This window comes from Sinohyriopsis cumingii, unplaced genomic scaffold (assembly GCF_028554795.1).
Source record: "Sinohyriopsis cumingii isolate HCF-2022 unplaced genomic scaffold, ASM2855479v2 utg000426l, whole genome shotgun sequence".
Classification (NCBI taxonomy): Eukaryota; Metazoa; Mollusca; class Bivalvia; order Unionida; family Unionidae; genus Sinohyriopsis; species Sinohyriopsis cumingii.
In genome coordinates, this window is record NW_028315897.1 from 5,019,210 (window position 1) to 5,091,298 (window position 72,089).

The window sequence follows — 72,089 nt, forward strand, 5'->3', positions numbered from 1 at the left end:
TTCACATTATTTACTGTCACATTCTATTCTCTATTGCTTTCACTTCGTTCTAAGATAATTTACGCTTATATGATATCTCTAAATGTATCTTCAAGATTTCATGTTTCCTTATGGACATGAGTTTCTAAGGCAAGAACGCTATGATGCATTAATCAGCCTGACCATGCTCGATGACATCCAATGTGTCGACAGTAATCCATAAGCATGACATAGTCTTTCAACGTGGTCTTGTCCATGAGCTCGATAATGTCTTCTTCGTCTTTTAATCCAAGCACGATGATGTTTTCCTTAACTTCACCATATACACGATTTATGCAGCCGATGATTTGTGTTTGTATCCTCCATAGTCGATATTGTGCGTTCGTTTATCATAATACGTATTGAGACAGCTATTATTAGCTGGAGACGATGCCAACCATCAACCTATAATCGGCTACTTCCGTACTTCCAATGACATTTCTAATCCTGGATGCATATGCGGTAGATAACCATCCGATAAATTACCATTACTGCGTAGATAAGGATACTTAAACTCCAGTAAATCGATCTTGTTATCGATGACCATATATCCATTTGGTGAATAACTGAATCCTGGAACATCGAATATGGAAATTTCATCACTTACAAGCTTTGATTTAGTCACGTGTTTCATGTACCTCTTAGCTACTTTCTCAGAAACAGCCCCATTTGCATGGTAAATAGGATGTTTCTTTCTTCGGGAAGACTTATCTTTTGATGAGCAATTCTTCCGGTGACGAGCAAGGATTCTAACGAAGGATATATGCATTTTACGATACTCTATTTGTCGTCATGATCAGATAAGTTCATTATGATGAATGCTGTTTGATATTGTGTCTCTATGAATTTGGGAAACGTTTTCAGATTTGTCATTATTATATACAATACCATTCTGTAGTTGCATTTATTTTAGATCATTCTATAATTGGCGGTAGCAACAATAACCATTTTTATGAGCCACACTGAAGACTACTAGATACATATCATTTTTTTTCCTAAGATATTTAAACTTTCTAGACATGTAAATATTTACTATAGTTCCAAATCTGAATTTGATCACGACGTTGGTGGAATTTGTCAGCGGGACCACAGAATAAACTTCTTCACGCAGACTAACAACGTTGATAATCGCATCCACATTGATCGTATGATGTTCAGCCATATGTATTTTAGATCTGTAATTGGTCATCGAAATATGCACATACAATACGCGGATGCATTTCGCAGACATACAGATTATAATCCTGCCAGATTCTCAAGAACATTCGTTCAATCTTGAAACAATTTGTCTATGACTTCAGGAATTTTAGGTCTACCTGTGCCTGGAAAAACTTTAGCGCGATACACCTAGTTACTATCTGGTCTCAATAACTAAAAGTTACACGCACGAATGAAAACAGCTTCTATCTCCTTTCCAGCTGGATATCTCACACGAAGGAGACGTGGGATAATCCATCTTTCTGTAATGTACACAATTCGAATATTGCAGCAAAAAACGTGACAGGAATTGCCCTTAATGTGACGGCTTTTGCATTTGTTAAAATCGCTTATAGACAGATTATCTAAATCTTATTCTACCGATAAGTACAACTGATTATCATTTCCTCTAATAACATTATATTCTATCCCTGATCGTTTATCTCGGTATTGCATCACTGGATCAAATTCTCGTTGTATATGTGATTATTTCAGGCTGGTTTTCTTGCTCGTTCTCATGAAGTCTTTCTCCTTGTTGCTGATGACAACTGCATAATAATCTGATGGAATGGTTCTTCTCTTGTGTCTCAATGCTGTGGCTGCAATGATCTTGACAGATTATTACTTTCGCGTGTGTTCCTGGCCACAATCAGGGCTAAGTCTGCTCCAATCGATCTGAAATGTCTCGGTAACTAATCGTATTTGGGTTCATTCTGGATCCAAAACATTCGTTATGCTGTCATGCTTGTTCAAACAATTTCACAAATTCCTGATGCGGAGGTATTCCGATGTAAGCATTGATAAAACCACAGGGAGACAAAATGATACGATAGAAAACATATGTATGAGTATGGATAATGTAGATGACATGAAGACAATGGATGGGAGCCAATATTCTTGGGATAGAGCATATATGATAACCAGTGGTGGGGGCTAATAGTCTTGAGAAAATGCAGATGGCATGATGGACCAATATGTTGGTGCAAATGATTGAAACCCACCGAAATAATTCCCAAATTAATTAATTAGTCTGCACTTTCTCTAGTTGGTTATTCCATTTCTCTCTCTCTCTCTCTCTCTCTCTCTCTCTCTCTCTCTCTCTCTCTCTCTATATATATATATATATATATATATATATATATACTATTGACAATGTAACATTGTATATTGGACTTGACCTTCTCGAAAATTAAGTTCATCTCATACATGACCTGAACCATACATGCATTAACTACTAGATAGCTAAAACATTCTCTACATTCTATGAGTTGAATGCTATGATGATTGGTATAAGTATGATTTCATGCTCAGTGCCTGTATAAGATTCTAGCAGATTCTAACTGTTAGAAGTGACACCAAGACAGTAATCCCAGCATTCTGGATATTTGATATCAGAGAATGTCAACAGGTTTAATTTTGTTGTTTATCTTCCCATGGCTAACCGAGCCTAGACTTCTTCCTGCCCTTCTGATAAGGCACACATGTTAACTTATTTAAGGTCCCTTTTCTCTAACCCTTACTAAAACAAGAGCAGAGTGGTAGAGCAGGCAGTTTTTAGTAGGGCTTGGAACTGTAAGCAACACTGGTTTTCTAACTGATGTGAATATTTTAGCTTTATTTTATGTAAAGTTGTAGAACCCTTACTACATGGTGTTTGTGTGTCATTTTGAAACCGAATGTTACATTGTCAATAGTATATATATAGAGAGAATCATTCATGTTTTAACTACTATATAGCTAGAACATTTTCTACATTTTATGAGTTGACTATTAGGATGATTATTAATATAAGTAAACATATATTTGGGTCAATGACTTGGTTACTGAATGCCTCATATAAATATACATGGTTCACCTGATATAACTTTAAAACCAGACCTTTTAATTATAACTGGGGTTATATCATGTAAGCATTAGGAACCTTCCAGAAGGATAATTGCCATAAGGTAATATTCTTTATTTCGAAACTATTAATTGTGAGCAAGTAGAGGACTATATAATCTTGTTTATCTAGAAAGTATTCATTCGTTCCGTAAAGATTTAGTATGATCGGTTATATTAAATTGTGTCCAGTACTTTATTTAGGATGTAATTTATTAATTCAAATTATTTATTTACTGCAAACATAACGTGCTCTTCAAATATAACGTCCATGCAAATATAAACTTCCAATTATAATGAAATATCAAATAAGGATATATTTTGATTGTATTATTGCCATCCAAGAAAATTATGTTTGCACATCACCACAACACGGGCCGTCGGAGGCACATCATCACTTCCAGCATTCGATTTGATTTTTATTTCCACTCAAGTTTATTCACAACCTTAATCAAAGGAACATGCAAAGACTTGTCTCTGTACTTCTAAGATTATTTCAAATTTAATTCGGAATACCGTAATTTCTTACATTACATTTGTATTTTGATGAAATAATGTATTTGTTAAATTGTACAATGCTTGATGTTTCTCACTCTTGTCTATTACTTATTACATGATTTGAGACAATATAATCCTAATACTTTATTTAAACGTGTATTAATTAAACCAAGCTTTTTATCTGAATTGTCAGAAATTGTACAGTTTCTCCACTCTCTCGCGCGCTAACTTCATAATTTTGTGAATTTCTTTAAAAGGTTATGATACATCAAGGATGTTGGCACTTCATCATTTTGTAGGACCAAATAGTCGCAACTATATATATATATATATATATATATATATATATATATATATATATATATATATATATGGCAAAAAGTGTTCTTCCATTACCAGCCAGTCGTAGAACCAAAAGAGTAAATCAATCACACTAGACTGCGTCATGGTGTTGAGAAAAGAAGTTGTATATAGGATCAGCATGTGTCAAGAGTTTTCTGAAGATGAGCTTCACCAAAGCAGTGAGAATTTAAATAGATATGCATATGTGTTTACATACATAATAGTTCAAAAAAGAGTTAATAAAGATTGAAATAACTTATGTACACCATGCTGATTGAAAATTATAGGATGTTGATTACCCTATAATGAACGGGAGACAATAAGCAAGGACGTTATTAAAATGCAAGACCTGGCAATTTATGAGCAGTACAACTCTCCGGATTCGTTCCCATCCCACCCTGTAGTGTTGGTGAAAAAGAAAGACAGAAGAAAATATTGATGTCTCTACCTTGTTTTAAATAACTGCTTTCTATAATGAACCGATGACAAAAAGAGAAATTGTTTTGTTTTCACAATTGGCAATGCACAAATAATTCAGAACTGGATCACACAAAATAATATTGGTAGGTGCCCATTGCAGATGAAGCCGGACGTAAAGTTCGTTCGAGAACTATATTTTCTTTGACGATATACTTGTTTACGAGCATTTCCGGGAAGAGCACTTTACAGATTTAATAACCCTTTTCGACAAATCATTAATGCTAAAATCACACGGAGAAAATCAAGTGTACACAATGCTTTTTTATCATCTAATAAGTCAGTTCGAGTAATTGAACCCAGCCTTGACAAAGCTAAATACACCAGAAACGATTCTATTTCAAAAAGAAATAAACAGATCCCATCGCTCTTGTGGTTAGTTGGGATGTACAGAAAATCATGAAATTCGCTGTTTATAGTCCGATGATGCACGTGGCTAGAGAAAGGCTAACCAATAAATATAGCACAACGCCAGAAGAGGTATTATTAGATTCTTGGAACAAAGTAAATCATTGCACCAACCCTACATTTACCAGAGCCTCCGACAAGAGAAAGTTTTGTAATAGGATCAAGACAGAGCAAAATTACTCTACACTAATGCAAAAAAAAATAGCTAACTCTGGCGAAAATTTGTTCCGTGACTGAAAATTAGCAGTACAAAGTCTCTTATAGAACAAAATTACAGGTAACCTTTCGGAACGGAATTTGTTCTGGAAATGGATCACAAGCCCTCGTTGTAATCATTAAGTTTGTCATATTATTCACTATCTGTTTGAGCATAACCCTGACATAACACATTTTATAATTCTCTGCTTCCAGATCTAATACGGGACTATGAATATATATATATATATATATATATATATATATATATATATATATATATATATATATATATATATATTAATAAACCCCGCCATGAATTGTTTTCTATACACTAATATCGTGAGATAGTCGGTGTGTACTGAAATTGCAGTCCATTTCGCAATTATACAAAGACAGATATCGGAATCCTTTATAATTCGTTTGCACCTATAACTCAAAAGTAATTTCGTTCGTTAGTTATGGATGCAATAAGTTTTCCATATCTGTTTTCTCCATTTCTAGTTTTTAAGTTTCTTTAACTCTTAAGCGAATCAAGCCATTCATATTTGTCTGTAATACCGCTGAGATTTCGTTATAATTGCAGTTTTTATATCGTGCGTTTCTTGTATTACCTTCCTCCATTTTATCAATACTTTAATGTTAAACAAACCACAGAATAACTAATGAATGTGTTTAATATACTATTTTGTTTATAAAATGTATACAAAGCAGCTTTTTCTATTGACATATCTTATATTTATTAATCGCTACCTACTTTAGAGAAATAACATTTTCTTCCGGCTTCTAACTATAAAATGAACCATGTAATTCTGTCTCTTTTACCAACTCACTATTCTAATTTATAAATGTTCTGTTTGAATGACGTCATATTGCTTGTCGTATGGAGATAGTTCTTCCTAGTCAAATATTCCTTCACCATTCGTTCCATTTATGCTTCCAGTCCGTACATCACATGGTCTCCTAAACGTGCATGTTTGACTGTAAACAAAGTCTCTTCCGTGGAATCGGAAAGATAACGTTTCGAAAAAAAAGACTTCTATAGTCAGATTCTAACATGTATCTTGACCGCTTGGAAGACAGATCTATGATGACCTAAAGTTTTATTCGAGTTGAATACAAAACATAAAAGATAAATAGATGAAACTACTACTACTGATACAACTACGGCTACTACAGCCATTACTATTAGTTTTTATTGTTATTATTATTATTATTATTATTATTATTGGTAGTATTATTATTATCGAGGGCAACATGCTTTCCACATATGTTAAATACTAATATATAATATGTTTTATTAATTGGTACCTGTTTCCTTTATGTAAAAGTTTATACCTGGCAGCAGAAGTATTACCATGAACAATAATATACTACTTAATTTGAATATGCTTTCTGGAAATAAATCAAAAACATTCCAGCTTGGGTATTCATTTGATTTCTTGCATACAATATTTTAGCTTGAAACAGAAATTGCATTTAGTTGTCACCATTAAACTACAACTTGCAGTTCATAACGTTGACGTCATGCTTATTACGGGTACTATCGGATGTGAATGGGGAGGTCTGGAGTGGCTTGACTATTAAAGAGGTCATCTTTATGGCATATTACTAAAACAAATACGGCTACCAATATATTCTGGCTTATATAGATCGGATGCAAGAGCTTGGTTGCGGATCAGTCCAGGAAAGTATAGTATTTTTTCCAAACAGCGCCATTACTGACTATTATAACTGAGTTTATTGACTCTGTCTTATATAATTATTTCTTGTATTAGTAATTTTCTGCCAAGCAATTTCTTAGGAGATTTTTTAAAAAGTATACTATGGTGCACTTGAAGACGTTGAATATCAGAGGAAAACCTAGTTTTGCATTGCAAATATAAAGTTAGGAGGAGAGAGGACGATGTACGTTGTAACAACATCTGTCCAAACCTTTTGCATAGTATTAGTTAATAGCATTCGTTGAAACTTCAATTACATCCTGGTGAGCAATAATGTATAACAATCCAAAACAACTGGTTCTGTATCTGCATACGTTTTCACCTAATTTTGAATATGCTCGCTTTTCCTGATAGGTTTAAACTTCGCAACTACAGTAATAACGGTTCACGGGATCGAAACGAAACTTGAAAATATATCGAATTAAATAAATTATATATCCTACATTCACATCGAAGTCTAACGTAAACTGAACTTCCTGTAAAAGCTGTGTACACAATAGAAATACAAAATTTGTTTTGGTTTCTGTACTAAAATAATTCGTCGAATCGTATCGTTAAGATATGGTTAGAGATGGGGCAAAGGTCATAAAGCTGTACAAGAGTACTTGGAATGTCATTGATTAGTTTCAAATTGAATGTGATGTGACTTTTGCAATATTATAGTGGAAAATGTTGACATACTTCATGATGATGACAACTTATGATCATACAGATTATCTTGCTTAAATCTTTCCTTCCGAAAAAGTATTAGTAAATAAATATTTCTGTCTGATGACGCTCACTTAAACAATACCACATGCAACAGACTCTCACATTTGTGAATGTTTAACTGGTTTAATATCGTTATACTCTCTAAGTTATTTCAAAATATCCTAACTAAATCCATCGATTTAAATTAAATATTCAACGGAAATGTAATAGCAATCTTGAAAAACCACTCAAAAGAGAGTAAGTTCGAGTCGAACTAGAGCGGAACAAATGTAAAACATAATATTGTGATGCGCAAATTAGGGATATACATGATCCTTCATAACGATAACACGGTTCAATCCGATCTTGTATAAAATTATTATGCAAGAAAATTAATCTGGTATTAAAATGTTGGATGCTTATAGTGCGGATAACTTGCGTAAATTAAATATAATGGCTATTTGAATTAATTATGACATTCGCAATATTCCTCTTCGTTTGATAGGACAGCGCGATAATGGCCAACTTATCCTAACTTACTATAACTCAATAAATGCAGCAGACACATAATAATACAAGTAAGTTATGTGTGGGTTTTAGGTTTGCTCTGGCATAATAATGGATAGCCATTCGATAAATAATATGTTTATGAAATTTGCACGTGTCTTGCATAAATAACAGTTGAAAGACGACACGAAGATGATGTACCAAGATCGCATTAGAAAATAGGTATGTTGGTCTTTACTAGAAATTTAATCGTAAGATCCTTTGTTCTTTGTTTTGTCTTGATATCAAGGTATCACAATCCTGGTTAATTTATGTCGCTACGCTACAATACGAAATATTATGAAAGGTGTATACCGGGGAAACAATTTCAAAATTTCCCCCAAAACTAAAGGTATATGCTTGAATGAGTGTGCTAATAGATGTTTTAAAAAAATGAATTAATCTACTGTATCTCTTCGTGTGCTCTGTACAATTTCTGCATCGATATTCTATAATTACAGTGTTACAGTTATTATGATGCATTAGAACAGAGGCATTATTTATATTCCAACGCAGCCCTTGTGTGCTTATATGCTCGATAAAGCAACATTATTGAATGCATTCTACCAAAGTTGTATTTTTGTGCTGATTATATTTCATTGCTGGGAATAGTTTAGACGTTAGTATAATTTGCATGTGGCTGATATTTACACACACACACACACACACATACATACATACATATATATATATATATATATATATATATATATATATATATATATATATATATATATATATATATATATATATTTTCCAAAATGCGACCTTGACTCGACATACGAGTAATCTTTAGGCGACCACGTTCGCCTAAAGGATATATCTAGTGTCGACCTAAAGTCAGACAAGATTTTATACTGTTTCTGCGAAAATAAAACTTTGTTAGTCACTTGATATATATAAATGAGATAGTAATAAGGTTAAAACTTATGTTTAAGTCAACTTTATTTAAAAAGATATTTAGATGTCAAAATTTTAATTTTGTTATATATATATTCACGGTGCAACCTTTCGGCGACATCATGTATACTACGCATACCTTTGTTGGTAGCGTGTATGTTTATATCACTAACATAGATTTTAAGTTTTTTTTATCATTATTGTTTTCACGTATCGCAGCGTTAACATAGATAATGAAATACCATAGCCCCACATATTAGCTAGATATTTTGACCACTTCTAGGTTTAACCTCCGAAGTGATACCTTCGAGCGTGATGCGCATGCTTATATATTGGCCTAGTCAGCTTCCGGAAAAGCCGTCTCTACGTTTTCAAAGATAATTGAGGGTTTGCAGTTGCCTTACAGAAAGCGCGTTGTAACTATTGCAAATGTAATGCAGGAATTTGTAGACATAACAGGGATCTAGCAATGTAGCCAATTGGAAGAATGTTCCAAAGTACGGAAGAGGTTGGTTGATCATGCAGTTTGACTGAATATGACTTGCTTGTTTATTCCACCAATAACAAAAATACAGTCGTATCAACCTGATATAACCATTTCACAACTAAGCTTGTTTAATAGTAGGCATTTCAGTTTAAATGCAAAAAGAATCACGATATCACATATGATGGATGTCTAGGAGGAATTACAAGTACCTGCAATTACAATATGATTTTTTTTTAAATGCCCACTATATGCACATAATGAATGACCCCTACCCTTTTTTCTATGTTGTCTACATGCATATCTTCAGGCATTTAACCTTTGATTACTACTGTTTTTAACTGAACTTTTTCTTTACAAAGTAATGATCGCATTAGTTATAAAAATGTTGATGCACAATTTCAGTTTGTTACATAAAAGATCGTATGGTTTGGCTGTTAAATATTTGTGACCATCTTTGAGCTTAAAGTCCAGCAAGGAACCAGCCAGTAGTGGGGGTGAGGGTCCTTTCAATGAGATACTTTGTTTTCTTTTAAATCAAGATAAATTTGTTTTTAAAATAATTAAATTTGTTTTTAAACTAATAGATACATGTATTATGTTGTTGGTCTTTTTTAAACTCTACTGGTCATATACCAGAAGTGATTTTGGATGGTATGTTGACTGTCTTCAGTTGTCTATTGTTTGTGTGTGTTAACACAAATTTGTTGTTGCTGCTTCTCCTAAACTACTTTTAGGATTGACCTGAAACTTTACAATCACATTAATCTCAGGGTCTAAAAAATGGTGCTGCTCTGACATTCAATATGGCGACCACAGTGGCCATCTTAAAAATATTTTTATCACTATTCCTAAAGGATGGTCATATCACCATTCTGTTTTCACATGACGTCTAGCTGGTCCCTAATGAAAATGATACCACCAGTCTGACTTCCGGTATGACCCAAACGACACTCATGATGGAAATCTTGTCATTGCTACTTTTTTCTGATTGGATGTCCATATCAACCCGGGGTTTTCACTTAGGGACTTTGTATAATATCTAGTTGGTCCTAACAAAAATGGTGCTGATCTGATATCCCATATGGCCACTACATTAGACATATTGAATGTCTTGTCATTGCTACTTCTGAATGGATGGTCATATCAGCATGGAGCTTTCACTAAACAACTTCTTGGGTTTAATTGACAGTGATTCTGATAATAAGTTCATTATGGCCAGTGCAGTTGCGATTTTTAATATATTGTTATTTCTACTCATCCATTATGGATGGTTGTGTCAACATAGGGTATTCACCAAAAGAATACTTAAGATGTCTAGCTGATCCTAAATAAAAATGGTTCCGATCTGACATCCAATATGGCCACCGTGGCAGCCATCTTAAAAATGTTGTCATCACATCTCCACTTGAACAGAAAGTAAAAATGAATTGGGGTTTTCACGATAATAATAATAATAATAATAATAATAATAATAATAATAATGATGATAATAATAATAATATTAATAACAATGACCTTATTTAAAGAGGGTAACACAATTAGCTAAGAAATAATCTACTATGAGGTCCTCATACAAAGAAATTTATTTATTTTAGCTGCATCTCTGAAGCCACTGGATATATTGGTTTTGGAAGCAGGAAATAGAGTGGGCATTTCTAATATCTACTGAAATGCTATTCCAGAGCAGAGTTCCAGAGTATTGGAAACTTTTTTAAATAACTCCTTATTTGGTTTGGGAATTTTATGCTGTTTGGTAGACATGTATCGCAGGTGGGGAGTATTACCAGGTTGTCTTTACTGGAATAGTGATTGTAAATATTCAGGAGCGATATTATGGGATATCCTGTGCATTAATTTGGCTTTTCTCAAACAGATTCAGTCTTTAATAAGTAATATTTTTAACCTACCAGCTAAATTTTCCTTGCTTTTTTTCTGGATTGATATTAGAGCCAATGCTCGTTTTTGAAGATGTGCCAGTTTTGCTATGTTTTTTATCATTTGAATTACCCCATACTGTATTACAGTAATCTAAATAGTATTGCATGTAACTGTTATAAGAGAGTTTTCTGTGCCTCTCAGGGAGAACATGTCTTATCCAACAGAGACGTTATACAATTGAATTGACTGCTTTACTGATATGTTTGATATGTTCAGTCCATGATAGGTTATTATCCACCAGAACATCAAGTAGTCTATCACGACAGACCGTTTGCAAATTTGTATCCTTCCATGTCAGACATAGTTCATCACTCTCAAGATTTGTCCTCCTTTGCCGTGTTGAGATAAGTAATATTCTAGTTTTACCAGTATTTACCACCATGCCATTGCAAGTGCACCAGTTTTTCAGTTTGTTTAGGGCATTATGTAAAGAAATTTCGAGTTCATGCTATGTGTTTTGGATGTCTGACAATGTTGTGTCATCTGCATAGAGATTTGTAGATGATATTCAATCTCTTAGTAAAAGTGGTAGGTCATTAATAAATAAAATGAATAGTAATATACCTAGAATTGAGCCTTGTCGTACCCCATATCTAATTGTTCCAGGTTCAGACAGAACATTATTTATGTAAACATGTTGTGTTCTCGCATTTAAGTAAGAAGTAAACCATCTAATTGTTCTTTCATCGCACTGGTACAGTTTCAGTTTCTTCAAAAAGAATTTCATAATCCACCATGCCAAAAGCTTTACTGAAAGCTATAAATACAGATCCTTTCATTATACCTTGGTCAAGTACTTGAAGCCATTGATCAGTTAGGGAGATTAAGGCAGTCTCACAGGAATGTTTCTGTCTAGAGCCTGATTGATTAGGGTGTAACAGCAAGTGTTTGGTTAAATATGACATGAATGAGTCATGAACATGTTTTTCAATCAATTTTCACAAGTTTGATAATATTGAGATTGGTCGGTAGTTATCAGCGTCATCCTTAGAACCAGATTTGTGAATAGGAGTTACTTTTGCAGTTTTCCATATTCTGGGGACAGATGAGGTTGCAATACTTAAATTAATTATGAATGTCATGCTATCTACAATAGCAGAGGCAGAAGACTGAATGAGTCATGGACCAATCTCGTCAAGTCCTGTAGCTTTCTTGTTCACTGAGACATATGGATTTGTATGATGTCCAGTTGGTCTTAAATTAAAGCTGTGATACTCTGATGACAAAAATGTCCATTACAGCAGGGCTTATCATTGGAAAAGTACAGTAAATGTATTTGCTTCATATATTAACAGTTGAAAGTGTTGTGCATTCTCATTGGGCCCAACATTATGGTAGCTTTCCCAATGCGCTATGATTTTAGCCATGCTACACTTTAGAACCCACCGTTATACTTTAATATTTCCTGACATCCATTGAAAAGTACTCAGTTAATTAAACACCCTATCACCAAATACTAAAACCATATCATTCAAATAACACCTGTTCTTTTCTTTCATTATATGTGTGATTATTAGTATAATCCAGGATAATTACTGCCTCAACTGGCCACTACATGTATCTGTTGTACCTGACTTGAAATACGTGTCATAATGTCTAATTGGTCTTAAATGAAAAGGTGCTGATCTGAGTTCCATTATAGCTGCCACAGCCTTGTTCGATCTTAAAAGCTCTTTATCATTACGTCTCCATAGCAAATAGTTTTGTGACAATGTCACTGTTCACAAATCCAATATGGCTATCATAGTGGCCATTTTGAGAATGTTGTCATCACTTCTCGTGCTAAATGGATTTCATATTAACATAGGGATTTTACTAAAAACTTAAGGTGTCTAATGAAAAACAACAAAAGTGCCATGTAACAAGTGAGGCATTCTTTCTCAATCAATTAGTGTCTTTTTCATCTCCTATTTGGGCCATTTACATGGTTTGGTCAAATCAGTCAGTATGCGTGTAGATAACTATCTTCAGTCTTTTAGTCCTAGTCACCCTGACTTTTGATACCTAAAAGTAATCAGACTCTTCCCAAAGGCATGCTGATCAAACTGTTTGGTAACCACAGACAGTAGGGAGCATAATTTATTCCTAACAAAATAAAGAACAAGCAGACTGGCATCTGTAGAACAGGTGCACATATATTATTAAATGGTTGTTGTATAAAAACCGTAAGAAGAAACATTAAGGTTGCCATGCATTACTAGAAGGTACAACTTGCATGTATCTAGTCCAGAGGTCTCAAACTGATGGCCAATGGAATTATTTCCTGCAGCCCGCAACGACATATGTAATTTGTTGTTGTTGTTATAGGGTTTAATGCCATTTTTCAACGCAAGATAGGCTATACATGGCAGCCAGTATAAATGGTGGAGGAAGAACCTGGACAAACCCCAGAAAGAACCATTAACCCACGAGAAGCTACCAGCAAGCTTTCTCACATGCCCACAGTAGCCGAGCCTGAGACTCAAACCAACACAGACAGAGGTGAGATGGCTGAGATCCATAGCAGTGAGCGTCTTAGACCACTCTGCCACTTTGGACTCCACGGAATTTGTAAAATAATTAATAATGCATTTTTTTTACAGTCAGCCAGTTTAATACAAATTGGATTGTTACATCATTTACTTCTTCTTTCCAACATTTCAACCAGCTACTATTTTTTATATGAACCACTTTTGACATGTCAAAACTTACTGATCTTTGAATTTCAATAAATGTCAAAACTCATTCATGTTTGAATGTAAATGTTTAAACTATCCAAGTTATATTTATACCAAACGTCTGACATAATGTAGTTTTAAGTTCCACTATGGCAATTATAAAATTAAAATTGTAAAACCAGCTCACTGGTTGAGGTTTTTTGTGCTCACATTTGTGACTCTAACAAATGAAAGGATGATGCCAATTAATGCAGGAATATTCTGATTAATAACTACCAACACTTAATTATCATGTAAAAAATTCCAATTGCAACTACAGTAGCTTATCACAGGGAACGTATTTCAATATAAATTAAGGAAGAATCCCTCACTGTTTATTTGTATTTTCAAAACAGGTGAATTGGAAGATCCAAACTGCACCTTTTCCTACTTGGATATACAAAAGAAAAATTCATAGTGCAGCATGCATTTCAGTTTTTTTATCAAAGTATTTTTTCTTCTTCTCTTGCTTGGAGTATACTATGCAAAACTAAGAGCAACTCTTGAGTAACATCTAATTTGTTTTATCGGTATAACATAATGGATAACTGCATTTCTTATAAGTTTTGAAATTCTATTTCTAAGAGAAAGTATATCCAATGTCATGTTCAATTTCATACTGTTTATGTAATTGATTAAACTGTTACTTTTTTAATGGGGGGAGCTTGTGTTGTCCTATTCAACATTACTACTCAGATCTCTGGTATTCCATCCATTAATTTCATATTTGACATTGTTATTTACTCAGTCTGGGCAATAACACCACGGTCAATCATATCCTGTGCCCAAAGTTTAAGCATGTCAGTGCAGATTAACAGTACATGCATACAAGTTTTGTTTTTAGCTATATGTTTATAACAGCTTTAACTAACTAGACAACAGTGGTCTGCAGTTATATAAATATATATTACAGTGTGAACTGTGTTTGTAGCCATTAATCGAAGAACTTCAGATACCATGATGGAACACTGCATTGTAGGTTTCTCAGATTTTACTTTTCATACAAGATTTTTTTTAGGAACGACATAGAGCTTAAAGTTTAAAAGAAAACTGATAGCACAATGACTCTCTCTCTAAATCAAGATTGTGCTCCTCTTGTAAGCTACCTGTCTGATCTGTTCATGAGAGGTGCTATATAATTTGCCTGAAAGAAACCTTGATCCATTTGTCGAAATTATGCTTTTGCACAAAAACTTCAAAGTACAGGTATAGTAGGCAAATGTACCCCCCTCTGAAAAGTTTCTCTGGGGAAACAACTAGCTAGCTAATTATTTCTCCCTCCAGCTGAAAGTGACCCCCCCCCAATAATTAGCTAGGTTATTATCCACCCACACCCCGCTAATTACACCATTAGAACAATTAAATAGCAAAACTAAATTTATAAAAACAGATACCAACTTAGTTTAACAATTTTATTATTACAAATCTCTGCAGCCCCCATGAATATACTTATTTTTAAAACCATCCATATTAAAAAACAATATTTATGTTACAACCTTCCATATTAACAAAATATATTAATGTCCATTCTTCAATGAGGGGGTTATATGTTGTTCTTATTTTGTTTGGATTTTATATATAACTAGAATAAAAGATGAGGAAATATAATTTTGTTAAGGTCTCACTTTGAAGAAATATGATTGTCCCAATTTGTTAGTTTTGTTAGCATGTATAAAATAATTTTGTATTTTATTGAAATTGCTATTTAAAAAGAAAACAACAGGAAGTTTGCAACCAGTGTTGTAAGTATTCTAGGTGTTCCTTACTTATGTATATTTAATGAAAGTGTCACAGGTGTGATGATTACAGGTGAATGTTATTGTTCTAACTGATATTTTGGGGGTTCAGGGGATCACGGAAGGGTAGTCAGATTTTGAAAACAAATAAAGCCACAAAAGGTGTCTATTGCAAAACCCACCATAAAAATCGTATTTTGTATACATAGTAATTATGACATGTAATTCCAGGTGTTCCCTACAGGAAATTGTCTATAATCCCATTAAAAGAGCATCTGGTGGCATAAAATATTGGTATAAATAAAGTTGATTAGCCTTAATATTACTTCTTCACCCACAATCATGGATGACAAGTTATACGTTGATATAGTATCAGATGCTAATGATGGCACCTAACCAGCAAAGATAACTTCTTAGAAGAAATGAAGTATCAGCAGTCCTCACAAGCTTTCATTTGGTAAGTAGTACTTTAAAAAATGATTAATCATAATATAATATTAATGCAAAATTCTAAGATACTCAGATAACATGAACATTACCTGGGTCTATTGGCCATAACCCCCCCCAAAAAAAAAAATAAATAAAAAACAACAAACAACAACAATATAACACTTCTTGCTAAGCTACTTAATATATGGATACATCCATACTATATCAAAATCACGTATCCATCATTATTCCAGGGAGTAGAATCTGTTTGTCTCTTCTCTCATTCTTTGTCTGTTTCTCTTTGTCTCTCTCTCGTGTGTCTCCTCTGCCTTTCTCACTCTTCTTCCCTGTCATCCTTGCTTCCTGTCTCCATATTCCTTGTTTTCTTCTCATTCTTATCTTTCTTCCTCCCTCATTCTTCCTTTCTCTCCCCCGTCTTCTGTTCTCTCGTCTCTTTTCCATTATGTCTTCTTTTTTCCTATCTCTCTTCCTAAAGTCTTCCACTTTTTCTTCTCTTTTGTCCTCTTAATCCCATTACCATTCTTCCTCCCTCTTGTCCTGTTTTCCTCTATATCTGCCTCTTCCACTGTGTATGTCACCCTTTCTCTTTCTCTACTCTCTTTCTTCCTCTCTGTCTTCTTCTATCTCCTATATCTCTCTCACTTTTCTTCTATGTATATTCCTCTCTCTCTGTTTTTTCTCCTATATCTGTCTTTCTGTCTTCCTCTCTCACTTTTTATCTCTCTCAAGCTCTCTTTTCACCATCTGTCTCTAGAACTCTCATATACTCGTCTTCCTCTTTCATTATATCTCCCTCTTCTCTCTCTTCCTGTATGTTTATATTTCAATTCATTTCTCTCTTCTTTCTCTCCAACTCTTGCTTTTACTCTCATCTTTCTCGCTATGGTACATAAAGCCCATAATTATAAACTGTAAATATTATTTTCTTGTACTTTTGAAATAAAACTGAAATGTTGTATTTTTATTTTAACAGGTAAATTCACATGGTGTACATGACAAAACATATGAGAAATGTCAGGAAGGATATTACTGGATGGGGTTAAAACAGCATGTAACACAATACGTCAATGACTGCGATAAATACAATAGAGTGAATCTAGGTCAATACAAGCACTACCTCCTCTGAATTATTTACCAGTGCCATCAAAACTGTGTAGTTTAGATGGAATCAATATTATCTGTCCTCTTCCGATAACATACAGTGGGAACATATATATTGTGGCAGCCACATATAATTTTTTCAAATGGTCTGATGCTGAAGGTCTCCCCATCATAAGTGCTGATGAAGTAAAAAACAACAATTCTACTTAATACATGTATCATATGTTGCCTTGGTCCTATCTATCAGGGAAAAGAGTCCAAAACGTTCACTCATAATTTATTTACAAAACCTTGCAAGTGACCATTTTAATATAGTGTTAGGTTACTAAGAAGAAGGGGTCCCACGTGGCCGAGTGGTCTAAATCGCTCACCGTTACGGATCAATGCCATCTCACCTCTGTCTGCGTGGGTTTGAGTCTCGGGTTCGGCCAATGTGGGTATGTGAGAAAGCTTGCCAGTAGGTTCTCGTGGGTTGGTGGTTCTTTCCGGGGTTTCCCCCGGTTCTTCCTCCACCATAAATACTGGCCGCCATGTATGGCCTATATTGTGCTACAAAATAGCGTGAAACCCCATAACAACAACAACAAGTACTAAGAAGAAGTATGAACAATAATTACAAGTTGTATGCTATTCCATGTAGGTGATTTTTGAAAGGTTATTAGTCTGAAATTGTAATCTGTATCAAATTTAATGCAATTGATCATTTGAAATACTCCCTATGTGGGAGTTTTTAAGCTAACTTATTATATGTATTATATTTGACATGTTGACATCTAAGCAGATTAGGAAAGAGTCCATTAATGAAAAGAAACCAATTAGTTGTAGTGGGGGAAAATCGGTTAGCTGATTCTGCCCCCATCCCCGATTTGTTAAGTGACCCATTACATGTATAATATTTCACATGTGGACATTAGGCTTATTTCCAATCAGTCCTGCGAGGGGGTGAACGAATTGGCTGTTACACTGATTGAGCTAAACTATAATCAGATGTGTATGAAAGAGGTGGTGGCCTTCTTTACCCCTACCATTCCAGCCACACCACCAACAATGCCAATAACGGAAAGGTGATTGGTCTTCCATGTTAAATATACAAGTTTCATGAAGTTTGTATTACTAGTTCTAGTGGTATGGTATTGCACAAAAGGCTTCATCATAGAGTTGTTGATGATGGTGTTACTTAAGTTTGTGCAAACCTAGAATTCCTTTGTGTGCTTAGGTGTATGATTAATTTTTGGGCATGTGCTTTACTACATTAAACAGTGAGACACAGTATGTGCATGCGTGTTAGAATCTAATTGCAAAGTCTGAATATAATCAGTAAGAGCAATTAATGTATTGTATTTATAGCAACAAGATATACCAAGGGATGTGGGGAAAGTTTGGGGTTGAAAATAATCTCGATCCTGATGAATTCAACCTAAAATATGCATCAAATTAATGAGGGATCATAGCCAGTTATCTTCCTTTTAAAATGATAGGTGGCAGCATGGAACAAAGCAGTCCAAAATTATATACGGTATACTTCCTACCTAACAAACAAGCAATACAAAAATATAGCATCTACATTCTGCTTTGCAAAATGTCTCAATCATATGAATCATGGACATTATCGACAGTGAGACAGGAGTTTAAAAGACGAGGAGCTAAGTTATCTATGTCAAAAAATGAGTTAATCAATAGGTTAAGCAAACTAGGCATCAGTGATATTGTTGCCTGGTTCTGTCAAAAAGCGTATTTATTGTAAATGTATATCAAATCTTATTTACCTCTCCATGACCATGCATTTCACATTTGTTCACCAAAAAAAAAATGCAATGTTTTAAGAACTTTTTATCAAGGTTTGAATACGAAACTGTTCTCAAAGTTGTTTCGCATTTTTAATTGCTTATAATGTGTGAATTAAAATAATGTATCTGGACTGATCAATACTAAATTGTTCCGGGGAATGATAAAGTCCAAGGATAACCAAATATCGGGACCAGGTATTTATCTGGCTCCACCTTTTGGAAAGATAGCTGACTACGATCTTGTTCATCCATGTCATAATTCTTATGTGGAGGGTAACACATTGCTGTTTTATTATGTGAGCAGGAAAATTATATTTTCATTTCTTCACACAAAATATTTGAAAACAGTTGAATACATTCATTGCACATGGTAACCATTTTATTAGTCTTACATGAAATGAAGCTTTATGTACTAATCTTTAAAATATTTAACTGTTTTATCATATAGTGCTGTGTTCATTAAAACGTTTTATAGAACTTATAACTAAGCAACTGTACACTGAATGTTTCTATTATTAGCTGAAATGAAGATATGCTTAATGTGGAGATGGAATTTAGTATTAATATGTTTGCATTGCTCCTATCCTTAATGTTTGGAAAGTTGTACTGTCTTTAAACTGCATTGTTTGAGGAAACACTATGGGCATTTACAGTATATGTTGGTCAGTATGAGTGGTCACATTTACTTTCAAACCTAAGTTAATTGCCTGCCTTGGTATGGGAGTTTAAGAAAAAGTATATAAATAAGTTAACAAATACGGATGCTTATAAGAAAGTTTGAAGATAGAATGCAAAAATGTACTTCAAAATGTATGTTAATATTTACTCAGATGTTTTACTATGAAAATCTGAGCAGATTTTCCGCTAAGGCAGATTTGGCTGAGTTTACCAGCCACGTTGTTGCCGACATAGGCTCAGGTGAGTTTGCAAATAATGAAGATCGCTTTTTGTGGAATCGACACGGCAACAACCTTTGGTCTGAGTGCGGTATGAATCGCAACCACATTGACTATTATAGCTACACCCAGTGGAATTGTCGAAACCAGTGTCACATATGGTGCTGGTACAATTATTTCGTTATGACTGCATTCTGGAACGCGTGTCTATTCCAAACTTTTCACAGTTGCACAAAACAGTTTCAGTACAATTAAAAACTCTACTCGATGGCTATTGAGGATCAAATAATTAGCATGGCCGAGTTTGAGTTAGTGTTGGTGGAAGGTGGAAATGGAAAACCACTGGCAACTCGGTGCACATGTACGAAACCAGGAGTTTGTGGATTTACAGAGAGTACAAGTAATTTCCCTTTAAATGAAAAAGTTTATAAATACCAAAAACAAGCGCAATTCATTGTGTTTATCATGTCACAGTCACGAAGACATGGCTTTCAAGTAAAGTGGTAAGAGCGGTATTTTGTTGGTTTCCAATTTAATTCACAATCTTTTACTCTACATGACTATCCTCTTGCATGCATGCCTGTTGGTATTTTTTATGGATTATAATCCACAGTTCACATGCATACATGTGTGATTTCATAAGATATGAGGACTCAGTCATGTTGGGATAGGGTTGTCACCTTTATCAGTAACTGGAACAACGATATGGTCATAAACTAAGTCATAGAAAGAACAAAAACTAACAAGTTTTGTAAAACTTAACAAATAATTTAATTATCAATGTTTTGAAAAGAAATTTTAAGAGCAAAATATAATTATGAACTCAATCCAAAATAATCATATTAAGGTTAAAAAAATGAAATGTTCTGAATAATTTTCAGATCCAAGAATATACTTGTTTGCCAACAATCCTGATGTGTCAAAATGGTGTTATCCAGAACTTTTTTGAATAATTCACACTAGTTCCAAAATCAAATTATAGTCCAATGAACACTTTCTATTTCCACTGAATAATCCAACCATTTCCAAAGTCAGTTCCATTTTAACTTTATACGGACAGTTAATATCTAGGATTTTGAAGTATTGGCAAGGGAGACAGAACTGTATCACCAGGTTGAAAGGTCTTACCTTTGTACGTTGGACCTGCCTTAACTGTAATTTTGAGTGAGTAGACAGAAGATTATATATTGCTACTTCACAATCAGAGATATAATTTAAAAGATTAGTATCAGATTCCTCTGTAAAAAAAAAAATCTTTTTTTACAATTCCAATGGTCCATGGATAATATATCTCCAAAAACTAGTTCAAAAGAACCGAAACAAGCCATTGACAAATTAAACAAGATCTACAACATTTGGAAACATGATGCAAGAAAGTGTAAAAATGATGCAATAACTTCTGATAGGTTTCATTGACTCCTAAATGAACAGACAAGATGGTTGAATGAGCTAAACTATGAATTTCTTGTCTATATGACATAAGAGCAACAGTTTGATAGCTCACAGACCACTCTTCACCAGTGGGTGCCTCAGGTGCTCTCGATTTTGTCATAACGACCCCATTTTCCAAAACTATCAAGTTGTTACATCTGCAGAACCAGCTTCACTAATAACCCTCTGAAACAAACAGAAACTATCAGGATATTTTTCCTTTTCAACGACAAGTGACTGCAATTTGCCAGCCTGATTAGAAATAAGAGAACGAGTAGTTAAAATATGATCACAATGATCAATACCATTTTATTGATCAGTAACAGGAGCAAAGGTGTCCTCATCAAATGTCTGACCAATGTATGTGTCATCCAAAGGAATAATTTCCTGAAAAACATCTTTCCCAAGAGCGCTTTTTGCCATAGCTTTAGTAACTGCACAAGCAGGATATAAATAAGGGATTTCGTTTTCAATATGATCAGATTTTTTGCCCAAACTAGGATTGACAGTTACAAGTTGATTAATCACAACCTCATCTCCAGCTCAGTCGTTGCCTATCAATAAATGAACATCCTCAATGGGCAAGGAACTCCTAGCGCTGATAGTCGTTGGTCCTGAAACTAGGTGTGAAGACAACCTAATGTTATGGAGTGGAATTCGAAGTTAAATGCACTCTACTACCTAAACAAGAACACTTTCATCAGAAGAAGACTTCTCAGATAAAGGCAGAGTACATGATAATAAAATATTCCGAGAGGCTCATGCTTCCCGTAATATTTTTATTAGGATAGGATTGACCCAATCACCAATAAGTGATATTAAACCTTTTGATATAAATGGCTTATAATTCTCCATATAATCTGACTCGGGTTTATTTGACCCAGCAAATGTATTTCTCCTATACATGACTATGGCCTTGACCTCAGATAAATAAACTTTCTCAATATTTGTTTTTATTATTTAGCAATAATAAATAATGTACCCGTTCTATTCCACTGAATAATCCAAACAACTGTTTTTCTTCTTAAATAATAGCTAAATACAACAGAGAATTCGTTTGCAAGCACATTTTAACATATGAAATTATAATCCAAAATAGGAATGAATTTGATTGCTCAGTTATCTTCTTATATGAACCTTCAAGAGTCTATTACGACTATTTGTCGCAATATACTCCAGAGTACAGATCTAACTACTTAATCTAACATTTCAAAATACCTGTTCAAGTGATATAATTTATCAAATAGGAAATACAATTTCTTCTACGAACCCACCTAACCGACCTGTCCAGTGGAAAACAACCCAAAACTTGTCAATAGATTTACTAATTTTAATTTTAGTAACAGTAAACACGCGCGTGAGCATCTATTTATATACACTATGCAATTTTACGTTCATAATATCTTAATATAGAACATATGAACGTGCAAATTTTCAACTAAACATAATCACTGCAATTTTCAGTCATGAATTTAAAAAAAAAAAATTATAGAGCTACATCAATCCAAAACCCATATTAGTACTCTACTGTTTGTGTGTATGTAAGTATAGCACGTATGCATAAACATTCTGACACTTTTCGCAGGATAGCAGGATTGTGTGCTTGAATAGTGATCCAAAAGCGGTTGCTGGATTGCCAGTCTGATTAAAATCAGATCTCCACTGTTGTGCGTGAAGATCTAACACCGACAACTTAGGGATCATGTTCTGGTAACGTTATTACCATAATCGCTAATTTTATCAGCCAGTCATATGAAGTCTTATATCTTTGCGTTTGGAGACTGAGCAGTGTGGATGAGAATAGCAATGGTACGAAACGATTTGATTCATTGTCAGATTTGTTAAAGCTGCATTTATATTGGCAAATGCAATGGTCACCAGAACATCACCCTTAAACGGTCGAAGTCATATTTTCACGTTGGACAGCGGAGATTTGATCTTTTTGAGATAGTGATCAAAGAACGTTTGCAATATTATGGGACGCGTGTATCGCACTAAAAACAAAACGGGTATATGGACTTTAAATGTGGCGCATTGGATTTTAGTTTTTTTAAAAATAAAATTATCATTCCCAAAATGTGAAATTCCCGTTTGACTCCAGGAACACAATGTTAAATTCTCGTTTGGCTCTAGAGTGCTTGTTATGTAAACATACAGTATGGTGTAATTTTTAAAACAAACTTCTCAATTGACTCTAGGGTGACCCAGTATGAAGTCGCCGGCAATGAAAAATTTAGAACATAATGGAAACGGATAAGAGCTGAATGAGTGTGTGTGTTTGTGTGTGTGTGTGTGTGTGTTTAAAATTTAAATTTCACACAACTACAGTAACAACATGAGTGTAAGCCTAACATAAGATTCTAAATCATGCCGGAAATACATCAAGTAGAAAAAGAAGACGCAAGAGCAGATGATAAAATCAAAAAGTACTTAAGGTACTATCTTCCGAGTTGACACAAGTACTTATACACTTTTAACAATCACAGGACATTTACAACATCCCAAGGATTGGTATCTGGCAAATAAATGGCATGGTTACTAAAGAAAAATGGTAATCACGCAATGGCCAATAATTACCGCCCGATATCACTCATCAGTAATCTTTGCAAAGAGCTTGAGCATATCGTATGTTCTAACATCAGGAAACACTTGGATAACTATGATACACATGATGCAATACGGAAATTGCACAGTTCGAAAAACACCTTGCTAAGTTGCTAATGATCGGGCTAAATATGTGGATAGAGGTGACCAAGTAGACAATTTGTATTTTTCACTTTGAAAAAATATTTTGACATGTACCCCATGAATTGTGGAATTGAAAGTAACGCTCAACGCTGAATATGCGCTTTTTATGTCTCCGAGAAAAATATTTAGTGACAAATGGTCTAAATCCGGCTGGTGTTACTAGTATATGCTCTTTATTACCAGTTAAAAGTGAAAATCAACAAGCTTTGTAAAATTCAACAAATAATTTATTTGCCTTGAATACAAAAGTCAAAATTAAAAAAGAACTTACGATATTACAAATTAAATCCCAAAATAATCAAGTAATTACAGACACAAGACCTAATAATTTAAAATTCTGAATAAACTTAGTAGAAATCCAAATTAAGTCCAATGCTGAAGGTGTTTGTGTGTATCTGATGACCTGTATCATGCTGATGTGCCAACAGTCTTTAGTTGAAACACATTAATACAATTCGAGGTTTTAATTCAGTGTAAATCCTAATGAATGTCTCTATCCAAGAATATTATTTTTTGTGAGCACTCTGCATTTCCAGAGAAAAGAATCACTGAATTTAATAATTTGAAGAAATCAATTCCAAATGAATGATGGACACAACAATAATACAAATTGATTATTTAGCACGCGTGAATAATCTTTCCAGTGACAAGATTATATAGTCCCCTACTTGACCTTAGTTCACAATTAAAAGAAGAAGAAAAAGTTACCTAACGGAAAATAACCTTCTAGAAAGATCTGAATGATTAGAAAATAAAATGTTTATTATTAGAAAGTGTTTTACTAAAATCATAATATATAACCTGGACAATATCAGGTAAATTGTAGGGGAATGCGAGTAACATAGATCCAGACCCAAATAAACATATTTGCTTATATTAATAATGATCCTGATAATAACCTATGCATATAGAGAATATTTTATCTGCGTATTAGTTGTTTAGAGAATAGCATAAAACATAAAACAATTCAAGGCAAGTGGAAAATAAGCTTGATTTTGGACAAAGTTATGTCCAATATGCAGTGTTACTTTACAATAGCATATAATGAAAAATAAAAAAATAAAAAATAAGAAACAATGAAAAGTAAATATAGATAACACTAGTACAAGGTAGCTTCTAGAGTACCGCAAGGAACAATACTTTGACCAGCACCCTTCTCCTAACAACAGCAGTGACAGTCTAATTGAAATTGAACATTCGCAGAAGACTGTATATGCTACAGATTAATCAAAACCGAGCCTGATCTGAAGATATTACAAATAACATTAAAAATGCTTGGACGATGGGTTCGAAAATTTGGCATGCGATTCCAACTTAACAATGCAGCGTATTCTTATTGACAAGAAAGAAATGACATAAGACCAATATGTCGTATTTATTAGAAGATACTATGTTAGAAAACAAACCTCAATCAAACAAAATATTTAAGGCTCACAAGTACTTGTGATATGAATGGAACCTTCAAATTTAATTCGAACTTTACACCAGCAAAGACGTCGTCTTGTCATCTTGCGCATAACAAGAAACAAAGGTTTACTTAGACATATTTTAGAATACACGTGTACAGTACGGGACCCCCATTCCCAGTCCTAAGAACATGAAATTGAAAATAATCCAGAAAATGAGCAGACAGGTTTGTTACGTCCAATTATGACTACATGCCAGGAAGTATGACCTCGATATTGGATTAGTTGTCTTTGAAGTCATTATAAAGACGTAGATTGAAAAAAAGATTAGTGGTTTTATACAAAGGTCTAAAAGCAAAGCAAATATATCATTCCATAATTTAATCAAGTCTAAGAGAACCAGAGAATAAATCAAGACAACTTACATATATCATAACATGCGCACGAACTGATAGTTACAGATTCAGCCTTATCTTCCCCATATTAAGCACAACTGCCGAATACCCAGAAAACACAATTTACAAAGTTAGGGAGAACACACATTTTTATTTTTTAAGTAAGGTATTTTTGTAATGAAGCAAACCGGACATTATGATGTAGCACCGAACGTATCATGATACACGAAGAATGAGCCTATAAGCCTCTCATTTTTGTACACCCTACCCTACGACCGGTTAGAGTGTCCGCCTCGGAAGCGGGAGGTCGCGGGTTCGAACCTCGGCCGAGCCATATCAAAGACATAAAAATGGTACAAACGACTTCCTCGCTATACGCTCAGCATTACGAGGTTAGTGTTAGGACTGGTCGGCCTGGTGTCAGGATAATGTGACTGGGTGTGGCTTCATGCTACATTCTGCGTTATGATTCATCAGTGCTAGATATACATCACTGTAAACCACCACATATCGTAGCGATGTGACTGAACATATTTTAAAGTTACGTTAACAATCCAAATCAAACACACACACACACACACACACACACACACACACACACACACACACATCCTCATCGGCGAACCTATCACTTTTCACTACAAGAGACATGAAATGATTGTTACATAAAATTAAAAGAAAGTCATAAAGCTGCTTTTAGATACTACTAAGACGTTTTCTTGTTCATGTAAAACCTAATTAGATCCAAACTGAATATATACTTTACAGTCACTATCAAAACTTATATTGAATTTCTACCGACTGACATTATGTCAATTAGCCGTTAGCCTGTATACATGTATATTGGATTCGCGCATCTAATTATATTCACAACTATTACTGTAACTAAGAGTATATTAGTTATAATGACCCATAATTAATACTGAAATGTAAAGTTTTTGCGAAAGAAAGTGAAAAAATAATGTTGACGTAGATTTAGTATTTGTATAGACTTGACTTAGGGACTAGCGCCTGATTCGTTGGGCACGGTATATATAAAGCATTTCATGCGCATGAAGCTGACAAAAGTAACGTTGCAGCCAGACATTTCATTTTCACCGCAGGGGCTCTTTTCGTTGCTTACAATAGACCTGTCATACATGTACTATATAATAACTACAAGGGAGGACACTTGTATCCTTGCTCGCCCGACTTATTTCAGAATAAACGCTGATATTTCAAGCTATGCTTTGTGTAGCTTAATAAATTTGGTACCTATATTTAGTTCAGGCGGTCGACTGTGTATCCCTATCAAAAGTGTGACTTAATGTCATATATTTAAGCAATGTCAAATCATTTTCCCGCGCTACTGTTCGACATGGCCGTGATCGCGCCCGCTTAATATGTGAGATCCTGCTGAATGAAATAATGTCCTCTCATTGGTTAAAATAAAATGATGTCCTGTGTTTATTTATAACTGATTCAGTTTGTCAATGAGAAGGTAGTATTCCATTCAGCGCGTTCTTCTTGTGTTGGTGTTGCTTCTTTCTGTTACTTATTTTAAGACCAATGAGTCCTAACAATGCAGATAACTTTGAAAATATGACTCTTAATTTTGACCTAAGTAACAATAACAAGAAAAAAATATGTTATTGTTATACATATATAATATATTCAATCTTAAATGATATAGCAATTTCAGTTTAATGTTCATTTATAAAAAGTGAATTTATTCAGTTTTCGGATCCTAAGGGAAATGCACCCAGGGTCACTCGCCGATAGTCGTATTGCATCATAACGATTGCTGAAATGAAGGAAACCATCGGGGTATGTTTCTTGTTGTTGTTGTTGTTTATCTTGTTGTTGTTGTAGGGATTAACGCCATTCTTCAGCACAATAGAGGCTATACATGGCGGCCAGTATTAATGGTAGAGGAAGAACTCGGGAGAACCCTGAAAAGAATCACCGACCCACGAGATGTTACTGGAAAGCTTTCTCACATACCCACATTGGCCGAACCCGAGACTCGAACCCACGCAGACAGAGGTTATATTGCAGTGATCCATAATGGTTAGCACTTTAGACCACTCGGGGCCCCTGAGTATGTTTGAAAACTACACTCCCATAGCTACATGTATAAAGGGAAACGCATTGTGTCTGTTTTTGCTTTTTTTTTGGTGCGTGGAGGTGCTTTGTATATTTTGTACACATGACACTATTTTTTTAAAAGTAACTATGTAACTTTTTTGTCATATACCTGACTCGATGCCTTATTAAAAATCTCTTAATGGAGGAAATAAAGATTAATGAGCGAAGAAACAGCATATATATAAATGTAGTTAATGTCAGCTGTGTTAGAGAGAAACATATCGATACGACTATTATCTTCGGATAGTAGAGACAATATAATTTACAAAATATCTTCATTAGTGACCATATTAAATGGATATTATTTATGTATAGACGTACCTAGACAGCAAGACAAACACTGCATATAATTTCATTACGTTTTACCCATATATATTTTGATACTGGTGAATTTGACATTTTGGTCTGATTCAGTTTGACTGGTGTGTAGTGAAATTTGATTGGGTACGAGTAGGGATTGAGTTTAAGTATAATCGATTTTTGTAATCACGTACGCCCCCCCCCCCAACCCAATCTTCCAACCCCATCACCTTCTATCCGAGTTTGAGTTGAATCTCTTTTGACGCAAGTCCTTCCAGTTTACACACTGGATTATTTTATAGTAAAGTTTACATAGAACATACAATCCACCATCCCACGTCTCCACCCTGACCTCCCCCGCCCCATTATATTTTGGTCATAGCTGTAACGTTGGTGTAGTGTATACCATGAGAAACACGTTGGCCAAGTGTGTTAATCAACAACATTCGTAACTGTAGAATGGTTGATTATTAGAAATTTACACACAATGAGGTTACCTCCACTGATGTCTAAACTCTGCTGATAACCCTTCATACCATTTCTACATTTCCTAATTAGAAATCGGTGATCACGTCTGAGTGGTATGGTATTTTTATGTAACAAAAGTTTCTCTCATACATAATGCAAGATAGGAACCCCAAGCATTAACGCATCTTTAAGCAAATTGTTTCGTTGTTTGTGTTCTTGTTGTTGTTGTTATTGTTGTTTACCTGATTCGACGGGTTGGTGGACTTAACGATGGATATGTTTTCTTAAATTCATGATGATATCTTACGTAAAGATATGCATTTACAATATTGTGTGGTTATGGTGAAGGCCATTTTAAGTTTTACATGATCTTTTAGTCAAACTTGAGATTATATGAGGACAACATATGGAACAGTATGAAAGCTTTGCTCGCACAATAAACTTGCAAAGGACATTATATATAAATTATAGGAAATGGCATATTGATCCAACGTGAAATTGGATTTTTTTTTTCTCGAAGAATCAGTGTTCATGACCCTCAAAAAAGTGAATTGTATGATCCCTCAAAATCAATTGAATATAAGTGCAGATAGTACCACCAAAGTTGAAAGGTATGTCTCATTTCCGACCATTTCCTTATATTCCACTCTCCATCTCAAATGAAAAACGAATTCAAGCAAATCGTGTTCTAAGAGAAATTAAGGAATGTAGGCCTAGTAATTGGTCTAACTCCTTTTCATACAGCAGATGGTGTTCATCCAACAGATCAAGTTAAAGCCTTAGCTAAGATTAGAGAAGAAAACAAAACAATCTATAAATTCAATTCCAACTAATTTAACATTAGTTTGTCAACTATACTGCAGCTTTAAAACATTAAACCTGACTCCACACATTGTGTCGTATTTCGGGTTTGATTAGTGTGCAGCAAATTTAGAACCCTGTTTCCATTCTGCATAACTAGCTTTTTTTTTGTTTGGTTTTTGTGAGATTTATTCTTCGTCTGTTTTTCCCCCACATAATTATTATAAAATCACAATAGTCCAACATGAAAATATGCAAACATATTCATAATGATGTATCTATCTATCTATCTATCTATCTCTCTCTCTCTCTCTCTCTCTCTCTCTCTCTCTCTCTCTCTCTCTCTCTCTCTATATATATATATATATATATATATATATATATATATATATATATATATATATATATATATATACCTGTCGGTATGTTTGCCTGCCTGCCTATCTATCTATCTCTCTCTCTCTCTCTCTCTCTAAAACAGTATAGATACAACATATACTTTAAGATGTTTCAGCATTTTGTTCTTTTCAACATGTTCTGTACATGGTACTTATTTAAATTTTAGTGTGTGGGAGGACAACGCAGGACTGAATGTATGAAAGTTGGGGGGACTGAGAGGATAACGGAGGGATGATAAAATATGCTTAACTTATATATAGGTCGACAGTGATTATATCCCAGGCCTATTGTTTAAACCAGGCAATTGACAATTTTCAAACTTTTCAAGAAAAAAGGGAACGGCGGTGGCGCAGTTGGTAGAAAGTTGGACTCGTAATCCCCACTCAATCTGCAACCTACCGCCTCCTAAGCGGACGTTCTACCACTAGGCCACCGAAGCGGGTTGAATGAGTTCAAAATAATCCCAACCTGTTTCTTTAGTTCACACAGTCATATGAAAATAATTAATTCAAAAAATGATTCGTCTCAAATAAATCTAAACACAATATTAAATACATATGTATATTGATATTAAAACAATAATAATAGGAATATAAATAATTGTTCACATCTGTCTTCATATACATCTCCAAGATTCTATTACGATTCTTCATTGCATTATATCACTAGGTGAAATCCCCTGAATATAATATTGTCCTCTCATTGGTCAAAATAAAACAAACGTCCTACGTTTATTTATAACTTATTTTCAGTTGGCCAATGAGAAGGCAGAATTGCATTCAGCGCGCTGTTCTTGCATATTAAGCGGGCGTGATCATAGCCATATTAAGCAGTAGCGTGGGAAAATGGTCTGCCATTCTATAAAGGTATAATAGCAAGCCAAAATGTGGATATGCACACAAAGTCGAATGCATGAGATAAACATCGGTAACAAATTTATTATGCTACGCGAAATATAGCTTGAAATATCAGCGTTTATTCTTAAATAGGTCGCGCGAGAAAGGAAAGAAGTGTCCTCCCTTCCCTTGTAGTTATTATATAGTACATGTATGACAGGTAAATTGTAAGGAACGATACGAGGCTCTGTGGTTTGAGCCGTAGTATCGCGTGTTAGCCAGTAGCATTTCTTGCTGAAAGGGGCACATCTCTTGTTACTTAATTTCCTGTATATAGCGTTCGTATTAACTAATACTAGGATCTACAGTTTTCCTATTCTTGTTGTTGTTGTTGGTGATGTTGTTGTGGGCTTAACGCCATTTTCGGCAAATGATAGGCTAAACATGGCGGCCATTATATATATATGGTGGTAGAAGAACCAGGTAAACGCATGGGAAGGTCCACTGAACAACTGGAAATAGCTGGCAACCTTTCTCAAATGCACTTTATCGCCGAGCCCGATATTCGAGTCACCCGAAGCGAACAAAATGAGAATATGTTGTTATTTTAAAGGCGAGCATCTTAGACCACTCGGGCACCTGAACCCATGATTTTCCTTTTCTATTTGTTAAATTGTTTTTGAGAAGGATTCTTTCCTCCCATTCCTGGTGGGGAAGCCGTGCAGCTTCTATCTTAGGGCCCCTCTCTTCTACTGGAAGAGGTATGTCTGGACGGAAATTAAAAAAAAGAGTAAAATAACTGGGATTAGAGACTTTAAAAGAAAGTTTTAATATACAAATACAAATAAAGTTTTAAAAGAATTGGGATGCTGCAAGTTTCGAATTCGCGACCTCTTGTTGGGCAGCCTGGATTTCACAGAAAGACAAATGTGGGTGTTTATATATAACTAGGCTGATTGCCGTCCTAGGACGGGAATTTAAAAATTATAAAAGAAAATCAATAAACTGGGGGAGAAAGTTTAAAAGAAGTTTGAAAATAAAATAAAACAAATAATTAAACAAATATATTGTGAATGCCCTACGAGTTTCAGAATCCTGACCTCTTGTTTGGCAGCCGGAACATATAGAAAGACCAATGCCTTGTTGTTGTTTTTTTCTTTCAAGTCGGAAAAGATGTTCTACCACATCTGACCATGATATCTGTAATGCAATTTATTATTTCGTTGTGTAGCTCTTTGCTAGATTTATCCGTTGTGTATAGCAAGCTTTCTATCTGAAAGGTACAATGCTGAGTTTTATTTTGCATTTAAATTCTTTCTCTATGTGTTTTTCAGTTCAATATCGAAAGATTGTTTTGCTTATAAACTTTGTTTTACATAAAGTGATATACTGGTAATTTTTAGAAAATATCTTCTAAATATAACATCTCCAGTTAGCCAAACAAATATTTTTTTTTTTTTCTCAGTCCACATTTTCTTGATGTGACTATATATTTAAGAACATATTTTTTATATATCTCATTTTTGTTGCTGGTTCTATTAATTTGGTTATATTATTGTTTCTGTATATTCCAGGCATTTTTTCAAAGTATAAACAAATACATATATATTTTCCACACAGACTCTCTTTTATCTAGTTTGTTTTTCAATGCTTTTTCAAATATTTTTTAATTTATAATGTCTCAGAAGTGGGATATTTAATCATCCCTCTATCATTATTTTATGCTTTTCGCTGCGGAGGTAATGTAATTTCCCTCCCTATATGAACCGGATTATTTCTTTGTCAAACTTATATATCATACTGTCCTTTAAATCTACCTAGTTAAAGATATACCATATGTTAATATAAATATGTCTAAGCGACATACATTCGATCCATTATATTCAAATTTGCATGTGCCTACATCTGTAAACTAGTTCGTAGTTTTTCTCAGTTGTGTTGAATTTGTATACTCTTAGATCCCAACCCCACGCACCCAAACACAAGTCACTCCTAAACATTTTACACGTGTCTCTACACGTTCTGGTTCGAATCTGGGGTGGTTCCCAAGCCAGTTCCCTATTAACAGAATTTCCGTTTTATGCATGATTAATTTTAGATCCTATTGCTTCTCCGAATTCCATAAATTCCTTTTCTAAATGTTTGAAGGTGTAAGCATCTGAAGTAAAATTTGTATTAGTCATGAACATGCTGTACCATTTTTAGTTACTTTCTGTGGTTTGGGAGTTAAATTCCCATCATATTTGTATTGTTATATATTTTTATTTGGAGGGCTTCTATTGTTATTACATATAATATCATCAATAAGGAACAATCCTGTCTCGATGAACGTTCTATATTAAATTGCATCGTGCGTATATAAGAATCTATATATATGTAGCTATATTCTATTCTGTCAACAGCCTTTTCTTGATATATAAGATCAAGGCCACTCCTCTCCTTTAGTTTCCAAAAAAATCAATCGCTGTTTTTGAGGTTAGAATTTTGTTATGAATATAATGTTAATTATGTTTCCGATACATGTTTTAATTCTGTTAGCAAGGATCTTATTTTATAGTCTGTATTTAAAAACGATATCGATATCCAACTCGTTATGTCTTTTACATCTCCTTTCCTCTTATACGTAAGTGTTTCCACCACTTATTTCATCGTGGACGTCATTTCATTATTTAATAGAATATTAACATATAATATTTTTAATATTAGAATTAAGAGATATTTTAAGGTAATATATAAATATGTCGATATGCCACCATAACCAAATGCTTTTCCTTTATGGAATTGTTTGAATGCTGCAGCTATTTCATTTGATATTATAAGTTTTTCGCATTGAGACCTAGAGTCCTGTGTGATTTGTGACAATTCTATATTCCTAGCGTATTCTTCTATCACCTCCACTTTGATATATTTGTGTAATGTTTAGTTCTTTTTAAAAGCTGTATATTTCTTCCATTATGTGTTTTGCTTTAGTTATGGTAACGTTATCGTTTTTAGTTTTTCCATATGCCTGCTACTTCTTTTTCTTATTTCTTCCATGATTTGCATCTTTCTTGCTTTAATATATAAATTGGAGAATTATCCTGACCTTATTTTGTGCTAGTTAATTTGTATTCTTATAAAGCGTCGTACATTCATCACTTGTATTTTATCCTCTTCTTTTTGTATTTAAATATGTATTATTATATGTTTTGGTTATTGATTTAATTTTCTTCTTAATTCCCGTCCCCAATTCTTCCATTAGGTTGTAATATTCCTTATTTAAAAAGGTTTCTAACAGTACTTTAATTATGGCTTCGTATTCTTCGTCTTCTACAACTGAATTGTTTAATTGGCATAGGTTCTGACCCAATCTTGCCCAGCTTCACTTTGTAGCTGGTAAATTGTACCTAAATTAACGGTCGAATAATTCAGTTTTCTTGTATTTCTTTGCAGTTTTGACTGTATTATACAAATCTGTGTTTCAGGACGCCTGAAACGGCTGCGATCAGTACACGTACTGATGAAAATAAAATTAAAACTTTCGTTTGTTATTATGGTGTATTTTTGTAACAACTAGTAAAACTGTATATGAATTGGACGGTGACGACTACATGTGAAACTATGAAAGTCAGCCAAGTCTAAAACTTTCATCAAACTTTTAAAAAATCATTTATTTATCATTAAATTGTTTAAAGATCGTATATATCATTTGAGTCGCCCTCTTGCCACACAACTTTGGAAATGGTTCAGAGAGCTTCTCATTTTAGCATTATGGATATAAAATAAAGGTATGCTGTTTATCGATAGAGGGGATTTGCTTCATGGATATATTTCATTTATTTCATTTTTTTGTGGATGGAATATATGCGTTATTCACTCAATACAAGCCTATTTTACTTTATGTTCCGCTCGAACGTATTGGCTAGCAAAAGGTATAGCAAATTGAAGTAGATGCTCTCTTACTGGATAATGTCAGCTGATCACCATTTATTTTCTGCTTTGTTCATCTTGATATTTGTATAGAAAATAGTAGTAGTAACAGAGCCTGATTTTTGGCCGATTGGACCGATGTCACAGATGCCCAACGCGTTAGTAATTTTAAAAAATATATCTATAGAGAAAAAGTAACGTTAAAGAGATAGAAGAAATTTTAAGCTCGATATCGTAAAATGTTTAAAAGTTTTTTTTTTTCCAAATGTAGTGCTTACAGGAGGCCCTTCGCGTAAATCTAGTATTAGCATAGTTCTCTTTCATAACTCAACGTTTAATACACAAAATCAAAAAGAAAAATGAAAAGTAGGTTGCTGGATTCCAACCTGGTACACCTGCGTGATATGTGGATATGTTTACCATTAAACTAAGAATATTACGAAAATACTCTTCGGTTGTCTTGGTCATAATGTTATCAACGGCTATCGATCACATTAGGACAAAAACAATTTTAATTTGATTGGCTGGTTGGTTGGTTGGTATGTGTATGTCTATAACACCATTTTATGTGGCTCTACATGGCGGCCAATATTTGTGGTGGAAGAAGAACCCGGGAAGAACCATTGGCCCACATGAAGCTACTGCCAGGTTTCTCGAATGGCGGCGTAGGTAGAGTCGAGACTCGAACCCATGCGGACGGAGGGTAGTGTCAGTGATATCAAAACGGTGAGCGCCTTAGATCACTCGGACACCCCTGACCCCATTCATAATTGACTCCAGTAAAATATGAAAATATATTTTAAATGAACAATCCACTGATTCACAGACTAGCATGTAATAAAAATATATATAATCATCTGAATTTCATGTATATAATGAATGCAATATACAGTTAAAAAAATTAAAATGAAACAAAATAAATGCAAAATCGATCTATATCTAGAAAACCACGCCTATCTTCAAGATTAAAACATTTTACAGTCCGGATGAAAACTATTACGCTATTCCTGATTACGGCCAGTTATTCCATTCCCGTGTAGTAAGTATACTAAATCAGTCGCCTGATTACGAGAAGTGATCACATAAGCCAATACTTTATGGATGCCGCCAGCAGAACCCGGATATTTAGACCGTCTAACTCATGCGATCACTTTATTTCCGTCTCGCTTGTTATCGTAATAGCTAAATGCGCTGTATATAATACTGTTAGGTGACAATAAATGTTACCTGAGCGAGATATATACTAAACGTTTGGGCGACACATGAACCATCCGGCGACCGGTCGCCCAAAGGATGGTTTTATGCATGAACGTACATCGTTTTACCTTTCGGAGAGAGTAAATGGGCGACAAAAAATGTATGTTTGTCATTTATTTTATTTTACCACTTTTTCGTGTATTTTCATATTCCTTTCAGTATGCTATACAGTATTCATGGCTCACACATATTCAGTATACAACGATGTCGCTGAAAGGTTGCAATTTAGACGTTGTTGCCTAAAGGTCGGATTTGTGCATATATATATATATATATATATATATATATATATATATATATATATATATATATATATATATATATAGATAGATATAGATATATATATATATATATATATATATATATATATATATATATATATATATATATAGATAGATAGATAGATAGATAGATAGATAGATAGAAATGCAATACACTGACAACGAACAGTGCTAAACTAGCATATAGATAGCCCGAGCGCTTTCGACCCTTTAAAGAGTCTTTTTCAAAGGCAAATACAAAACATAGCTAAGACAAACAAATAAAACAGAAAACCGGTTACGTTTGCGAAACTTTACATGGCTGTTTCTACAGGAATTCAACCTTTTAACTCTATTATGTGTCAACTAGACTATTTCAGCTTGTTGCTGATACTGGAACATATTTGTATTGACCTAGAAATTGATGAGCCAATACGAACACGACTTTTGTCAATTTTTAAATTGTTCGATAATGAACAGATATTACATGCTGGTAGAGGTGTCTTATCATACAATGACATTGATATCTCTATTACTGAATGTAAATGTCATGTTGTCTTGCCAAAAACAGGTAAAGTGTTATCCTAATTAACACCAATCATTTTATGTTCGCATGGATTATCATACATTAATTATTTTATTCCTGTTATAAATAATAATAATTAATTTAGAATGGTTGTTGTTGGAACGAAAAGTTTAATTTGGGACATACATTATTCATATTTGTGTATTCGAAGTTTATGTTTCAAACAAGCGTTGCCTCTTTTAACACTCATCGCTGAAATGTACGCTAGACTACATCAAATTGAAGTCATACTTATACATATTTAAACAGAGTGTTGTGTACCATAGAGTGTCATCTAGTGATCTTATGTTCATTTGAAATAATAGGATGCAACGATTGTGATACTAATCTTGTCAAAAATGTCCAGATTAACACATATTGAATGTTTTGTCAAGCTTTTTCATCAGCGACCGAAATCACCATACATCATAGGGATGTTATTAGACAGTAATAATAGCATAGTAATAAAACTTTGAATGTGACAACATCGTGTATTATGTTAATTTCTATCATTGGAGCGATTTTGCTCAAATGTAGGTAAAATGCAAGACCTGTGGGTAATTGAACTCTCAAACTACACGTTCCCGTCTCGTATGGTGTTGGTCAGAAAGAAAGATGGCAAAAACTGTTTTTGTACTAATGTTTGCTAAAACTATCGCGTGTGATGCGGAGCAGGTGCCAACTATCGAGGTTTTTTTCAAACTTGGTAGAAAACCAACATTTATTATCAACTGATTAATCTCATTTTTACCATTATACAAATATACAACTGCTCAAGATTAACATTCATAGTTTTTCAAATCGTCTCAATTATTAATACGACATAGTATCTGTCGTCTGAAGATAGCCCTTCCTCTAAAATATTAATTAACCATTTGTCCATTTAAGTCTTCGAATTTATGTACCACTTACTCTCCTTAAATTGCATGTCTGATGATAAGCAAAATGTAATATAACTTTTGCAAAAGTAGACATATTGTTAGATTCTACCTCTCTACTATTTAATATACTAGTGTTGGTTCGTATGTAACTATTGACAGAGAGCCTAATAAGTCAACTCATACTTTTTGAAATGTTGCTAGGTTACTGGTTTAAATGGGCGACATGTTTATTGAAATGTGATGTGACTTATTAAATCCTTCAATAGGTCTGAAGATATATCTACCCATTTTCTGGATTCATTTTAAGTACAATACATTCCCGATTAGTCTTAGGAGAGTCCGACTAAATTGATCCACTGTTACACCTTTTTGTCTGATTAAGTGACACTGATCTATTGAACATTTCTTCATTGAATAAATTCGTGATGTTAGGTCATATACAACTTATTACACTCATTGAACTGTATTTAGGCTGACTTTCTCTCTTAATAAATATGTATGTAAACGCTTCGTGTACATACTTTCCCTAATTTGTTTTTACTTGCTTAGTCTAGGCATCTTTTGCAATGACAAAACTCACTTGTAGAATAAATTCATGGAGATTAGTATACATTTGATAGGCTTGCATATCAACTATGCCTGCCCTGAACTAGACACATAAGTGATTAACTTAAGAACCGAGCAGGGGAATCTCTTTTGACCTACTTTTGTAATGTGTAAATAGAGTATTTTATCACGCAATCTTTATGCACATATCACTTTAACCTCTACTTGATATACAATATAATTTGACCCCAATTGATTAATAATTATGAAGACAACGAGACTTAACGAACATGGAATATCTCCCTTAGGTATGGTTCCATATACTAAGAAAAAGTAAGTTTCACTTAATTGTTCATGCCGACATCATAGATGACAATCAAATGAAGCAATAGGTAGGCATAAGAAAGCAATGCACCTATAATTGTACATTGGGTAGTATTAAAGATGAATGTCGAAATTGGAAATATTATTCAAGACATCATCCGTATTACATGACTCGACTTCAAAGCTTCTGATCATACAGAGGCTTTGTCCATATACTAAGCGGTTTTGTGCACGATTATTCGTAACAAAACATACTGCACACGAAAATGTAACATAAACTAGAGGATGGATCTCGACTGGCAGGCCGTGAGGCTGGGAATTCATGTCATTCGATAATAATATGAAAGTGAACAAACTGCTTGCACTGTTTTAAGCCTATCAAGAAATATACTACATGAGCAATTCAAAGAACTTTATAAGGCTATGTATGTGGTAGGAAAGCTATAAACAGGATATAAGCAGGCAGAGTAGTTGTACGCAACCTCCATTCAATTGAAGTTATGGGCAAATCATTTTTCTAGATTGTTACTCCATGACGATACTTATCCGTATGATGAGAAATATTGTTGGATTGTCCTAACAGGCCTTGAGCAACAAAGCAAAAGAACACGTTTTCCAACTTTGATAATTTCGTTCATTAAATTTATATTAAAGAAGACATCAGAAGTGAAACAAGATCATACAGCAAAGCAACTGCAGTGGTCGCGACGATATTGATGCTGATGATTTACTGTTTGCGATTTTTCCTAGCAGTATACCGTTATCTGGAATTGTATTCACAAACGTATATGAAACACATAAATACCCAAACTTCATTAAATAATCCATGGTAATTACCGTCTTTAAGGATGGGAGGAAGAGAAAAGTAGACACGAATACATATAGGAACATAACAAATGTTCCAGTCACAAAAAAAGGTCTGTAAAAAGAACAAGTTATTTTTTACTGAACAGAACTCTCTATTCCAAACCCATTACAACAGGGTTTTATAAACAGATGCGGTAATGTAACTGTACAATGAATGTACTCTCCTATCATGAAAGACTCGTTCTAGAGCGTGACAAGTTATATGCTAGTTGTTGGAAAACAGTCTGTAGAAATCTTTTGTAAGCAGTGATTAGTTGAGGGCCATACTTTGTCTGCGTGGTTCGTATCCTAATGATAGACGAGTTGATCACTAAACTGAATAAAAATTTGCGTGGTCTCGTGACCGATTCTCAAAGCATCAGTCATGTTTCTTTAGCGGACTAAACCACTCTAATGGTTCATTCGCATCATTCCATGCAACACTTGCTTAACAAAATGTCAAACTACACGAAAGTATGGAGACCTATATAACAAAAAGAAAAGCTCCGTTGTTTTATTTACTAAGAAAGGAATATATATTTTCCCGCTTTTCTGTTCGACAAAGCTCAAATCCTCTCAGTCAAAAATAAATTGATGATTATGTACATCTAACATGCACTTTAAAACCAAAAGAAAGAAATATAATCACCATGCGATAAAGACAATCATTAGTCTATGTCTTTTTATTGTATTTGCGTCAGTAACGGCGAAATGAAGCCCTTACCAAGTCTTAAAATCGGGAATTAAGCACAGTACATTCTGTTATATACGGCTGGGAACTACGGCATCTTGTATTACATGACGGAACAACTAGAGCTGTATCAGAGATGTACAGTAACGTGTATGCAATCTCTATTAGCTAAAGCTTGCATACGCTTCACTGTATACAGAAGCCAGTACTATAATACTTTGGAGAATGGTAGCAATGGTAATTAAGGCGAAATTTGCAGCGTTCAACAGATTGTGCTCGGGAGACTGGTAATATATATGGAACAGACATTCATTATACGCTAATGCCAGTATTTGAGAAATTCTTTCAACACAGAAAGAGAATGCATTCGCAGAAAGTAGAACGTGTCTTTTAATGCAAAATTCAGCAATGGATATCGCGTTTTAAAAGAGCTGGATAAACATATAAAGTTAGTCAAAAGGATGTTAAAACGAGGTTGCAGAATTCCTCAAATCAATGATCATTATGAAAATTATAAAGTTCATTGGTAAACGGTTGAAACAGTGAACTATCCAATATCCACTGTCAGGGCTGGAATTCCAAGATGGCGCTCTTCGTGTACAACATTAAAACAAACTAGCGGCCATGTAGCCTTCTGTCTTTATTGCTATTATTTAGCATTCTGTTTTGGTTTTGAATATAAATTCAGATGGAGATCTGACTAATTTTACATTATGTTGTTTTTGCATCAAGCTGGAATGTTACTAAAGTAAAGATCGACGACTTATATTCACACAACCGATTTAAATTAATGCGACCCTCAAACCTAAAGCCATCTTCCAGCTACAGAAAAAAATGTGTTTATAGTATTGCTGCTATAGGTTATGTTTGGTGACGTACTGCCTAGGACCCGGGAATGGCTTTATATTGCCAAGCGACTATTGGGAACAAACACAATATAATCTTTGACCTCCAACTAATTGCAAATAGAGTCTGTAGTCACTTGCAATATCATGATAATTTCTTTTAAATCAATTGTTGTACCAAAACCATCATTCTTGTTCAACATTCCTAGAAAAAGCAATCATAACAAGTCATTGTTATACATTTTAGACAACATTTTCCTATTTATATGTTATTAAATATGCAAGATTGGACATTCAAGAAATTATATTGAATGAAAGTAATACTCGAAGATGAGGATAATAATTAATATACTGAAGTTCAGTATTTTTTATAAATAAGTTTCGGAACACCTACTACTTTTTTTTTCGTATAAAATATAGTCTTTGTTCTTTTTTGGAGTTGGGCTACTATTAAACTTTCAGAGCCATTGCTTGGGCTGTTTAATGTAGTTTTGTCATTCATGATTCATTATTTCTATTTCAAAACAATAAAGATATAAAAGGATTCATTGGAGACATCTAGCCCTCGGCAATAGCATGCACGTGAATTACAGGCCAGCGAGGTCCAATAAAGGATCATTGATATAGATCAGAGTATATAATACATTCCCAGCAAAAACGTATCGCGAAAAAGCCACCAGATTTTCTGTTACTTTGATACTTTTAAAGCTATTTCAGGCCATTACCTGCAATGCTTTATTCGTTCAATTTAGATAGTAAGCATCCTTACCAAATACGTGTCTTGTATCACAAAATACAGTACAATAATAGCTGAGATTGTTTCAGTGACTTCATATACTATAATCTTATTATATTCTAGACAATATGGGAGCAACCGTCTATTTGGATATTCAAGATAGTATTGTTTTAAAATTAAAATCTTTAAAGCTAGACATGGAGTTGCAGAACAAAAGTCTACGATTAAGCATAGGAAACACTAACAAAAAAATCGTTCTTGATAAACAGGCAAAATAAAACTGATTGTTTTGAAATAATCGATATGAACATACTAAAACTTCCATTTAGTGGTAACAATGTTGAGGAAACTATTTCAAAACAGGATAAGACGGAATAGCCTTTACTAACATTACAATGATATTGGAATGACTATATCTAACCTTCCCAATACTTTAGTATGGTCAAAATAGTTCAACTCAAAAAGATGAAGAAAATAGTCAAAGACATGCTGCGCGCTAAACTGACATCTGCTAGTATAGTATATATATATATATATATATATATATATATATATATATATATATATATATATATATATATATATATATATATATATAAACTAAGGTGAGAATTAGGAAAGGAAAAACAAAAATAACACAAATGCAAACTACCAAAGATTGAGGTTTGTATTTGTTACATAGTGATTTGCCAAATTCTAGACCATTTACATTAATGAAGTAAACACTTTCAGTCGGGATCCGGGTAAGCGAGTGGTCTAAAGCGTTCGCCTTACCGATCACTGACATTTCTCTACCGTCCGTGTGGCATAGAGTTACGGGCTAGGCCTATGTAGATATATGAGAAAGCTGCATTTAGTTTTATGTGTGCTTGAGGCTTTTCCTGTTGCTGTTTAATGCCATCTATTTTAATGGCCGTCATATACAACTGAGAAATGGCGTTAAAACTCAAACCAACCACATCAGCTTTAAGTTTCATTTTAAACACTAGATCGTATTAGTTATATATTGAGTGCATTAAATGTATTTTTGAACATGTTTATTATTTTTTTCAAATGCAAACATATCATTTGTAGCTGAACCCAACTGTGCATGCTGTGTATATGTTTTCTCTTCTGAAAGAGAGAGGGGCAGAGAGATAGAGAGAGAGAGAGATTATAGTTGCCTGGTAAATAAATATGGGAATCATCTTCGCAGAGGTGTTGATTTTGAAAGCAGCTAACTAGAAAATGTCAGCCTTCGTATGCAGAATGGTATACTTTGTTACAATTCTGTCCTGCAGGCCATCCTTGTTTAGACCGATTTCATCATAATTTATTAGACAAAAGGATATACGTCCGATATTATCAATTAACATTTACTAGAAAATGTATATTTTATAATGGATATAACGGTGATTGACATAGTTGATATCCTTAAGAAATTATTACAATTTATTCTTTTTAATGTTAACTATCACACACTGTAGCTCAGACAAGCAACTCCTAAACGGTTTCACCTTACCATAATAGCCACATCGTAAATCTGTCATTATTCAGTTCAATTGTATGATATTCCACTCTAAACTATTTATCTATGTGTGCATGTGTGTTGCTCTATTTGTTATTTAATGTATTATCAACGCAGTTTACTATCATGGAATTATTTTGGGTTATACTATGTTTTCCCACCCAGAATCAAAGTCTTCTATGTTAAGTAATTACAATGTTCAAGTCTAATTATGCATTTGTATTACTTCAGTCTTCCTGTCTCTTCCTTTTGCCCATTACCTTCTTCATTTTGTATTCTTTTTATGTTTGTTTTGATAGAAAATCACTGTATGCTTGTAATCATGCTTGGAACATTTTGTTATATAGTGCATCGTGGGCTCATCGGAAACTACGTAAATTTTCTTCTCTTTGAATTTTATATTATTATTTTGCAAATCATCCAACTCCACTGATGATGAATTATTTTGGAATAATGTTTCTTGATAATAATATGAACTGTCACTTTGTATCTTACATGAAGCTGTTATGTCTTTCTTTTTCTCTTTCTCCCTCCCTCTTGATTTGTTGACTGACAGCTTTCAAGTTTAAATGGTTAGAAATGTGAAAGATACGTGTACATGCATACTACAAGTTTTACGACAAAGGTATACAGCTTTTAAAGTCCAATCAAATTTCGATGGCATCAAACAACTGATTGTTTAAACTTTGGAAAATCAGTTACATCTGATTATACATCGTTTAAGCTTGAGACGATAAATGTATTCTTTAATAATTAAAAATAAGCTGCAAGTTACAATGTATAATGTTGACAACATAATTATGCACATAACCTACAACTTTACGGATTTCAGTCAAGAATTTACTCATTTGAAATAAGAGGAAACAAGGATACTCACCTAGTGTTGCATGAAAAGATAATCAGGTGTCAAACGTTCTGTCGAATAACTAATGGCGCTGTTTTACGTAAAACGACAGAGATAAGGCAACATGTGCGACGAGAGCGATAAAATGTTTCGGGACAAATTTGGCTCGTGTTTAGAAATGTCAGATTAAACCCAATATTGCTGCTTTATGGTGCTTTCACTTCTAAGTCTTTATTTGTTATTACAAGAAACTCTTCGTTACCTTAATAATTAAAAATATGAGCACGTTACTCTCTTCCGTGTTTATAGGGATGTCATAATCGATTTTCAATATAAATGGGAGTTGTTTTCACAGAATATATTATAAAGCATCACGAAACCATCTTAAGAACCATTCACTTCGGATGATCAACATGATTTGCCTCAATTATCTATACTTGTATCCCTATTATTTGTGTTACTTAAAGGAACGATACAGTCGTCGATATTCAATCTAGTATAATAATGTGTTCCGATGGTGCGACAGCAATTAGAGGGCATGCTGTTTGTAAACAAGTGTAAAGTCATGGATAGTTTGCTTCACGACTTAATAAAGGGTGTCATACCTAATACATATAGAGGTTGGGAAATTGGCAGCTCACTTGAACAAACCGTTATGCATATATTTTTGCCTATTTATATCTGGAAGGGGATATGCTTCATAGCCATATTTTTAAAGAATTAACCTTAGTTTATGCTCAATAATGATTCTTTCCGAAGATAATACAAATACTTCCCTTGCTGGAAGCAGTATAAGACATGTTTGCAAACGTGTATGCCATTCTCTGGACGATCACGGTCAATTCACATAAGGCACATATACGTGTTGTTCGCAGCGTCTAACTGAACAAAATATAGATCATTTGGAATATAGCGCCTTAAATTAAGTACACTTCGTCGGTCTGTTATTACGAGTTGTGACAACCTATCTCCAGTAGTTCACATCTTCTTGAAAAACGGTTTCTGCAACTGGTTTTGTTTCCAGGTTCGCTCTTCATAGATATGTTCATTTGCCATGTTAGCAAAGTTTTAACATAAATGGTGTATGTCCTCAGACCGTTATTCGTATCTAATGCGCTTGACACTTAATATAGTATGTCTTTGGTACAGCTTACGAGACAATGATGCAGACGCTACATCTGATGTATATTGTAAATGTTTCTCTTGCTTATTTTAATGTTACGATTGGACTAGTTTATTACTCAATTACTCCTGATTACTCAAAAGCGGGCCTTAAAGGAAATGTGTTCCTAATTTGTGCGTGTTAGTTATTAGATTTTGGATTGTGCCAGCATCGAGCGAACATTAACATAGGACAAATTACCTTGGAATTTTGAATCATAACAAATTGTTCATACGTTTTGAAGCATGTCATAATTGTGCATATTAACTAAAGCGACCCTGCGCTCATAAACTAAGTAACATAAAAGGGGGAAAACCAACAAGTTTAGTAAAATTCTTGGAATAATCTATTTATCTAAACTACAAAACTAACAATATAAAAAACCTAACATTATTGTACATTAACACCCAAATAATCCTATCACATTTCCAGAAAAATAGTGTATATCCAGTGGTGTTCTGAATGAAGTCAAATTTTCAATGTGCACGTGCACTAGTAGCCTCGAATGTGGTATAATCCATAATGTCTTTAAATGAATTCATAGTAATTTCAAAATAATAAAGTCTAAAAGTGTATGAGTAATTGTGTAATTCCAATCAATAGCTAAAATAAACAAATCCTCTCAAATAAAAATTCAGCACAATTAGATGGCTGACTCCAGTTCAGATGATTAATATAGGGATAAATAATCATGTTACTCACTACATGATATAGACAATTAAGACACAATTTCAGACAAAAAGTAAGAAACAATTTCAAAACCAGGTTGAGCATCATACATTTAGTTCCATCGCATTAGAATTAACGTTCTCATACATAACGGATTTTGAGGCAATTGCCCTTGATATTTTTCAGTCACTTTAAGGATAATTTTAATGATATATATCCACTTTGTTCTGTGCTTCAAGCGTCAATTTTAAATGACCCAATCTTGATTTGCAAACGCTATTTGCGATTAATATATACTAAATCAGGCATTATTTCCAAACCGAAGTGCTACACTTGCCGCAAGATGTCCGTATCCGCCAATCACTCGAAACAGTGAGATTGGGAATCATCATCTTGTCAGGGGCTCGCAACACTGTCAAAGCATATTAAGAACATTAAGCGACGTAGTGTCCTCTCGTCATGTTGAGACTTTACAAAGAAAATAATATTTTGCATTGTTTTCGAATGTGAATGTCTATCATTGTCTGACGACAATGTAGTACACATAAAGTACCAATACATATTGTTTTGCAAGTTCTAACAGAATTAAACATGGATGAAGTGGAATATAGTGCCTTAAGGTCTCACGGTGTTATCGATATGCAAAACGGAAACGCAGTCCAAATATAAAAAAAAAAAAAACATAATATGGAGAATCAATGGGTTTCGCTGGGGAAGATTTGTTCCAACAGAATGTAAAATTTAGTTGAAAGAATGTTGAGGGGATTTATTCGAGTTCTTATTAACACCAATAGAGACACTATTATTGTGTTTTATTGTATATGTCTTTCAAACCTGAATTTGAAAAAGTCATTACCGAAATTAACACCGGATACTTTGATGCGGAAGTGAAAACACGCGATTTATAAATATTTGAAATATTTATCTTAGTTATCCTAACGTTAATATTAATATAGGTCATTTATCTTTACTACAAGACACTGTAGATACTTAACGAATATATTTTTCTTTCAGACATGCTACATATTACACTTTGTATTGTTCGAACAATCATGAATATTTAAAAGATGAGAAATAGAAAGTCAAACAAGCTTAGAACTGATCAACCAATGATTTATGTCCCTAAGCAGAAAGTGCAAATATAATGTGATAATAGTCTTAGATAGTCTGATGTGCCAGCAGTCTTAATATTTCAGAATTATATAATCCAGAATATCTTTGAATGAATTCACAATCATCCCGAAGTAGTGTTAAAGTTCATAATGCCAAAGTGCACATTGCAGTTCCAATAAATAATTTAAATACAACATGCATCCCCATATTAACTCTGAAAACCATTTAAATTAAATACAGGAATTATGAATGTTGCTTTACTTCGGAATCTTATATACATCCCCAATGTCGTAATAGCATTTTCCCAATGAAATCTAATGGTAAATTGCCCTTACCTGTAAACAAATAAGTTTCCAAAATTTTGGAAGATAGAAACCAAGGCTGGGTCTTTAAATCCAACCAAAATAAACATATATTTATAGCTTACAACAAGAGAAAAACACGAAATCAGAGAGGCAGGCCTCAGTCTCATGATGGACCAAGTTACGAATGAAAAATAAAACCACTTACAAATCAGTATAAGTTCCTCATGCGATGTAATTTCAACAGGCTTTTAATGTTACAAGTACCTGATAATATGTGTTTATACAGATTAATTTGCACACGGCAATAAGCGAGTAATTCGTGTTTGAATATTTGTATATCTTCTATTACATCTTGCATTAATATATGTTCTCTTTAATGATACAAGTCAGTCAGATCAATTTTGCAATATTATTGCCAAGGATTGTTTTTCAACGCTCTATGTTTCTTGTACTGACATATTATAATTTCTTCACTGTGATGTTTGCAATAAACAATAGTTCAAATCAATCAGCATATTTGTCATAATTAATAAGTATCAATATGTGTAACATTTCACACGATAATGTACACAAACATGTCTCAATGATATACGTTTGATGCTAATGAAATGCATATATTTTTTCTAAATGGTTCTTGTCATGCGGCTTTTATCATCTACGGATTATACATCAGGTATTGTAACACTTGTATATAAAAGAATAATACATTGATGGTAAGACAAAAAATGATGTAATAGCAGCTTTACATTGTTACATGAATCAAATAAAAAAAATCTCTAGAAAATTACATTACTTTACAATCAAGGATGATAATATATACAATGTTGCGTATATAAAAGGTCTGATAATAAGTATAACTATGGTGAGAATAAATTGGAAACTGGACTGACATGCGAAACAGGTGATCTTGTGCAGCTACAGACGAATAATGTATTTATAGAGGTCCTAGTGTTAACTTATCATAATCTCCGTTGTGTAGATGGTTATATTTACCAGTATGATATAACCTTGAAACAACGGAATGAAGACATTCAGGGTACATAACTACGTATAAGCTCTAAAATTAATATTCCTCAATTACAGAGAGAAAAAAATACTTTAAAAGAAAAAAAGAACAAATATTGAATGTGGTCTTACACAGTAACGTGATACCATTTTTGTATGTTTAGTACTGGAAGCAAACACGTTGAAGTATAAGCATTATTGTCCCATTGTACCCCAAGACGTGCAAGAGATGACGTAGTTCACGTGAATTTTAATGGTATTTTTCCAAAATAGTCAGCGTCATTAATCGTGCCGTTCTATATACATTTAATTTGTTTTCTTTAACTATATGTTTCCTATTAGTATGCATCTTTGTACTAATATTTCTTCGAATCAATAACTTTTCGGATTCCACTTTCAGTTAGTTTAGTATCAGGTGCTTAATCTCTGTTAATGTCAACAGACCATATATAAGGCATTATTTAGTCAACCCCACAAACTATATTTGTTGTATGAGAGGTGAGATTTTCATTGTAAGATGATTTAGTGTATATTAGTAAATATTAGCTGATACAAAAGGGTTTTCATAGCCAAGAGTAAAACAGCAATCGAGATACAGACAGACGGAAATACATATAGGCCAACTACACGTAAATATAAAACTGAAAAACTACTTTAGTACTGGAATTAGACAAATGAAATTACACTGGGGATCATTACACAATTTGACCCGACCGTTGACACGTTTTGTCGGTTACGGTAATAAAGCATCCCTCAAAGCTGGACGTAAAGATATTATACCTAGTAATGACTTATATAGCTGCTGTTCTCGAGTACACGTACATTCTGCCTTCATTAAGATCTACCTCCTTTTATCATTTAATAATCAATAAATTGTGTCCGTATCTAAAGAGTATTACCTAATGGTGGGAATATTTTCAAATATAGTAATGCTGAGTATTTGTTGTTTTGAATTAATGGATATGAATAGGAATGTTGCCACACTGAGCGAAAACATAGAATAAAATAGCAGTTAAAAGACCAATAAAAACTTCTACAAGATACCTAATGGGTATATCAATTTGTGAAGTATGTTGACAATATGGAAGCAAAGTTAGGGCGAAAATAAAACTTTCTTAACTTTGAATCGAGAAGGCTTCTGGTGAATGTAGGGATATAGATGAACAGGTAATTCTTTAAAAATATATAAAATAAGCTAGAAACAGCAGACGCCGAGCAAATGGACATAGAGCCGCCATGCACGATGTAAGCTGTGACGAAGAAAAATAGACCGATAATATTCACGTTTACAAAGTTCAAAGACATTACTTCACGTGCTTGTGTTGCCCGGAATAAAATTAATCCAGTTTCAGTTACTAACTGATGCGAGGAATATTAATAAGACAGCTACGGTAAACTATGACAAATTTATTATTGACGGTAGTGGATATCTATTTGATTCACATTTGAATTGTTTAATGTGTGACTATATAGAACTTGCCTTGCATACATTAGTAGTTGAATGAAGAAGAGAGGATGACATACCGAGATCACATCGACAAATAGGTTTGTTGTTCATTAGCAAACATTTAGTCAGAATAAACATTGGATCTCGTTTGTCTTTAAATCAAGATATCACAATTCTGGTTATATTATGCCACATACCCACAATTATTATTAGAAAAAAGTATATCTTGTAAAAATTTCAAAACAATTTCAAAATGTTATATATATGAAGTATTTTTGAATGAGAGTGGTAAGCGAATACAGCTTTAACTAAAATAAATGAATGAATTGGTTCTCTTCCTGTGTCTTATTAAATGTATGCATGGGCATTATAATACTACTGTGTTACAACTATTATGATGCATTATAAAGGCGTCACTATATATATTATCACGCAGCCTCTGTATGTGTATATGCTCGCTCTATCTACATTATTGAGATTATCTCACCAACATTGTATTTTTGTACGAAGAATGTCTTGATTAAATAAGGAGTTTTAGATGTTAAAATAACTAGTATAACTTGTATTACTCGTTTAAATTTCATTTTATCCAACCAAATACACTGTCAAACGTTATTCCAATCATCATTAATTGTTATCTTTGCATGGATTAGAATAAAATGCATTGTTACAGAGTTAGGTTAAACTATAGAGAATGATTCAATTTCACCCCTACAGCAACACTATTTTCCAGACAAAATCGCCTGATACTCCACAGAAGTTCATATATTTTCTAATGTAAGCAGATCCCATGAAATTTTCTGCTATGTCTACTTATGTAACATCATGGTGCATGTTCATTGTCAATGTAAACACGTACCCTAAACTGAAAGGAATAACACATACACCATATTGTTGGACAGTTGGTAATACATGAGACTATTACGCTGTTTATTGTGTTATCACTTAGGACAATTCATCAGTATACTCTTTACTGAGACGTATTGTTCTTTGCACTCGTAACTACCAAGCGATTCTTCTTACCAACGCTAAATTGATACCATTGATAGTTACATTTTGTTCAAATTGTCAAGGTCTTAGTTACGTTACTGTAGCTTTCCGTATGGAGAGATCTTACCCTCGTAATGTACACATATCAACTAATTTCCCTTATGTCTACCAATTTCTGTACAACTTTCTTTCCTTAAAGTACTTATCTAATTATGCAAATGATCTCTCCAAGAAATTAGGAAGATACACTTTAGCAAAGATAAACTTATATTTTGTTGTTGTTGTGGGGTTTAAAGCATTTTTCAGCACACGATAGGCTATACATGGCGGCCAGTATTAATGGTGGAGGAAGAACCCAGTAAAACGCGGGAAAGAACCACCGACCGACGAGAAGCTACTGGCAAGCTTTCTCACATACCCACATTGGCTGAATCTGAGACTCTTACCAATGCAAACATAGGTGAGATGGCACTGATCCGTATTGGAGACCACTTCAGACCATTCGGCCACTCGGGACTCCACTTATATTTTGAGTAACTTTCTTGGCAGACAGCCAAGTATGTCAACTCATACTTTTGAAATGTTACTATGTTACTGGTTTCGATTAGCGACAAGTCTATTGATCTGTGTCATTGCTTATTATATCCACCAATCCAGTTTCTAAATATATCTACACATATCCGGGAATTAATTTGATTCAAATATATGCCCATTGTGCTTGAAAAGAGTCCGAATGATGTGTCTCGCTAGTGTAAACACAGTTTTTCGAATGAAGGAGCTATGATAATCAATGATAACGGAGAAGGTGGTTACCACAGTGATTATCAATTGTCAACATGCAAATAAGCAACAGCAAGAAATACCATATGCAACGTCAACTCGGATGACAAAGACAGAGATTAGGCGTCATAAAATATTAAGTCAACACAACTAACATATAATAAGAGCCTCGGAAAGGTTAAGAATTCATATTAACGGCTATTTCTTATTTCAAGCATACAATCAGACAGTTGTTGGGACGAAATGATAAAGTGTATCAGAAAAAAAGTATTGGAATAAAATAGGTATAGGTGAGAAACACAAACATATTAAAACATTTTATTGTAGAAGGTGTCTGATTTTGAAAAGGTTTCAGAGAATGGTTATATTGGATAATCACTATGACTATACCCTTTATTTAACTCTCTATCTCTCTTTTCTTTTTCTCCTGTAGAGCTACATTTTTGAGCTTTATTGTTCAAATGTGTGCAAGGTTTATTCATTATACAATGGCATATTCACTCTAATTACTTGCTTCATGTAACTGTCTCTATCTCTCGGCTTCTTCTTTAATTTTCGAATATGTGCGCGTTAAGCACATTTTGTATAGTGTTTGAAATACAGTCAATGATAATTTAAAGTCAAACGATGATGCTATAAAAAATTATGGTCATTTTTCTGGTTAATTTGTCTCTGTCCTGCTTATATCTCTCTCAGTGTGTGCATACTTTGAATAGTTGTATCGGCTAATGTAAAAATATTCACCAGTAGCATAACGTAAATATATACAGAAGTCTGATACGTGAAGCCACACTTTCTAAATATCCCTATATATAAATTTGTGTTAAATTAATAGTAGTAGTAGTAATATTGTTATTATTAATACTAGTATTAATATTAGCAGTATTAGTAGTAGTAACAGTAGTAGCAGTACTGGCATTATAATTATTAATATGTTAAATGTAATATGTTTTATCAACTGGTACCTTTTTCCTTTATTTAAAAGTTTACACCTGGCAGCAGAGGTATTACACTGAACAATAATATAATGTATAATTTTGAAATTGCTTTCTGGAAACAATCCAAAAACATTTCAGTTTGGGTATTGATTACGTTTCTTGCATACAATGTGTTAGCATGAAACAGAAATTGCATTTACTTGTCATCATCAAACTACACATCGCAGTTCATACTGTTTACGACATACTTATTACGGGTAAGATCTGGAGTGACTTAATTATAAAATGCGGCTTGCGATATGGTATGGCTTACATAGATCGAATGCAAGCTTGTCATGCCAAGAAAGTATAGTGATTTTTCCAAACAGCATCACTACGAGTTACTATAGCTGAGTTAATTGACTCTATCACATATAGTTATGTCTTGTATTAGTAGTGTTCTGGCAATACATTTCTTAGAAGAGCTGTGTATTATTCATTATACTATGGTGCACTTGAAAGAGTTAATAACATACATTTTAACTTCAATTACATCCCGGTGTGCATTACATTTTTAACAAGCCAAAACCATTGGCTCTGTATCTGCAAAAAAAGCTTTCACCTAATATTGAAAATGCTCGTTTTTACTGATATGATTAAAGTTCAAAACTGCAATGAAAACGTTGCACCGGATGGAAAAAAAAACATGAAAATATATCGAAAATAATTATATATTCTACATTCCCATCAAAGTCTAATGAAATTTTGTAGTTTCTGTTAAAGCTGTGCACACAATAAGGCATAATAATTGTTTTGTTTTCTGTACTAAAATAACCCATCCAGCAGTATGATTATTGATGGGGTAAAGCGGATAAAGCTGTACAAGTGTAATTTGAATGCCATCGATTAGTTTCAAAGAGTTTAATTTGATTTGACTTTGACCATACAGTAGTGCAAAATGTTGAAATACCTTATGATGATGACATGTTATGACCATGCAGACTATCTTGCTTACAATGAATTTTTTCTTTCGACAAACTATTAGTACATAAATATTTATGTCTGATGAAACTCGCTTAAACAATGCCACACGCAACATACTCTCACATTTGTGAATGTTTAGCTCGTTTAATACCGTTCTAGTTTCTAAATCATTGCAAAATATCCGAACTAAATTCATCGCTTTGAATTAAAGATTCAACGGAAATGTAATAGCAATCTTGAAACACTACACTAAAGACAGTGTCAGAAAAAGTAAACCATTCGTACTACAGCGGAAAAATAAAACACATACCATTGTGATGCGATAATTCCGGATATCATTACATCATAATGACAACACGGTTTAATCTGATTTTATATACATTTCTCATATATGAAAATTCTTATGGTATTAACATGTTGGACGCTTATGGTGTGAATAACTTGGGTAAATTATGTATAATGGTTATTTGAATCAATTATGACAATATCAATATTTAACTTAATTTGATAGGATTGCACGAAAATGACCAACATATTCTAACTTGCTATGAATCAATAAATGTAACATGCACATCATATTATAAATACGAATTTATTTGTTGATTTCAGGTTTGCGCAGGCATAATAATGGATAGCCATTCCACACACAGACACACACACACACACACACACACACACACACACACACACACACATATATATATATATGAAATTTGCACGTGTCTTATACAATTAGCAGCTGTAAGAAACGCGAAGATGATGTACCAAGATCGCATCAATAAAAAGGTCTGTTGCTCTGTACTCTAAATATTTTTCGGAAGATACTTTGTTCTTTGTACTAATGAAATCAAGATATCACAGTCCTGCTTATTCTATGTCGCTGCTCTACATTACGAAAACAATTCCAAAATTCCCCCCAAAACTGTTGATATATGCGTGAATGAGTGTGATACAAGAATATTATTTTTTTTAATGAATTAATCTCTTGTTTTCTCCTCTTTTTTCAGGTAACATTTTGACATGGATATTATATTTTTAAAGTGTTACAGATATTATGATACATTCGAATAGAGCCAATCTTTTGTATTCCAACGCAGCCCTTGTGTGCTTATATGCTTGATAAATCAACATTATTGAACGTATCCTACCAAAGTTGTATCTTTGTGTGGATTATACTTTCATTACTGGGAATATTTTAGATGTTAGTATAATTTGCATGTGGCTTATTACACATACACTAACAAACACACATATATATGCAGAACAAAAAATCGAGAGGATGATAGTATTGGAATTAAATACACAAATGCAATGTACTAGATAGCATAAATCGTGAAATCATGTGATAACAGATGGCAATTGACAATTTGTATCTCAGAGAGAAACGATAAAAGGAGCACATATAAAGCAATGCTACTTTGTTCAGTGGTTTCCTTCATCGATTTCCTCACTAACAATACTCTTTTAAATTTTTAAATTTTGCGATATCTAGTAGATTTTACGTGCTGGTAAAGGTATATTATCCTACAATGACATTGATATCTATATTAATTGATGCAAATATTATGTTACCTCGCCAAATACACTATTCATTTTATTATTGCATGGATTAGCATGCATTAATTATTTTCTTCCTGTTATAAATAATAGTACTTAATTTAGAATGGTTGTTGCTGGAACGAAAAGCTGAATTTGGAACATTCTTTTTTAATATTTGTGTATTCACAGTTCATGTTTTAAACAAGCGTTGCTTTTTTAACTGATCATCGAAGGATGTACAAAAATTACGGGGGTGTATTTCACAGACATATCGATTAGAATTCTGCCAGATTCTGAGGAACATTCATTCCATCTTGGAACGATGCCTCGATGACTTCTGGAATTTCAGCTCAACCTGTGACTGGAAATACTTTAACACAGTACACGTACATATTATCTGGTTTCATAAGATAGAAATTACACGTGGATGAAATCAGATTAAATATCTCATTTATGGTTGGATATCTCACAATTAGGAGACAATCCACCTTTGCGTAATGTCCAAAATTCGAATTTTGCAGCAAGAATATGACAGTGATTATCTTTAATGTCATAGCTTTTGCTTTTGATCAAACCCATTATAGACAGCTGATCAAAATCGAGTTCTCTCTGATAAGTCTAAGGGATTCTCGGTGGTGCTGATACCATTTTTATTTTAAATCTCTTTTTTAATATCCTCTTGCAACATTTCATTAATACTGAGTTGTATTATGTGCAATTAATCTTGCCTGCGTTTTTTGGTCATACTCCTCAAGTATTTGACATTATTGGCCTTGTGGTGCTGATGACCGCGGCATAATGATCTGCTGGAATGGTTATTATCTTATGTCTGAATGATGTGATCTCCAGAATCCGAGGATGATGCTCTAAAAAGTGCATGTATGTGTTGAATATTGGGATGATTATTAATAAAAGTAAATATGTATTTGGGTCAAGGACTAGGCTTTGTAATTCCCCTTATAAATATACATGGTTATCATTATATATTCCTCATCCGATGTTATAACTTAGTACCAGACCTTATATTTATAACTGGTGTTCTATCTTGAAAACATTAGAAACATTCTAGAAAGAAATTTTCCATCAGATAATATTCATTGTTTAGAAAATGCTAACAGTGGCCTGAGTTAAAGAAGAGGACTACATACTCTTCTTTTTCTAGAAAGTATTAATTCGTGTTTTAATCGGTTGTATTATTGTTCTGTTCAGTGATTTATTGGGACAGGAATTTAGTTTTTAAATTTATTTATTTACTGGATATACAACGTGGCCTTAAGAAATAACATGTTTGGAAATTGAGACTTGCATTTATAGTGAAATTTCAAAAAAGGATATGTTTGGAATTGCATTATTGTAATTTAACAAAATGGCGTGTGCACAACACCATTACAAGGCCCACCAAAGGTACATCAGTACTTCCAGCATTGGGTTTACTTTGGATTTCCGCTAAAGAAGTTTCTTCAGAACATTGATCATTAGCACTTGCTACGACTATTATTTCTCAGTTTATGATTTTATCAGACTTAAGTCTCAATAACCAATGTTATTTCTTTACATTTGTATTTTAAGGATATACATTTTTTTTGTTGAATCGCACAAAACTTGTTCCTTCTCACTCTTGTATATTACTGGAATTGAGATCATCGACTATATATATATATATATATATATATATATATATATATATATATATATATATATATATATATATATATATATAGATATATATATATATATAATGCGAATAATGAAGTCGACTCATATATGGTAATGGAATGATATTCTATCTAATAATGTAATTCAGAACCAGAATCGAGCAATAATGTAATATCACGCGGCAAGTAACGCTTTATACCTCATAGATAAACGAGAAAAGGAACACATAAAGCAGCTTGGCTTCGTTTAATGGCTTCCTCTGTTGATATTCTGAAGTGAACCAAACTTTTTTCAATCTGTACATTTTGCAATATCTATTTGATTTTTACATGCTGCTAAGCCTATCTTATCATACCATGATATTGATATGTACATTACTCGATTTTAATTTCATTCATTATTATTTTTGTTTTCAAATTTTAATTTTTTAACAGTTATTGCCTTTTTTAATAATCAGCACTGAAATGTAGGCAAGACTGAAAAAAGCGACGACATACTTAAGCATATTAAAACATATTGTTGCATACGACTGGTTGCATACAGTGTTGCGTACGATCAGTTGCCATATAGTTGAGTTTATCCTCATTTCACATATTCGGATACAACGATTGTGGTACTAATGTTGTCACTCACTCTCTACATTACCAGATTAACACGTGTCGATTTTGTAATGCTATAGAGTTATTTACGACTATAAAGCTGGCTTACACTGATGTGCTACAGACATAATATTTTCCAGGCAAACCACGCCTGATGCTTCACAAACAAACTTCACCTTTTTTTTCTAATATAAGACTAACCCATGTAATACTCAGCTATATGTACTTACGTAACATCATGATGTATGTTCATCGTTAATGTAAACACTTACCATCTGAAAGGAAAGAAAAAATGCAATTAATGTTGTATCATTATTCAAATGTACTATAAGAACAGCAAGTTTCATATGTTATAGCATTCTTCAGACTCATAAAAACAAGTGCATACTCCACATGATGTAAGAACACAAGCTCCTGCATCACACCGACCGAAATCAAAATACATCATCGAAATGCTATTAGACAATATTAATATAATGGTAATACAACACATGCTAATTTTACTCGGAAGCACCTAAATTTTTACTCCGATAACCTCTGCGCTATGTTAATCATTTGGAATAACGTTGCACATCATCACTGCACGACCAACTGAATGCACATCAACACTTCCAGCGCTGGAATTAAGATGGACTTCAACTAAGGAACAAACATCTAACAGAAGTTTGATCTTAAGAAGACTTGTTAAGACGTTTATCCGTAATTGTAAGATTTTTTCGGACTTAATTCGCAATAACGAAAGTTCATTCTTTAAATTTGTATTCTAAGGGCATGCAATACTTGTTGAATTGCAGAAAACTTGTTACTTATCACTCTTGTCTATTACTTAAACTGAGTCCACATACTCTTTAAATGATATATATATATATATATATATATATATATATATATATATATATATATATATACATATATATATATATACATATATATATATATATATATATATATATATATATATATATATATATATATATATATATATATATATATATATGCGAAAAAGAAGTCGAGTTATATATGATAATGAAATAATTAACTTCCTAGTAATGTAATGCATAACCAGAATCGTGAAATAATGTAATATCACGCGGAAATTGACGTTTTATACAGCAAAGTGAAACAACAAATGGTACACATATAAATCAGCTTGGCTTTCTTCAATGGCTTCCTCTGGTGATTTTCTGAAGTGAACATAACTTTATCAATATGTAAATTTTGAAATATATTTTTGATTTTTACGTGCTGGTATGCAAGTCTTATCATACAGTGACAATGATATATACAATAATCGATTTTATTTTTATTCATTATCATTTGTGTATTCAAAGTTTGTTTCAAGCAGTTATTTTTTTTAAATAATCAGCACTGAAATGTAGGCTAGACTTTATAAAAGTCACAACATACTTAAGCATAATAAAATATATTGCTGCTTAAGACGGGTTGCCAAGTAAGAATTTTCTCGTCATTTTAAATAATCTGATATAACGATTATGGTAATAATGTGGTAACCCATTATCCACATTACTAGACTGACACGTGAGGAACGTTTTGTCTAATTTGTAATGATATATAGTTAGGTACAACTTTAAAGCTGGTTCACATTGAACTGCTACAAAAATAATATTTTCCAGACAAACGTCGCCTGATGCTTCACAAACACGCTTCACCGTTGTGTGCCAATTTACGTAGAACCTATGTAATGGTCAGCTACATGTACTTACGTAACATAATGATGTATATTCATCGTTCATCGTTAATGTAAACTCTTATCAGAGGAAAAAAATTTCAAAATGCAACTAATGTTGTATCATTATTAAAATGTACTATAACGACAGCAAGTTTCATATGTTGTATCATTATTCATACGCACTATTACAGGAGCATGTTCCATAAGATGTAATAACTCAAGCTCCTACATCACACTGACCGAAATCAAAATACATAATCGAGATGATATTAGACAATATGTATATTCTGGTAAAACAACTTTAAATATAACATATTCGTGTCTTGTGTTGGTTTCCAACATTAAAACGCTCATGCTGAGTTTAATCGGGAACACCTAAATCTTTAGATTGAATAAGTCTGCGCTATTTTAATAATTTGCTAGTATGAACAAAGTTCTCACTTATGTATAATGTAATATTGTATTAGTTCGGTCCTCAACAAAATATCGTAAGACATAATCAGTACTTAATATCAGTATATCAAGAGAAATGTGCCCCAACATTCAATGTTTGGACCACGTTTACTTGTACCATATTAAACGATATTGTCATTCAAATGCATTTTGATGGAAATTGTTGCAGCCGACGCGTCATTATTAATGAATAGCGATTACACAATCCTAGCAGCCGAAGCCTTGAAAGAGGACTTACATAAATTCACTAGGTGGTCAGATCAGTGACTAGATGTATATGTTTACATAAGGAATATCATTGACCACAATTAGGAATGACAGAATCATATATTTATTAGCAATATCAGTTATCATCAACAACTGTGTTTACCTATTGATACATACATACATACATACATACATACATACATACATACGTACACATAAACATACATATATTCATGCATACAGACATACAAACATACATACAAACATGAATGCATACATACATACATACATGCATACATACATACATACATACATACATACATTCACACATACATACATACATACATACATACATACATACACACATACAAATATACATACATTCATACATAAAGACATACACACATACATACATACATACATACATACACACATGCATGCATATATACATACATTCATGCATGCATACATACATACATACATACATACATACATACATACATATATACGTACATACATACAAAGATACATACATACATACATACATACATACATACATAGATACATACATACATACATACATACATAGATACATAGATACATACATACATACATACATACATACATACATGCATATATACATTCATACAGACATACAGACATAATACAGGCATGTATATCACAGGCACGCATCACTTCGACCGAAAATCAAAATAGATTATGGGGTTACTATTAGACAATATTAATATCATAGTAATATAACATTGCAAATAACAAATTCGTATCTCGTATTGGTTTCCAACATTAGAGCGCTCATGCTGATTTTACTCGGGATCCCCTAAATTTTTACTCAGATTAAGTCTGCGCTATGTTAATCATTTCCTAGTATGAACAAAGTGATCACTTACGTGTTTATTGGGATGCAATATACGTACTGTGTTTGTATACGAATTATCTTATTAGGTTATATCGCATTATTTCTGTTAGCAACAAAATATTGTAAGACATTAGCAATACTAAATATCAGTATATCGAGGTATATGTGCCCCAACAATCTATGTTTGGACCACGTCTCCTTGTACCATATTACACGATGTTGTCATTTAAATGCATTTAGATGGGAATTGTTGCAGCCGACACGTCATTATCAATGAATATCGATCACACAATCCTTGCAGCTGACGCCTTGAAAGAGGACTTACATAAACTCAGTAGATGGTCAGATCAGTGATTAGCTCCATATGTTTACACAAGGAACATCACCAACCACACTTAGGAATGACAGAATCATATATTTATTAGGAATATCAATTATCATCAATAACTGGGTTTACCTATTGACGATATTAAAATCTAACACTTTTGTATAAAACAAATGTACTGTGGTATGACATTTAGAACATCGTAGGTCTTGATTTCATCGCATGCCCCACATGCAAACAGTATAGGACATAGTGAGAGATCGAACGCAACACGTATTATACCAGGAACATATATTTGTTTCAGCAGGAAGTTATTTTGCCATGTATTGATTCATAACAGCTTTCATACACACGTATATTCGTTTACGTTATACTGCAATATTAACCTAGAACAAAATCCTAAATTGTTACTCTCAAGGTCAATTAGGAAACAAAAGCATCTGCACGACTGTATTTCTTTAAAAAGGTTTCTTTAAAACTTAGATTTACATGGACAGATAAAATAAATGCCGAAAACAAGAAAATAGAAAGAAAAAAAACTATATTTCAAATAAATCAGCATTTGAATTTGTCATTGATTTGCAATTTTAGCCTCTAATTGGAACGTTTTCCAGGAGGAACTCTTACTGGTCTAAGAGGATTTGCAGCTCGTTAATATATTTACAAGGAAACTGTCAGGTATACACACAGCCGACCAGCCTACGTAAGACACACTTTGCAAAATTTCTTACTGCGCGATTGTCTTGTAACTTTCTGAACTATGACTCTCCAAACTTTGTTGACCACTGTGTACTAATATATATCGTCCAGTAATGGAAGAAGGAACTTATGCAAGATTTAATGTATGTTTGAAGATTTAACCACACACTTCACGTTCTCTAAACTGCATTGGCATAAAAAAGATATATACCATGACTGAATTGGGATTAAATGCACTGATCTACAGTATGACTGTGAGGCATGTATTTCGTAATTCTCTTTTTGCATGCATCGATCTATCTTAATCCAATGAGGCACATGTAACACCGACTTCAGGCCTAATGTTACACTGTGGTCTAGAAGTGTCAAACACGTGACATTCTTGGAACTGAGTATGACATGGGAAGGTATAATAGAGGAAAATGGCTTGATATCAGCTTCTCGTCCTTGAAGATTGTATGGTGGACGTGGAGTCCTCCAGTGTAAATAGGGTGTTGTGGCTATGCCGGTAAGACCCCTTGGCGTGCCATGGAATCCATCCGGTTAACTAGACATAACCGCAGAAATGTAGTTTCCAAGTTTTCTAAACAGGTCATGCAATATTAACATTGGATTGTGCACAAGATGAGTTCCAACAATTCAGTCGGCACAGCACAGAGCGCTGACATGCTCGTGGACATGAGATCTTATCCATGATAGAACCCGCTACAGTGCTCTCTCTTACTCTCTCTCTCTCTCTCTCTCTCTCTCTCTCTATATATATATATATATATATATATATATATATATATATATATATATATATATATATATATATATATATATACATACACATATATGAGCAACAATTTGTTGACCAAGGTATAAAACTGACTCAACGTCAGCAACTGTGACAATTGGTTTAGATATAACTACAAGAATATACTAAAATAACACTGTAAACGGAATATCTAATGTAATATGAACAACTAGATAGATGGTTCAGTGTTTACATTAAATGAAAAAGCGTATAGTACTCATGCACTAAATTAATATGCAGCTGGTTTTTTATCCAGGAGTAAATGTAACCAGCAGCGATTTGATGGCCTTTGCATAACACATATCTGTTATGAAGGTAGGATATATGTTGTTCAATTGAAGATAAATGTGGATGGAGGAAACAAAATATAAAGAAGCACATGCGTTCAGCCACTTATCTTGGTCGTGTACGTCCAGAAAACCCCTTTCAATAGGATTAAAATGTACCTCTCTTTGCAAATATTTCCGATGTTAATCGAAGTATACAATTGACACTGATCCTAATTACGTCACCAATTACGGAATAATTATGCACATCAACCACGTTATTTCATTGTCATGCTTACAGATAAAATGAAAACATATTTACAGTTAATTTTGCAAATGTACATATATTGGCAATAATGCCAATTTTATCTAGTCTAACCAACTGAATAGTATCATTAATATCACACACCTCTCTCTCTGTGTCTCTCTCTCTCTCTCTCTCTCTCTCTCTCTCTCTGTCTCTGTCTCTGTCTCTCTGTCTCTCTCTCTCTCTCTCTCTCTCTCTCTCTCTCTCTCTCTCTCTCTCTATATATATATATATATATATATATATATATACAAACATTTTTATCAGCAGAGAAAAGGAAAGCACTGTGAGCCACCTAATTAGCACTTTATAACACAAACACATACACACACACACACTCATAATATTGGTTATATAGTGACATAATATATTTCTACAAGGTTGAAAGTTCAATTCCGCTGTATGCTCCATGTGAAATAATTAAACGATTCCAGCGATGCAGTTATGTGTTTCAAAACATGTATATAGGTAGAATTAGAGAAGGAGAGCTTTAACACAGTAAGTAGAATGTGTATGTATCCACAACGATGATTTAAATGTGGTAAGGTTAAACAACATTAAAGGGTCAGATAGACTTTATCTCAAAACGCAGTTGTAAAACACATGCGGTAAAGAGCTGTAAATGTTTCTGAGGTAAATATCCTTCACAAGTATCTCTCACATTGCTGCACAAGAACATTATTTCGCTAACGCTTCGTTTCCAAAGACAATTTAAAGACACGGCACTGACATGAAACAAGAAAGCGAGCTTCTGAGGAGAGAGTTTTATAGTTTGGAAGGTTGCTATTCGTATGGACAAGGAATGTTCCGCAAGTGTGGAAAAGGGTAAGTCCAAAACGTAGAATATATATATATATATATATATATATATATATATATATATATATATATATATATATATATATATATATATATATATATATATATATATATATATATATATATATATATATATATATATATATATATATATATATATATATATATATATATATATATATATATATATATATATATATATATATATATATATATATATATATATATAATTCCGTTTTACGTGTGCAAACTCATTTAGTCATGTTATTCGGTTGATTGGCTATTTTCTTTTCCACAATTCGAAGAGACTGCGAGCTAACAGTATTGCGGTGGTTAGGACGTTATGGTTTCACTCGACACCGTGTGTATGGACGTAGGGGTATCTCGGAGACTTCTTAGGGATAACCAAATGTTTCGCTTCAAATCGCACAATTCATCGTGTATCGTGATGTGAAACATCGAAGCAATCTGTATGGACAATCCCATATACAACATAACAATTCGAAATATTGAGGGCTCTAGACCCCATCTTTGTCACATTTTCAATTTCCCACTAGTATAACGGAATAAATTAGGTCACACGTGGATAATAAGAAACAACTGCTCCATGGACCCTAAGATTCAGAAACCTTAACAGATATTTCGCCTGATCAGTTTTTGCTATAGCAAAGACAAAAATAGGCATTGTTCTCATCATCCGAGAACAATGTGACCGGTACCTTTCTAAAGATTTTACACCGGTGGTAAGAATCAATGTACAAAATAATTCACCACGTCGGATGGTAGTAATTTTTCGACCTTTAGATACGCAATACGGTATTTCATTTTATTGGTCATAGATAATTCTGCAACAGGTAATATAGCTGATCAGAAAACGGAAACGTCATGCCAGTACGTTGTCAACGTTTGCCAAGTGTAAATTGTATGTGACAGGTGGCACACGAGGAACTCGCGAAGTCGAGTGGCAAATGTGCGAAATATTGTAACCGTGGAGCTCGAAGTAGGTGATAAAGTGTTTATTCTTCTCCCTTTTAGTAGTGGCACATTGTTGGTTAAACGTAAAGGGTCATTTTATGTCAAGTAGGTGAAAGGCTAAATGTACAACATATTAGACACGGACATAGTTTGGAATATTTCATGCAAATAAGTTAAAGCGGGAAGTAGTAATGCCTGAGCAAATGATAGGATAAGATATACTGAATATGGTATGTACTATGGTCATCGAAGACGAGTCGGGTGGCAAACTAAATGTATTCCCCAGTAACGAAATTGCTCTTGACTTCCCCATGTGGGAGAGAAAAGACGTAGTAGCTAATATTAGCATGTGTTTCTGTAGAGCATCATTCGTTGAAATAGATTTTCTAATTTGTATACGGACAGGATAACAGACATGAAATAGACGTAGGCACCTCACAATCAATCAAACTTAAAGGACATAACATACACTATAACAATCGACTTAAAATTAGGTAAAATGCCAGACCTTAGGGTAATTGAACCATCAAACTACACCTTCCCGTTCCGCGTGGTGTTGGTCAGAACGAAAGATGGCAGAAACTTTTTTGTACTGACCTTCGCAATACTATCGTTTTTTATGCGGAGCGCGTGCAAACTATGGATTTTTTTAAACGTGGCTTGGGAAACAACGTTTAGAAATTGGGTCTCCTGACCATGGTATCTAGCATATGTTCAAAGCCTATTATGCCATACGTTAAAGGCATACCTAACCCCAAATATTTATATAACTTGAAGTTCGTGTCTTTCGTCCTGATCACTTCAGTCGCATCAGCATCCGTCATATGCGCAAATTGTTAAAAGAAATGGGAAATGTAATTATAATGACGATATTCTTCTGCACACGAATTCCAGCAAGAAGCATATTACGGCTTTAATCAACTTGTTCGTCAAAACCTATAATCCCAATCTCACAGGGAGATCCACCAGCTGTAATACGGTATGGAATGCTTTGATCATCTAATAAGTGGGTCTTGGTAGATGGTACAGAAACATTAAAAAAAATCAAGCAAACAGATTTGCTTCTGGACCAGAAACAAAGAAATAAATTCAATTGATCCTTTCTTAAATAGACCTTTACAGAAAATGTGTATTAAAACATTCCTTTAAAGCTAACCCGCTCACTGAATTGACTAGTAAAGGACAAGCCAATAACGTATCTTGGGCATTGTGCCCGAAAAAAGATTTAACTCTCTTCTGTTAAAGTAGAGAAGTACGTACATTAACCATAATTTTTCAGAGCTAAATAACCCATTATTTTAAAAACGGAGGCAACATGAGTGGCAGTTTTACCATTGGCGGAAAAGGGGAAAACGTTACCCTTCGCTGGTGTAAATATTAAATTGCTCACTCTGGAGCTAAACTAATTCCTGATCGAAAATAATCAGCAGTCTGTGGGGAGTAGGAAAATGCCGTGCACGCGTTTTCGGAAAGGAATTTGTTCATGACGTATGTCATACGCCCCTTATTTTTTTAATAAATAGACATTCGCCGTCTCAAGATTAAAAGATTGGGCGCTGACTATACATAGGCATCGCTTACAGATGGAGGAAATTAATATATTATGTAGCAGCGATAATTCATCAGCAGTAAGATGTAGGTGCAAAAGGATAATCATTAAAATGTTCTTGCAAATACCTTATCATTTCTTTGGATTCTTTAAATTTGTCAACCATCACTTGTTGATATTATGGATTATTTATGTCGTTTAGGTATGTTTCTATCCCTTTAAGGAAATGAAAAGCATATGGATCATCAACATAGATTGTCGACGTTTGGATCCATTGACATGTATGCATATTAATTTCGATTATTTCCTGTTTTAGCATCATTAGCTTTGGTATAATACACATTGTTTGCTTTAGCGTCGATATCGAGTCAATGAATCATATTATAGTCTCTCAATATTTGTTTGATATTTAATATTTTGTTTCAGACTGGCATCATGAGATAGCACATGTTTACCAAAATAATGCATTGAGTGTACTTTGTAATTATCTAAAGAAACCAATATAAGTTCTGTTTGATGTTTTATACCTATTATAAGGTAGAAATATGCATCCTTATTTCCTTTTACGCTGAGTTTTCTATAAACTTGTTCGAGTTATTGTACTTCAGTTTAATTAAATCTTTTAATTGAATCAATGCATGCTGATTGATGAGATTCAGCTTGGTTTTTTCTGGAGGTAAGCGTTTGATCCATATCCTTGTTGTTTTCTTGTATCCTGGTTGTATTAATTTTATATTGGGTTCAGTTGTGTTCGGATACAGTTTAGGAGGCGTTATTTAAAATGTGCTCATTTGTGAGTAGCAGGGTGATCATTGACATTTTAGACTATGTCATTTATTTCGAATCATTGCGAATTTATTCAAGGTCACTCTGGATTATACAATTATGATACATCAATACTTTTAGCACATCAGCTCTTCCTAGACTATTAGCATAACAGCACATTATATACTGGATTTCCTGGACTTGGGATAGCATCTTAATCATTATTTGGGACTTAAATCACAATACTGTAATGTCATTTCAAATGTCTGTTTACGTTGTGTTTTACCTTGTATCCTAGGAAAATAAATTATTTTTTGAGTTCTATTAAACTTGTTAATGTTTTAATTATTTTTCTGATACATGGTGTAAAACCATATTGTTGTCCGAATTAAATAGATTAATCAAGCTATACTTTGAATTGCCCTAATTCCCTAGGTTTTCTAACTGTATTCAAAGCCAATCAAATTAGTAAAGTGTTGTTATTGTATTTCTACGCTTCCATGTAAAAATCAAAATTCATGTCATAATTTATTAAACGCGTATTGTTGATAGTTTGTAATAATTATTTTCTTAGATTCTGTCGACATGCGTATAATATAAGCTTTTAGATAGCAAACTGCTAATGATATCAGGCATTACAATTTCCTCCTTTTTGTTATTTTTGCCATATATCAAGCAAGTAGCTGTTATTTGGTTTTATAGCTTTCTTAAATGTTAACGAACAAAGAATCAATGGAGCCACTGCTAGTTTCACCTGGAATTTGAATTTCTACACCTAGGAAAGTTATTACATTTGCATAGTACTACTTTCTTTCGGTGAAACTGTTAGTGCATAATCTTGGAGAGCTAACTAACATTCATGAAAAAAGCGTGAATACACCTTTTTCTAAAAACAAATCGAGTAGGTTTAGTAACGTTCTCGTGTTCACTTGCAAGTTATAGTTTCATTGTATTCACTGATTGTTTTGTTTCTACCGCTCCATTACTACATATATTTCGTTATATTTGAACAGCATTTACATTATTTCCTTCATCCATCATATCAAAAACATCATTTGGTAACACATTCTCCGTCTAATTGGTTCAATGCACACAACAAACAATTGTTTTATATGACTAGTACTCTGCTTCTGGTGTTATAACTCTGGACTGACTATCAGCAGCTACTTTAATGAAACAAGGTTTTCTCCCGGATTGCAATTATCAAATGATTAATCTCAATGTTTTGTCCATTATACAAGCACACAACTGCTCACCATTAACCTCGTAGTTTTTAAATCGTCTCAATTAATAAAACAACTTATATATCGTTATCTGAAAATAGCTCTTCCTCATGCAACATTAATTACCCATTTCTCCGTTTCAGTCTTCAAATTTATGTACCACTTACTCTACTTAAATTACAAATCTGATGACAAGTCTGATGATATATTATCTAAAGCTTGCATACGCGTTACTATATACAGAAGCCGCATGCAAAGATGTTTCTCAAATCATTGATCATTCTGAAAATCATAAAGTGCATTGGTAAACTGTTAAAATAGTGCACTACCCCATGGCCACTGAATTAAGGGATAGAAATCCAAGATGGTGCTCTTCGTGCAGAACATGAAAACAAACCACCGACCATGAAGCCTTCTGTCTTTATTGCTTTTATTTAGCATTCTGTTTTGACTTTGAAAAGAAATTAGGATGGAGATCTGTCAAATCGTACACTATCGTGTATTTGTTTGCAACAAGTAGGAATGTTACTAAAGATCGATGATTCATATTCACACAACAAATTTAAACCAATGCGAACCTCAAACTTAAAGTCATATTTCAGCTATAAAATGACGTGTGTATAGTGTTACTGCTGTAGGTTCTGTTTAGCGACATATTGCCTATAACACATTAAAGGCACTAAATTCCCAAGCGGCTATTGGGAAGAAACACAATGTAATATCTGACCTCCAAATAACTGCATTTAGATAATGCAATCGCTTGCAATATCCTGATAAGAATAACGCAAACAACCAACGATAGGGGTTTGTATTTGTTGCATGGAGATTTACAATATTCTACAATAATGACATTCCAGAAGTAAAACCTTTCAGTTTGTAGCTTTCGAGAACAGGGTGACTGAGTGGGCGAATGCGGTCGCCTTACCGATCACTGACATCTCACTTCCGCCAGTGTGGGTTCTTGTCTAGGCCAGTGTAGATATGTGAGAAAGCTGCCAGTAGCTTCCAGTGAGTGGAAGGTTCTTACTGTGGTTTCTTATAGATTACTGATATAAATTATGTGTTGTATTAATAATTAGAAAGAATGAGCACAACGATCGCTTCCTCATCAACTGGACGCAATGAATTTGGAAGCTTTTTGCAATTGACACACTCCACAGTCAAGGTATCTCAAGTGTATCGTCTCATCCTGACAGGAAACAATATAAGACATGTTTGCAAACTTGTGCCCCTTTCTCTGGACGATCAGAGTGAATTCACCTAACACAATGGATATGTTCCTTGCAGTTTATAAATGAACTATACAGGGATGAGTTGGAATATAGTCACTTAAATTATGTTCAGTCCTACTGTCTGTTATTGCGAGTTGTCACAATCTATTTCCACTGGGTTCACAATTTCTTGCAAAATTGTTCATGCAGTTAGTTTTGTTTCTAGGCTCGCTCTTCCTAGATAGTTTCATTTGCAAAATTAGTAATGTTTTAATACATATGGTGTATGTCTTAAGACCGTTGGTCGTATCTGATGGATTTTACACTTAATAGAGTAATGCCTCTGGTACTGCTTACGACACAATTATGCCAAACGCTATATTTGATATATAATGTAGATGTTTCTCCTGCTTATATTAAAGTTGCTATGAGAATAAGTGATTACACAAGAGTGCAAAATAAAATGGACCTTAATGCAAACGTTTTCCTAAATCGGTCATGTTTCTTAGTAGATTTTTTTTGTGTGCAAGCATCGAACAACTATGCGGACATGGGAGAAACTTCCTCGGAATTTTGAATGATCACAAACTGTTCATACGTTTTGCAAATCATCATAATTGTGCTTATAAAGTAATACGACCGTGTCGTCATAAACTAAGTAACAGAAAGGAGCGAAAACCAACACTTTTTGTAAAATACTAGACAGAAAGTAATCCCTTACCTACAATGCGAATACTTTAAAAGAACATTATAGTGTGTTAACACACATCAAGTCCGAACAGCTTATCACAACTCCTGAGGTATAGACTATATCAAATTATTACCAGTGGTGTTCCGAACGAAGTCAACTTCTTTTGAATGTAAAGGTTTACCAGAAACCTCAAATGTGATAATGTGGTAATAGTTTTGATGTTTCACAATGATATAATCCAGATTGGCTTTACTGACCTCAAACTAATTTCAAAATAATTTGCCTTAAAGTGTGTGGGTACTTCGTAATTCCAATTAATAACTGAAATAAATTCTCAACTAATAATTCAACACAGCCAAATGTATGACTCCTGTTTGGATGTTTAAGATATAAATAATTATGTTACCCCATCATATAAGAAGACAATATACAAGTTCAGAAACATTAAGACGCATTTTCAGATCCATCATGATCGTCATACGTTTATTTCCATCATGACATAATAAACATTTTCATACATAACAAATTTTGAGGCATTTACCCTTGATATTTCTCCGCCACCTAAAGTAAAATTTTAATTTTATCATGGGAGTTGTGATTCAATTTTGATTTGCAAAAGCTGACTGTGATTAATATATACTACATCAGGCATTATTTCCAAACGGAAGGAAATACTGCTCTTGATGCTGTCATCAGTTAGTCACTGGGAACACTGAGATGGCACCCTTTATATTATCAGGGACTCACAACACAGTCAAAATCATATCAAGCGACGTTGTATTATCTCCTCATATTAAGAATTTACAAAGAAACAATCTATACCGTTGTTTTCAGATGTGAATGTCCTTCATTGGTGACGACAATGTAGTTCACTTTCAGTAACTCTTAATATTGTTTTTCAAGTTCTAACATAATTATACCTGGATAGACTGGAATATTGCGGCTTAAGATCTCACAGTACTATTGATATGGAAAAATAAAAAAGCAGTCCAAACTGAGCATAACATGGAAAATAATTGAGTTTCGCTGGCCAAGATTGGTTCCTAATGACTGCACAAGTTGCCGAAAATAACATTTTAGAGATTTATTCGAGTTCTTACTGACAACAATAGAGACACTATTTTAGTAGTGGATTTCTATCTCGTTAATCTCTTTATGGAACTGAATTCGAAAAATACATTACTGAAATTAGCACCTGACAATTGAATGCCGAATTGATAACACGATTCAACTAACTTTAAATCCAGAAAATATTGCGGCTGCTATGGCTTTCTCTAAAGGGAAATTTGCATTAAAGATATGTCTTTACTAATAAATACAGGTTGTATCATAAGCATTCAGAAGTTCTTTAATTGCTTATATTATGATGTTTTCATAGTTTTACTTCAGAACTTGAATCAAAACGTGTGCACCTAAATTAACTAGGTTTGTCAGCGTTTGTAGCTCTAGAAAATGGATCTCCAGTGGGTTCACAGCCGCTTTCGAAACCTTTAATATATATAATCGAAATAAAATGTCGAGAGATAGATGGTAATGAGTTTAAATACAAGCTAATAATGAAATGAAGAACCAGACTCGTGAAATAATGTAACAACACTCGGCAAATGACACTTTAAACCACAGCGACAAACGATAAAAGGAGTACATATAACGGATGCCTTCTTTCACTGATACTATCAAGTGGACAAAACTTTTTAAATTTGTAAATTTTGCGATATCTAATAGATTATACCCGCTGATAGAGTTATCGTCTCATACAATGACAATGGTATCTATATAACTTGATTTAAATTTCATTTAATCTCGACAAATGCAACTTACATCTTTGTTCGAATCGTCTTGATGTTTTTGAATGTTTACGTGGATTAGCATACATGTATTATTTTCTACCTGTTATAAATAATGAGAATTAACTTAGAATGGTTCTTGTTATAACGCAAAGTTTAGTTTCAGACATTCATTATTGTTTGTGTAGTCA